Source organism: Macaca thibetana, chromosome X (genome assembly GCF_024542745.1).
Source record: "Macaca thibetana thibetana isolate TM-01 chromosome X, ASM2454274v1, whole genome shotgun sequence".
Taxonomy (NCBI): domain Eukaryota; kingdom Metazoa; phylum Chordata; class Mammalia; order Primates; family Cercopithecidae; genus Macaca; species Macaca thibetana.
Window position 1 is genome coordinate 89,439,615 of NC_065598.1, and position 72,089 is coordinate 89,511,703.

The window sequence follows — 72,089 nt, forward strand, 5'->3', positions numbered from 1 at the left end:
GATTTGTAAGATTTTGGTTCACCCATCACCCAAGCAGTATACACTACACCATATTTGTAGTCTTCTATCCCTCCCCCCCGACTTCTTCCCCCCAAATCCCCAAATTCCATTTCATTATTCTTTATCTTTAATTTTATTTTTATTTTATTTTATTTATTTTTTTTTTTGAGACAGAGTTTTGCTCTTGTTGCCCAGGCTGGAGTTCAATGGTGTGAATCTTGGTTCACTGGTTCAAATGATTCTCCTGCCTCAGCCTCCCAAGTAGCTGGAATTACAGGTGCCCACCACAATGCCCAGCTAATTTTTTTTGTATTTTTAGTAGACACGGGGTATCACCATGTTGCCCAGGCTGGCCTTGAACTCCTGACCTCAGGTGATCCACCTGCCTTGGCCTCCCAAATTGCTGGGATTACAGGCATAAGCCACTGCACCCGGCCTATTGCATTATTTTTGTGCCTTTGTGTCCTCATAGCTTAGCTCCCACATATTATTGAAAATATACAATTTTTTTTTTTCATTTCTGAGTTACTTCGCTTAGAATAATAATTTCCAAACTCATCCAGGTCACTGCAAATACTGTTCATTCATTCATTTTTATGGCTGTGTCATATTCCATCACATATATATATCTATATGATAGTATATCATTATATATATATTCTATATATGATATATAAATATTTATAAATATGCATATCATATTGATATATATTTATATATAAATATATATTTATAAATATTTATATATTTATATATCAAATTATATCAATTGATATATTTATATATATTTTATTTATATATTTATATAAAAATATATTTTATTTATATGTTATATTATATATATTTATATATAATATATATTTATAAATATATATAAATTTATATAAAATATATCAATATATAAATTTATATATTTATAAATTTATGTATAAATATACATCAATATATAAATTTATATATAAATATACATCAACATATAAACTAAAAGTTCTACTTTTAGTTCTTTAAGGAAACTCCCATGATTTTGCAACTGTGAATTGTGCTGCTACAAACATGTGTGTTCAAGTATCTTTCAAGTAATGATACCCAGTAGTAGGATAGCTGGGTCAAATGGTAGTTCTGCTTTTAGTTTTCGAAGGAAATTCCACACTGTATTTCATAATGGCTGTACTAGTTTACATTTCCACCAACATTGTAGAAGTGTTCCCTGTTCACCACATCCACATCAGCATCTACTGTTTTTTAATTTTTTACCTTGGCCATTCTTGCAGGAGTGAGTGAGGTGGTATCACATTGTGGTTTTCATTTGCATTTTCCTAATCATTAGTGATGATGAGCATTTTTTCATATATTTGTTGGCCATTTGTATATCTTCTTTTGAGGATTGTCTATCCATGTCCTTAGAGCACTTTTTGATGGGAAAGATTGTTTATTCTTACTGATTTGTTTGAGCTTGTCGTAGATGCTGGATATCGTCCTTTTTCAGATGTATAGATTGTGAAGATTTTTCTCCCACCCTGTGGGTTGTCTGTTTACTCTGCTGACTGTTCCTTTTACCATGCAAAGGCTGTTTAGTTTAATTATGTCCCGGTTATTTTTTTTTTTTTTTTTTTTTTTTTTTTTTTTTTTTTGAGACGGAGTCTCGCTCTGTCGCCCAGGCTGGAGTGCAGTGGCGCGATCTCGGCTCACTGCAAGCTCCGCCTCCCGGGTTCACGCCATTCTCCTGCCTCAGCCTCCCGAGTAGCTGGGACTACAGGCGGCCACAATCGCGCCCGGCTAATTTTTTGTATTTTTTTAGTAGAGACGGAGTTTCACCGTGGTCTCGATCTCCTGACCTTGTGATCCGCCCGCCTTGGCCTCTCAAAGCGCTGGGATTACAGGCGTGAGCCACCGCACCCGGCCATATTTATGTTTGTTTTTATTGCATATGCTTTTGGGTTCTTGATCATAAAATCCTTGCCTAGGCCAACATCTGGAACAGCTTTTCTAATGTTACCTTTTAGAATTGTTACAGTTTCAGGTCTTAGGTTTAAGTCCTTAATTTATCTTGAGTTGATTTTTATATAAGGTGAGAGATGAAAATCCAGTTTCATTCTCCTACATGTGGCTAGCCAAATATCCCAGCACCATTTTTTGGAAAGGGTGTCCTTACCCCACTTTATGGTTTTGTTTGCATTGTCAAAGATCACTTAGCTGTAAGTATTTGGGTTTATTTCTGGGTTCTCTATTCTATTCCATTAGTCTATGTGCCTATTTTTGTACCAGTGCCATGCTCTTTTGTACCAGTGCCATGTACCAGTGCCACTCTTTTGTACCAGTGCCATGTACCAGTGCCATGCTCTATGGCCTTATACTATAGTTTGAAATCAGGTAGTGTGATGCCTCCAGATTTTTTATTTTTGCTTGGTATTGCTTTGTCTGTGCAGGCTGTTTTTTGGTTCCATATAAATTTTAGAATTGTTTTCTCTAATTTTGTGAAGAATGATGGTGGTATCACCAATAACATATTTATACAAATACAACCCCAAAAAACCCAAACACCATTTCATATTTGACAATGCTTCCTGTGTAATTTATATGCCACATAAGCCAAATTACATCGGTTTTTTGACTTCAGGAAACCTAATATCTTAAAGGATTAATTAGGTCAGAAAAAGACATAATGAATAATCTGATTTTGGAAAGTTTGTCAAATATCAAAGTTTTAAAACATTTGATATCACAGGTCATTGTAAAATAAGTCATTCATTTGACCAAGGTGATAACTCAAGGATTTCAAAACAAGGCAAAATCCTTTATTATTTGAGAGAGGAGAAACAATATTCATAACAGTAAGCTCAAATAAAAACAGGATAAAAGCCAGCTAGATTTGTTTTTCTAAATTTTATATACAATCTATAAAATTTTAATCTTGACCATAAGATATAACTTCCAAAAGGTGGTTATAACTTTTATAACCTTTATTAAGGAGTTGGCTAATCCTTCAAGAAAACCTTGTTAATCTGACACAAGATGCCCATATGCTGGTGTTACATCAGTATGCCTTTGACCTTAATGATTAATTTATGGAGAAACTGAACTTATTTTATCTCTCAAATTCAGCCCTTACAATCTCACATGCCTAACTGTTCCATAGTAGTCCCTGGGCCTTGAGGAGAAGAATAGCTTTAATTTCTGGTCGTGTGTCTCAGGAATGCAGTTTCATTGGCATCTTCTACTGAGCCTGAAGATGAGGCTTTAATTGCTGTCAGCGTTTAAGATTTAGGAGTACTTGGCGTCCTTTTTAGAACCAGGAATCATAGACCTGTAACTTAATGCCACAGGGACTTTAAAAGCACATACAGAAAAAATAAATGGATGTAGTAACCTTAACTTAAAAAAAGTCACTGTTTTATTCCTAAGCGTATCAAAATTTAATAGTAATGGCATAGAAATTATTTTGATAAAGTGTAAAATCTGTTAGTCCAATTAAAAGGAAACGACCTTCTACACTACACAGAATATTATGTTGTAAGAAAATATTTCTTTTATACCTTTAATAAAATATTGTTAACATCAGGCCACAGCAAACAGAACTCGAGGAAAAGACTTATATGCACTAAAAATGAGTTTAAAGAGAGCATTACTATTTTGCATTCTTTAAAAGAGGAGAAAAAGCAAAAATGGCAACATGCAATAAAAGTTGAACTTTTGGTTAAAAAATTGAAATCTCATAATTTATTAAGAATAAATCAATTTCTTAAGAAAATTTCATTGCTTTAACCAATTATTTAATGTATAATTGCTTTTCTTTTATACATCAAGCCCAATCTCTTGAAAGACCACTATAATTTTCCTTTATAGACAACTTGATCATATAAAAGATTTTTTGTTCTTTTTTCTTTTTTGTAAATGCTCTTACTGCTATTTATACAAATCATTCATGACATGCTTGAACTTTCTGGTTTGCCCTGAACATCCCTCTTTCTTAAACAACCAGTCACTTTATTCTAGGACTAAATTTACCATACAAAATTGCTTTTTCATTATTTCTCTTTAAACTTTCTTATCAACAAAACCCTTCTTTATTTTTATAACTTTCTTAAATCTCTCTTATTTCCTGTTTCCTTTTACCTTGTTTTATATGTGACCTTTAAGCAAGATTTATGTTAGAGAAAAATTGTTCATCTTTAAAAAGAACACACTTTTTTCTTAGAAAGAATGTTTTCCTACAATATTTTTATTGAAAAATACCCAAATAATCAAATATCCATTATTTAATTTGATATAACTTTAGATTCCAAATTATAACAAGTTTGTATACAAGTATTTATTCCATTATATTTGCCTATTTATTTTAATTATTTACCTAGATTATTTATTAAAACTGTGATAGTCATCATTTACAATTATAGAACCACCATTGCCAAAATTATAGCTGAGATAGTAGAAAAGATCTGACCTAACTGACTCCATGTTGCTTCTAACCTCAAAGCTGTCCTTGTTCATTCCCAGGTGTAGGCCGAACTAACTTGGGAGGAATTTAGTTTATAGTTTAGGTTTGAAATAAAGATGATAACAGTCCTTTCCTAAAACAAAGCTCCTTACTACATGTGGACTAAACTGCCTAAAGCCACAGGATTAAAAGTTATGGTAATCTTACTAAATTGAAAATACAGCTATTGTCATTAAACCAATATCAGTGTCTTCTTTTTAAACATTACTAAAGCACATGTTATGCTGTTTTGCGCTGGGTTTATAGTTCTGTAACCTCTATGCCAAATTTTGACACCTTATAATATTTGGCAGGGATCAGTATAAAATTGCTTGATTAATAAATGCAAACAAAAATATATGCTGGTAATTCTTAAGACATTTCTATTATTACTTTACAAATATTTTAAACCTAGCTTATTTATTAAACATTTTACTTAAGTTATGTAAACTTGAAAAAGCATTTAACTATTACTTTCTTTTTTCTAATAAAATATTTGATTCAAGCCATTTTCTTTTCTTAAGCCAATTAATTAGAATTCATGTATATATTTTCAGTAGTGGAACATTGTGTACACAACACATAAATACATAGATCTATTAGGCATGCCAATAGAAGTACATCTCATAGATTCATAAAGATCTTTTTCTGTCTATCTTGGACTTTGAAATTCGTTTATTTATTTATTTATTTATTTATTTACTTATTGTTTTGAGATGGAGTATCGCTCTGTCCCCCAAGCTGGAGTGCAGTGGCGCGATCTCCACTCACTGCAACTCCTCCTCCATTCGTGCCATTCTCCTGCCTCAGCCTCTCGAGTAGCTGGGACTACAGGCGCCCGCCACCCCGCCAGGCTAAGTTTTTGTATTTTTAGTAGAGATGGGGTTTCACCGTGTTAGCCAGGATGGTCTTGATCTCCTCACCTCGTGATCCACCTGACTCAGCCTCCCAAAGTGCTGGGATTACAGGTGTGAGCCATGGTGCCTGGCCCTGGAATTTCAAATTCTTAATAACCTGTTTCACTACCCTAAGCAGTTGTCAGCTAAATAGCTTTAAATTTGCATATAAAGAAAAAAACTCAGGTAAAAATGCAATTGCAAAATTTGCAACATAAAGTATGGAGAGAAAAAGCCTGGGGTGCTAGAGGAATATTAAAACTGATGTAGTTGCCTATTAAACATAAAATTATAGAAATTGTAAAGGCATTTTAAATACACACACACACACACACACACACACACACACACACACAAAGATCCTATAGTTTTTACTTCAGAACTTTAGCGGTGAGATAAATACAAATTCCCCAGCTTGAAAAAAAACCCTGTTGGTTCCAAATAGTGGTTTTTATCTTAGCAGAAAAATAACAGCACATGTAAATCAGGCAGAAAAGAACAAAGAGAAAAAGAGAACTTAGGAACTGTATAGTTTGCAGGTCAAACTTAGGGCTCTTTTTCCTTAATGTCAATGTGCATAAAGATCATGTTATTTCAATTTTACATAAACTCTGGCAAGTAGAGGTGCAATAAAATGTACAGAGTGCTTGAAAGGGGGTATCATCCTTATCTTCTCTTCATTCTCAGATTATTTGTTTCCCACCTTTTTTCTTAAAAGGAAGAACTGAGTTGTGGCTAGGGTTTTTGTGTGGTGGATTGATGTGTCCTGCTTGTGGACAGGACTCCACAGTGTGTCACCACTGAGTCATTTCCACCCTCTTACATGTCTCAGTTTCCCTCCAGAAGTCTATGTCCTCTGAGATGGCTCAAAACACTGGGCAATCAGCCCTTACATGTGTTTCTTGGAGGAGCCTTTTTAAAATCAAATTTGTGGGGATGTCCCTGTAGGACTGCTGCATGTCACAGGGGTTCAAGTCCCCAGATGCTCCCACAAGGCTCCTGGTCACCCAGCAGCACCTTTCAGCTGGGAGAAGCAATATATCCTTTCTCTTCAGAGCTGAGAAAACCGAGTCTCTCATTTACCTATGAAAACAACAGTTCAGTTCCTCATGCAAGTGTGCACAGACAAGCCCAATCAAGATTAATTTTGGGAGAAAAAGCAATAGAGGAGACCCATTAGAATGCATCTCCACACTAGAATTAGGATCCTTAAACAACAACTTCCGAGGAGGAAAAAATAAAAATAAAAACAGCCGAGACCACTTCCTGTAAAATGCTCACAGCCACCCCTAACCTTGTAGCTCTTGTATGCCATTACACAGGCCAGGGTCAAATCCTCTTATAATACAAGGTCACCTCTGGTACCCCCCAAATCATAGAGGTCAGGTCATGCAATAAAATAAAACTAGCTTTAGACCTAAGAAGAACCTGCCCATGGCTCTTGAAACTCCACAAAGAAAACACAACAGGCCAAAAGGGGTGAGAGGCACGTTTGCTTTAAATTCTTTAAAGGGCTTCAAGTCATTGAAAGTCTTCTCTAGATTTTTTTGGTACTGCAGATGGCAAAGGGAGAAGGAGGTATAGGTTGGAAGAAAAGTAAACAAAATAACTTTTTTTTTTTTTTGAGACGGAGTGTCGCTCTTTCGCCTAGGCTGGAGTGCAGTGGGGGAATCTCGGCTCACTGCAAGCTCCCTTTCCGCGTTCACACCATTCTCCTGCCTCAGCCTCCTGAGTAGCTGGGACTACAGGCGCCCGCCACTACGCCCGGCTAATTTTTGTGTTTTTAGTAGAGGGATTTCACCTTGTTAGCCAGGATGGTCTCAATCTCCTGACCTCGTGATCTGCCCGCCTCTTGGCCTCCCAAAGTGCTGGGATTACAGGCATGAGCCACCGCGCCCGGCCAAGAACTTTTTTTTTAAGAGAGGAAAAAAACACAGAAATCAAAGTACATGTGTTTTATTTTGTTTTGTTTTGTTCCCTCTTTTGCAGCTGCGAGGAATTTTGCCAAATTAGAGAGGATTTGTTACCCATAATTTGGAATTCTCATTCAGATTTGATCAAGTCAGGTAGAGTTGGTCAAATCTAATGTGAGAAAGACCGGAACAAATAACAACAGGAAACCCCAACAGTATGATCACTGGGCGCTCTATTTGTAAGGAGAAATTAAGACCAGCTGGTTGTTAACTTTAGCCAGGACAAAATCCCAATTCAGCTACTTACTTGAAAATGGGTCTCAGGATGAAGTCTTTCTCTACCATCCTAGAAACAAACAAACAAACAAACAAAAAATGTCAAACTTGGCTTCTCTGTTGGGAGTGAGCTCAAACTCCATGAAGGAATTTTCTGCCTTTCATCATCATGGAAGGAGAAAATCTTGTCTGCCTTCTGGGAAGTAAGTAAAACTCCAAAAAGGGAGTTGTACAGCAAAATAAACTTTATATCTCAACCCAATTTTGGGAAATATGGCGGGGGGTGCTCCCAGACCTCAGCAAATTGTCCTGTTGGTTTTAGCCATAAAGTGAGTTCATGCTGGTACCAAGAACCAATAGGAGATTTGTCAAAGGTCAGGGACACCTTTACTCAGAAGCCCTTCATGGTTACCAAAATCTGATAACCCTGAATATCTGAGACAGGTCTCAGTTAATTTAGAAGTTTATTTCACCAAAGTTGAGGATGCGTGCCTGTGACACAGCCTCTGGAGGTCCTGATGACGTGGACCCAAGGTGGTTAGAGCACCGTTTGGTTTTACACATTTTAGGGAGACATGAGACATCAATCAACATATATAAGATGAACATTGGTTTGGTCTGGAAAGGTTGGATAACTCCAAGCAAAGTCGGGATGACTCAAAGTCAAACGGTTGTACTCTTCTGAGTTCCCGATTAACCGCTCCAAAAAGAGGCAAATAGATATGCATTTATCTCAGTGAGCAGAGGGGAGACTTTTCATATAATGAGAGGCAGGTTTGCCCTAAGCAGATCCTAGCTTGACGTTTCCCTTTAGCTTACTGATTTGGGGGCCCTGATATTTATTTTTCTTCCACAATAGCAATGTAAGATGTTAACAGTAGAGAAAACTGAGTAGAAAACATATGGAGTCCCTTTGTTTTACCATTGCAATTTTTCCGTGAATCTAAAATTAAAAACATGTATTCGTTTAAAAAGGAGGCAGTGCAGATTCAACGCTCCCCATGTCATGAGTTATACATTTGTCAGTGGTAATTGCAGCCAGGAGACAAACACTTCTTCATATTTAATCCTGATCATTTTTCAATATTAGCTAGTGAATTCAGTATGATTTAGAAGAAAATGCTAACTTTGTTCAGGGTTTTAAGGAATACTGAAAAAATACAATTTTACTGGTTTGTCTCTGATTTTCTAGTTTCTATGTTTGTGTTTATCCATAATAAAAATATGCACGTGATGATGAGTATGTTCTATTTTAAAAATAATCTGGAAGGAGAGTTCTGTGCTATCATAAGAGCATTTAATATATATCTGGCCCATGTGGCCAGAAAGCTTACATAAATTGTTGCATTATTTTAAAGTTCTCCATGGACCTCCATGGAGGTGGGTGTTACCATCATTACTGTGGAGATAAAAAGAATGAAGCCTCAGAAAGGTTTCGGTGCTGTGGTAGTCTGATAAATAGTCCCACACTTCCCCCACCACCCCCACCACATATATCTGGTCTTAATCCCTGGAATTGGTCAATGTTACTTTACTGAGTACTTGTAGATAGGATTAGGATTTTTAAAATCTTGCTCTTTTCCAGCTGGAACCATGGAGGGTGTTGAAATACGGAGGGTGTTGAAAAGAGGAAGAAAAGGTTCCTTCTGTGCCAGAAACCCTTAACAATAAGTAAAAGGAATTTTTTGTAGTTGAAGATCAAGCTCCAGAGAAAAATGTTGGCCCAAAAGATGCTTTGAAAGGCAAGGAGAACAAAAGCAAGAATGCTTTGTCTGTGAAAAAGTGAATTACTATCACAATGACTATAGGCAGATGTACAGAACTGAAATATGAATGGCTAGGATGTCAAGAAAAGCTGGAAACTTCCATGTACCTGCTGAATCCAAACTGGCATTTGTCGTCAGGATTAGAATTATTAATGGTGTGAGCCCAAAGGTCCAAAAGGTGTTGCAGCTTCTCTGCTTATGTCACATATTCAATGGAACTTTTGTTTAGCTCAACAACTCTTCAGTTAACATGCTGAGGATTGTAGAACCATAGGGTTACCTAAACCTGAAATCAGTAAGTAAACTAATCTACAAGCATAGCTATGGCAAAATCAATAAGAAGCAAACTGTTGTGACAGATAACACTTTGATTGCTCAATGTCTCAGTAAATAGGGCGCCATCTGCAGGAAGGATTTGACTCATGGCATCTATAATTTTGGAAAATGCTTCAAAGCAGCAAATAACTTCCTGTGGCCCTTCAAATTATCCTCTCCAGAGGTGAAAAAAAAGACACATTTTGTAGATGGTGGAGATGCTGGCAACAGGGCACACCAGAACAGCAGGTTTATTAGAAAGATAAACTAAAGTGTTTACCATGATTATTTTTGTAACCTGGTCAGTTAATAAACAGTAATTGCTTTCAAACTGAAAAAGAAAAATATTTTGAAGATCTTGAGAAGGAGAGATAATCTTGTATTATCCAGGTGGGCTCTAAATTCAATCACAAATAGAAGAGAAGACAAGGTGACCACAGAGGCACAGATTTAAGTGGTTCAGCCGCAAGCTGAGGAATACTGGTAGTCACCAGAAGCTGGAAGTCAACAAAGCAGGTTCTCCCCTAAAGAAAAACAGCTCTGCCAAAATATGAATTATAGCCCAGTGATATTAATTTCAAACCTCCAAACTCCAGAATTGTGAGATAATAAATTTCTTTTTTTTTTTTTTTTTTTTTTTTGCTTTAAGCCATGAAATTCATTACAGCAGCCATAGGAAATTAACACAAGGGCCTCTTCCCAAATTCACACAGTGAGCAAATGATGAAGCTGGTTTCTCAACCAGGCTTTCTGTCTCCAGAGCCTATGTGCCTAATTACTATGCTATACTCCTTCTTATGGTAGCTAAAGGCATAATATATTAAGTGGTAAACAACTTGGCTACATAGAAAAGCTAGGGTCCATGTGATATTTTACTTACTCTCAGGACCCCTGTGATACTCATATTGTTTAACAAGTAGGTACTGCTTTAAAGTGCAAAGAAAATACATTGCCAAGAGGAAAAACTTTTTAAGAAATTGCCAGAAAGAGATTTCAATTTTTACCTACTCCCAGTGCTTTCCGATTTTCATATTGTATTACTATATATCTACTAATTAGTAACAAGAGAGCAGTTTTTTTTTTTTTTTCTTTTGCCTATAGGTATGTGAAGCACATTAAGTCAAAATGTCAACTTTTTTCCTACTAGAAACCTGTACTTGGAATTTTATATGTATAAACATCACATTTGCTCCCAGAAAATAATGCAGGTAAAGATTAAGTTTTTTCATTTAAAAATAGTTCAATAGGTCATCTTTTAATTAAATAAAAAATATTTCATTGAATATAAATATTGTTGGCTGACTCTCATGAGTTTATATAAAAAATTAGCAAATTCCTCCAAAATTTATTTGAATCTGTTGTGTTTAAAATACTTAAATCTGGCTGGGAGCAGTGGCTTACACCTGTAATCCTGGTGCTTGGGAAACTGAGTTAAGAGGGTTGTTTGAGACCAGTTCAAGACAAACCTGGGCAACATTGTGAGACCCTGTCTCTACAAAAAATACAAACTAGCCAGATATGGTGACAGGCACCTGTAATCCCACCTACTCAACAGTCTGAGGCAGGAGGATTGCTGGAACCCAGGAGTTCGAGTTTGCAGTGAGCCGTGATTTCACAACTCAACTCACTCCAGAGTGAGATCCTGTCTCTTATAAAATATATATTACTTTAAATTATATTCTGCATTATAAATATTTTAATTATATATTATAAATACTATATTGTTAATATATTTATATATACTTAAAAATACTTAAATCTTGTTACTTTAATCATTACCACTTCATAATTACATAGTATTTTCTAAATTTTACAGACATTTTACATGTTCTTATGGCTTGAATATTTGTCCTGTCCAAAATTTATGCTGAAATGTAATTGCCGTTATAACGGTATTAAGAGTTGGGATCTTTAAGAGATTATTAGACCATGAGGTCAAATCCCATCCTCGTATGTGTAGGATTAATGCTTTTAGAAAAGTGTGATCTTGGCCCCCCTTTTTTTTCTCTATGCTTGTCTACCTTACTCTATGTGAGTACACAGAGATCCTCTCCCCTGAAGGACACAGCAAGAAGGCCCTCAGAAGATGCTGGCACCCTGATCTTGGACTTCCTTGCTTCCAGAACTGTGAGAAAATAAAATTGTGTTCTTTATAAATTATCCACTCTCAGCTCTTCTATCATAGTAGCAAAAATCGACTGAGACACATATCTTATTTGATCCTCACAACAAACTTTTAGGTAAGCAGTGAAGACAAAATACATTTATTTTAGTCTATTTTTCACATATACCTATCTACTTTTTATGGGTAATGTAAGACTAATAAAATTTAAGTTATGTGTCCAGGTCATATGGTTATTACGATACAAAATTGGGACTATAACTCAGGTCTTCTGAATCCTAAAACAGTTCTGTTTTTATCACTATGAAAACGACTGCCTTAAGATAATAAAACACTGATTAGCCAGACCCGAGGAATTGTAATTCTTAGTAATCGCATTTTAATTCTGTTCTCCAGTTCCTATAGGAGGAAGAGGAATACTGATAACTAGAAAATAAAGATATAAACCACAATAAAATATTCTCTAGTAGATGCTGAGATCTAAAAGTTACATCTTCAGACCAAGTCTCTTAAAACAGTTTTATTTACAAGTAAAATAAAGTCATTTTTATAAATGATTTATTTTAAGAATAATGCCTGAAGGTCCTGAAAGATTCTCAATCACCAAAGAATGAATTACCTTCACCAGACTACCATTACCGAGGCAGCAAAGTGGACTAACACAACTAAAACATGTTTAAAATGTTTTCAGCAGAGGAATGAAACATAACTGTTTCATTTTAAATACTCACGTAGGCAAAAGCTATGTAAACCAGAATGCTCATTTTCCAGCATTTTGTTACATTGAAATTTTACTATAATACTTTTCACATAGTATCCCAAATTTATCAAAATCTTAATGGCAGACAGTTGGGAATGACTACTAATTTCTTTAAAGATGCTATGTCCAAATACAGTCACATTCAAAAGTGCTGGGGACAAGGATTTCAACATATGATTTTGCAGAGAGGCACAACCCATAACAGCTTCCAAACTTTTAGACAAAATTAAGTAATAAGTTTCAAATGAATTTGAATATGCTTGGTTCATTATGAACTGAGGTCTGAGGTATTTGCCTTACAGTTGTAAATTAGCAGTGCTAATTATAATTTTTTTAATTTCTATATCAAATAATACTGCACCTCCATTTATGTTATCCCTATTTAACCTCTTAATATGAAGTAAATTCAGATTTATAAAAATTTTCCAATAGTCTACCACATTCCCAGGTACCCTTCATTTAGCTTCCTCCATTGTTCACATCTCACATAATAATAGTACAATAATAGAAAGCAAAAAATTAACATCTACTTAACACAACTAAATTACAGATATACCTCATTTTATTGTGATTCACAGATATTGTGTCTATTACAATTTGAAGGTGTTTGGCAACCCTGCATCTAGCAAGTCTATCTGGACCATTTTGCCAGCAACGTGTGTTCACTTCATGTCTCTGTGTCACATTTTGATAATTCTCACATGTATCAAACTTCTTCATTATTATTCTATCTATTATCACGATCTATGATCAGTTTTTTTGATGTTACTATTGTAATTGTCTTGAGCTACTACAAACCGTGCTCATATAAGATAGTGAATTTAATTGGTAAATGCTGTGTGGATTCTGAGTGCTCCACTCACGGGCTGTTCCCCCATCTCTTTCCCTGTCTTTAGGTCTCCTATTTCCTGAGACACAACAGTACTAAAATTAGGCCAGTTAATAACCATACAATGGTCTGAAAATGTTCAAGTGAAAGGAAGAGTTGCACATCGCTCACTTTAAATAAAAAACCAGAAATGACTAAGGCATGATTTCGGCTTATGTAGGTTTTGACATGCCTTCCTCACTTGACATGTGGGCATGTCAAAGGCCACATATGCCGAAAGTAAGGTCTCTGGCACCAAACAGCCAAGTTGTGAATGCAAAGGAAAAGTTCTTGAAGGAAATTAAAAGTGCTACTCTAATGAACACACAAATGATAAGAAAGCAAAACATTCTTATTGCTGTATGGAGAAAGTCTTAGTAGTCTGAATAGATCAAACCAGCCGCAACATTATCTTAAACCAAAGCCTAATCCAGAGAAAGGGCCTAACACTCTTCAATTATATAAAGGCTGAGAATGGTTAGAATGACTCAGAAGAAAAATTTGAAGCTAGCAGAGGTTGATTCATGAGGTTTAATGTAAGTAGCCCTCCTCATAACATAAAAATGCAAGGTGAAAGCACAAGTGCTAAATGAGAAGCTACAGGTTATCCAGGAAATCTAGCTAAGATAGTTGATGAAGGTGACTACACTAAACAACACATTTTTAATGTAGATAAAGCAGCCTTATATTGTAAGATGTCATCTAGGACTTTTTTAGCTGAAGAGAAGTCAATGCCTGGTTTCAAAGCGTTAAAAAGCAGTCTGACTCTATTGTTAGGGGCTAATGCAGCTTGTAACTTTAAGTGGAAGTCAATGCTCAATTATCATTATGAAAATTGTAGGGTCCTTAACAGTAATATTAAATATACTCTTCCTGTGTTCTCTAAGTGGGACAACATAGACTGAATGACAGCACATCTATTTACAGCATGATTTACTGAACATTTTAAGCCCACTTTTGAGACCTACTGTTCAGAAAAAAAGAGTCCTTTCAAGGTATTACTGCTCATTGACAATGAATCCATTTATCTAACAGCTCTGATGAAGATATACAAGGAGATTAAAGAAAATTTATTTGTTTACATGCCTGATAACACAATATTCATTCTGCAGCCCATGGATCAAGGAGTAATTTCAAGGCAAAAAAATGTATTTAAGAAATACATTTCATAAGACTATAGCTGCCATAGATTGTAAATTTTCAAATGGAAAAGTAAATTGCAAACCTGGTAAGGATTCATTATTCTGGATGTCATTAAAAACATTTGTGATTTATGGGAGCAAGTCAAAATATCAACATTATGAGGAGTTTGGAAGAAGGTGTTTCCAACCCTTCTAGGTGACTTTGAGGGGTTGAAGACTTAAGCGGAGGAAGTCATTGCAGATGTGGCAAAAATAACAAGAGGACTAGAATGGAGCCTGAAGATGTGACTGCATTGCTGCAATCTCATGATAAAACTTGAATAGATGAGGAGTTGCTTCTTATGGATGACCAAAGAAAGTGAGATGAGATCTACTCCTGGTGAAGATGCTGTAAATATTGTTAAAGTGATGACAAAATATTTAAAATATTACATAAACTTAGCTGCTACAGCAACCACAGGGTTTGAGATGATTGGCTCCAATTTTGACAGACATTCCGCTGTGGGTAAAATGCTGTCAAATAGCATCTCATGATACAGATGAATTTTTCGTTAGAAGAAGAGTCCATTGATGTTGAAAATGTTATTGTTGTCTTATTTTAAGAAATTGCCTCAGCCACCCCAACCTAGAGCAGCTACCACTCTGATCAGCCAGCAGCCATCAACACTGAGGTAAGACCATCTACTAGCAAAAATATTACAACTCATTAAAGTCTCAGTTGATTATTAGCATTTTTAGCAATCAAGTATTTTTAAGTTATGTTATGTACATTGTTGTTTTACACAGTGCTATTACACATTTAATAGACTCTAGTTAATATGGTTTGACTGTGTCCCCACCCAAATCTCATCTTGAATTCTGACTTTCATAATTCCCACATGTTGTGGAAGGCACCTGGTGGAAAATAATGGAATCATGAGGGTGAATTCTCCCATACTGTTCTCATGGTAGTGAATAAGTCTCACAAGGTATGATGGTTTTATAAGGGGTTTCCCCTTTTGCTTGGCATGCATAGTTTCTTGCCTGATGCCATGTAAGATGTACCTTTTGCCTTCCGCCATGATTGTGAGGCCTTCCCAGCCACATGGAACTGTTAGCCCATTAAACCTTTTTTTTTTTAAATAAATTACCCAGTCTCAGGTATGCATTTATCAGCAGAGTGAGAACAGACTAATACCGCAAATTAGTACCAGTAGGGTGGGGTGCTACTGTAAAAACATGAAAAAATTTGAAAGTGAGTTTGGAACTGGGTAACATGCAGAGGTTGGAACAGTTTGGAGGGCTTAGAAGAAGACAGAAAAATGTAGGAAAGATTGGAACTTCCTAGAGACTTGTTGAATGAGTGTGACCAAATGCTGATAATGATATAAACAGTGAAATCCAGGCTGAGGTTGTCTCAAATGTAGATGGAGAACTTGTTGGGAACTGGAGTAAAAGTTACTCTTGCTATGTTGTTCTTGCTTTGTTTTTCTGGTGGCATTTTGTCCCTGCCCTAGAAATTTGTGGAACATTCAACTTGAGGGAGATGATTTAGGCTATCTGGCAGAAGAAATTTCTAAGCAGCAAAGCATTCAAGAAATGACTTTGATGTTGTGAAAAGAATTCAGCTTTAAAAGGGAAACAGAACATAAAAATGTGGAAAATTTGCAGCCTGATGATGTGATAGCAAAAGGAAAATCCATTTTCAGTAGAGAAATTTAAGCTGGATGCAAAAATTTGCATAGGTAATGAGGAGCCAAATGTTAATCGCCAAGATAATGGGGAAAATGTCTCCAGGTCATGTCAGAGACTTTTGTGGCAGTGCCTCCCATTACATGCCCAGAGGTCTAGGAGAAAAAAATGGTTTCATAGGTGAGGCCCAGTGCCCCCCTGTGGTGTGCAGCCTAGGGACTTGGTGCCCTGTGTCGCAGCTGCTCGAGCCATGGCTAAAAGGGGCCAAGGTACAACTTGAGCCATAGTTTTAGAGGGTGCAACCCCCAAGCCTTGGCAGCTTTCACGTGGTGTTGAGCCAGCAGGTACACAGAAGTTAAGAATTGAGGTTTGGGAATGAACCTCTGCCTAAGTTTCAGAGGATGTATGGAAATGCCTAGATGTCCCAGCAGAATTTTGATGCAGGGGCAGGGCCCTCATGGAGAACCTCTGTTAGGGCAGTGCAGAAGGAAAATTTGGGGTTGAAGCTCCCACACAGAGTCCCTACTGGGACGCTGCCTAGTGGAGCTGTGAGAAGAGGGCCACCATCTTTCAGACACCAGAATAGTAGATCCATCAACAGCTTGCACTGTGAACCTGGAAAAGCTGCAGACGCTTAATACCAGTCTGTGAAAGCAGCTTGGAGAGAGGCTGTACTCTACAAAGCTGCAGAGGAAGAGCTGCCCACGGCCATGGGAACCCACCTCTTGCATCAGCATGACCTGGATATGAGACATGGAGTCAAAGGAGATCATTTTGGAGCTTTAAGATTTGACTGCCTCACTTGATTTTGGACTAGCATGGGGCCTTTAACCCCTTCATTTTGGCCAATTTCTTTTATTTGGAATTGGTGTATCTATCTGATGCCTGTACCTCTATTGTATCTATGAAGTAACTAACTTGTTTTTGATTTACAGTCTCATAGGCTGAAGGGACTTGCCTTGTCTTATATAAGACTTTGGACTATGGACTTTTGAGTCAATGCTGAAATGAGTTAAGACTTTGGGGAACTTTTGGGAAGGCATAATTGGTTTTGAAATGTAAGGACATGAGATTTGGGAGGGGCCAGGCCTGGAATGATATGATTTGTCCATGTACTCATCTAAATCTCATCTTGAATTGGAGCACCCATAATTCCCACATGTTGTGGGAGGGATCTGGTGGGACATAATTGAATCTTGGGTACAGTTCCCCCATAGTGTTCTTGTGGTAGGGAATAAGTCTCACAAGATCTGATGGTTTAAAAAGGGGTTTCCTCTTTCACTTGGCTCTCATTCTCTCTTGCCTGCTTCCATGTAAATCATGCCTTTTGCCTTCTGCCATTGTTGTGAGGCCTCCCCAGTCTTGTGAAACTGTGTGTCAATGAAACCTCTTCTTCTTTATAAATTACCCAGTCTTGGGTATTCCTTTATCAGCAGCATGAGAACAAACTAATACAATATTATAGTGTAAGAATAACTATTATATGCACTTGGAAACAAAAAAAAATTGTGTAACAAACTTTACTGTAATATCCACTTTATTGCAGTGGGGGGTCTGGAACTGAACCTGCAATATATTTGAGGTATGTTTGTACAGACTTTATTCAGATTTCACCAATTCTTCCATTAAAGTTATTTTCCTGTTCCAGAATATAATCCAGGATCCCACATTGCAATTAGTTATTAAGTCTCCTTGGTCTCCTCTAGTCTGGCACAGCTCCTCAGTCTTTCTTTCTCTTTATGAGCTGGAATCTTTTGAAAGGTACTAACCAGTTATTTTAAAGAATGCTTCTCATTTTATATTTTCCTGATTTTTCCATATGATTCAATTCCAATTATATATTTTGTACAAGAATGCAAAAGTAAAGAGTCTGTGCCCCTTTTCATGAACCTTACCAGTAAGTGGGTACATGGTGTCCCTATGTCTCATCACTGGTGCTGTTAACTTTTATCTCTTGATCAAGGACTTACTATTTGCCAGGCATTGAAACAAACACATTGCATAGATCATTTTGCTTAGTCTTCACAATCCTATACATTAAACACTATTACTACACACAGTTCATATTTAATGAAACTGAGCCTTTTAGGGGTTGAGGAACTTGCCCAATTACACAGTTTGTAAATAGTGACAGCTAATAAACTTTGATTCTGAGCAGTCTAGCTTTTGAACCTCCCCTCTTAATTTCTATGTATACTGCCTCCCTACACTTAAAAAGTGGGTTTGCCCTTTGTTTAAAACTCATACCATTAAGTTACTACTATTATTTCCCCTACAGCTCATCACTACATACATTACTACTAGTCAGTCATGAGTTATCGTATCTGCAAGTGCTTCTCTCTCAACTCAAAGAGGCATAACAGGTTGAAATTGGGTTTTGAGAATGTTTCACAAGACCCTTAAGTGAACTCAAATGTTTGTCTATGTGCATCTGTGCACTTTAATGCAATCCATATATAAATATATAAATGCACATATTTCTGTTATCAGTGGTACATATCTGGGTTACTGGCAGCAAATCCTTATGGGTCTGCAACAACCTCAATTCTTGCCTCCTCAGAAGAAAGAATTCAGTTGAAGGGCATAAGGGAAAAAATCAGACCAAGGCAAGCTTCAGAGCAGGAACAGAATTTTATTAAAAACTTCTTTCCTTGCTTTAGAGCAGGAAAGAAAAGAAAGTACACTTGGAAGAGACCTGAGCAGGTGACTAGAAGGACAAGTGCTGGGTTTGACCTTTTGAATCGGAGTTTTATATGTTAGCATATCTCTGGGGTCTTGCATCCCTTTTCCCATTTTTATTCCCTTAGGGTGGGCCACCCACTGTGTGGTGGCCTAACACTTGGAAGGTGAACATGCGCAGTGTGTTTAAAAAATTATACACGTGCCCACCAAAGACATTCTTCTCTTTCTGGTGGAATGCCCCCAGTCATACTCTGCCATTTTGTCTCCTAGTATTCATGCTCGAGCTCACTTGTCCAACTCCTGAAAGCTGCCAATTACTAGTTACAGTTGTTTCTAGTCTATATAGGGAGACTTCCTTTCCCTGGTGCTGACTGTAACCAGTTATTATTTTAGAGAGACAGTTAACAACAGCCTGACCATCACCTGACTTTCACCTGACTTTCCTGGTGGGGGAGTAGGGGGCCCATCTGCTGCCCCACTCATGGCTAACTACCGACTGTAATATTTTTTCTCCAAGAGTCCAAGACCCCAAATTTTTGGTGTGAATGAATGAAGGCCAGTGTTCTGTAACTACTCCCTGCTGACAGAGAAGCAATGGTGGTGGTTCTGTGGGTCTTGGCCTCTTGCTAGCTGTCAAGGCAGGAGGATGGCTCTTTGGGTTGGTGAAAATGGTATCCAGCCAGGTCCAAGGAAGAAAGGGGTAGGATTTCACCTCTGTCCTATCTCACCAATAGGCAGTCCAAGGATTCCCTATAGAAGGATGTCTCTTGAATATTGAGAGGACAGTATTCCTCACTGAGTATCATCTGGAGCTTGATGCCCTGAAGATGAGAGGAGATAAATCAGGTTATTAGATTTAGAAGAATGTTAAAATGCAAAAGGGGGATGAGGGCAGTTCTAAAAATCCCAAGGCTGCCAACACATCAAGGTAGCTGATGGCTACAGTCATGCCTAATAAGACACTGGGTGCATGGGGTTGCTAGCCACTTCCTGTGTGCCCAGAATTAGAATATTGATCCAGATTTTTACATTACACATCCCTTTTGTTCATTCTGAGTTGCAGCCAGAGATCACTGGCTGGTTCACAGGAATAATCAGGGTTAGTCTAAAATGCAGACAAAAACTTAAAACCTGCTGAGACTAGAGTCTAATAACAGGTGTGCCATAATTTTTGAAATATAATTTGTCTCTCTCTAGTCCTCATTTATTATTGAAAACAAATTATAGGACGGATTTGTTTGTAAAATAAACTTTAGTCTCATTATACTTGGCCTGATTATTTATATAAAATGCAGCAAGAATAATTATTTTTCATGTAGGCTTTTAAAATTTGCTTTGATGGAAACTTGTTCCATGAGAAGTCTCAAATAAGATTTCTTTAAAGTCAAGCCCAGCCATGAATGTGTACCCTCAAGTATGTATGAGTTGGGTAAATTCTTCTCTTCTTGAGGTTTCAAGGTAAGTTGGGGCTTCTGGGCCTGTTAGAACGTGACATTCTTTACTTACCATAGGTCAGGTTACCCTGTACAGAGACTGTGGAGACAATATGAGGCCGGTTTTCCCAAGGGGCTTTTATTGGCTTTGTAAGTCAAGTTTAATTCCTTAAAGGAAAGCATGCCATTCCAGTCAAAGCCTTTGAAAGATAACCAGTTTCTCCAATTGTGTCCTGTTTCAAAAGAAAACATTCTTATTGCACTTAGGAAAACAACTAGATTCCCATAAGTTAAGACTACTCACAAATATTTTCCACATTCTGGAGAAATCAGGTAGAGAAGAACGTATGTGCTCCAAAGTTTGTCCACAGGAGTATACTATACTCAATTGTTAAAAGCTATAAATAACTCAAAGGAAAAGTTTTCTTGGCTCTGGAAAAAAAAAAAAAAAAAAAAAAAGAATCAACATCATTTTAAGCAAAAAGCCAAAAAAAGATTACTTTAGTCTCCTGTTAGTTTAGTCCATTCAGTTAACCCCAGTTCTTCTTGATATTCACTAACATTTTAGCTCTCCATGTAAAATAAGTGAATCCTGAAAGTTTCATTTATTTTAATGTCATAATATCCAAAGTTATCAGCAACTTGCATCCAAAAGCACCTGTCAAACTCCTATAGCTGATTATAAACCATCTTTTGAAGAGGATTAAAACAAGGCAACAATTGTCAGTGAATGATAAAAAATCTTAGGGCAGCCACAATTAAAGACACAATTGACATGAAAATTTGTTACCTCTGTGGCACACAACAATTTTATATAACAATTATAATTATGAATAACATAAAATTAAGTGATATCAGAATTTCATACTTTTGGAACACATACCAATAACATTTATACAAATACAGCCCAAAGAAAGCCAAACACCATTTCATATTTGACAATGCTTCCTATATGATTTTTATACAAAATAAACCAAATATGTAATTTTTGGACTTTAGAGGACACAATATCTAAAAGATTAATTAAGTTAGAAAAAATATATAATTTATAATTCTGTTTTGGAAAATTTATCAAATATCAAAGGTTTAAAAACCTTAATATTATAAAATCAAATCCCAGGTTACCATAAGTCATTTACTTAGCCAAAACAATAACTTAGAAATTTTTTTAAGGCAAAATCCTATACTCATCAAGAGGGAAGCCAGCTTTCCAAACAACCTGTCTCTTTTTTCCTCTTCTTTTTCCTATAGTTTACTCAAAAGGCAAACAAAAATCTTCCATTATTTCTTAATATTACACGAAAATCTTGTTCAAGAGAGAAAATCAAATTTTACATTTGCATTAGTATACTCTTGATGTTAAATCCAATTTTTAATAAAACCTTGTAAGCAAATCTATTCAGTTTAAAGCAGTTTGATTATAAGGTAAGATTCTTATAAACCTTTTATACCCCTTTACAATATTTTGTTAAAGAGTAGGACAGAGTTTTAAGAAAACTGTGTTGTGTGTTTATTCTGATATTTACTATACGAATAAACTGAATAATGCCCCTTTAACTTTAGCCAATATGTTCACAAACAGAATTTCTTTTACATGACTAATTTGTTTCTTATAAACCTTCCATAACATGTCCAACCCTTCAGGTTTATCCTATCGAACTTGAAACAATCCTTAACCCTTTTAATCTAGGCAAAACAATCCACAGTCCCATGACTTCTCATAATCTTTATCAAAAACTTTACTTTTCTCACATACCTTGTGTGTAAAACTGTTTCTTCAGTAGTCTCAATTACATGTTAGAATATCAACTCAGCAACTTTTATTTTCAGTGAAAAACATGGTAAGTAAACGATTTTAGTTATGTACCACCCACGGAGCCTAGGACACCAGACAGAAGTGTCAATAAGGTCTGACTCTTTCCCGCATAGCCAGAGGCTATGGCTAACTCCACATGTCCTAGGCTTTACCTAGAATCTAATGGCTCTAAAGCAGGTAAGTTGAACAATTGTCAAGTTAAAGAAGCAGTTTATAACATTACAGCATTTGGCAAACCTAATATTTGACCTGATTTAGACCAAATGTCTAAATGTTGAAGACATTTCTTTTTACCAATAATTTTTAAAACTGTCTTTATTCGCTAAACCGCAACTGTGAAAAGCTATGAATTTTACATGAGCTAAAGTTATGTGAACTAAAGGCATTACAGTTCTTATTTTTCTAATGATATTTGATTTAAGTGCTTATTATTTTGTAAACCAATTAATTAGAACTCCTTTATATAAACAACGGACACAACACATATAAATACATAGACGGACAGAAGATTCAATAGTTGTAAGATTTTTCATTTGCCAGTTTTTAAGTTTCCTAATTGTATTACTGGCTTTAGGCTGGAGCCCTTTGAGAAACAGGGCTGGGAAAACATGCAGTTTCCAGAACCTGATAAGCACAGCTGGAAGACAAAACAGATCTCCAAACATTGAGGGTCCTTTTTATACCAGATCCTAGATCCCCAAAAGGAGAATCAGCACATTTTGTACGGGAGTCTTATCTCTCAATGGGAGGTGGGGTGTCTCTACATCCTCCAGGTGGCCAAGAGCATGCTTTTCTAATCTAAATGCCAAAGAACCGAGTATCCCCCATAACTGCCATTAGTCATCCATAAAAGCATATTTCCTACTTAGTTATTACCACAATTCTGTCATAATGCTAAGTAATTTCTGATACTCCTGAAAGCCAAAAACATCAGTCAGCACAATGCAAAATATAACAGAGCCATAGGTTTTGAGAAGAATCTATCCACTTTTAATTTCTGGAGTTCCATGAGGAAAACAGAGGTTTTTCCCTGAACTGGGTCTGTGGTACCTCCTCTGTCTTTCCCAAGGAGTCCCAAGCTGTTAGAAATTATTTTGGGTCCTCTCGTGTGTGCATCAAGAGTGGCAATAAGATGAAATGGAAAAAAAAATTAAGTCAACTGAGAAGAAAAAAAACTCCTTTATTCAGAAAAGTAAGATTCAAGAAGAGAAAAAACAAAGGCCTTTTAAGTATATGTATAGCTGGTATATCTGCTTTTAATGAAGCTGACTTTTTTTTTTTTTTTTTTTCTTTTTGAGATGGAGTCTCGCTCTGTCGCCCAGGCTGGAGTGCGGTGGCACAATCTCGGCTCAGGGCAAGCTCCGCCTCCAGGGTACACGCCATTCTCCTGCCTCAGCCTCCCGAGTAGCTGGGACTACAGGGGCTCCCCACCACGCCCGGCTAATTTTTTGTATTCTTAGTAGAGACGGGGTTTCACCACATTAGCCAGGATGGTTTCTATCTCCTGACCTCGTGATCCGCCCACCTCCGCCTCGCAAAGTGCTGGGATTACAGGCGCCAGCCCCCGCACCCGGCCAATCAAGCTGACTTTTAACCATAGAGCTCTTAAAAAAAGAAGTCGTTTTAAATCTCTTGTTACCCAACTTTAGCCAGGCCAAAAATGGCCAATATTTCTGACCTTTGAACTTTACCAAAAGTTGCCTCACATATGAAACCAATAAGCCTTGACTAAGGTTATGACTTAACCATGAATGTACAGGGTAGAGGTGGTAAACAGTTTTTATAAGATTTTGAGTCTACAAAGGTGGCTAAGAGAAAAATTCAAGAAGGGCAGTCAGAAGTTGTCATGGAGGGGCAGAGGATACAGTGGTTTATAACATTCTTACAACTGCTTTGTACAGAGAGAGAAGCCAGAAGTATGGTATGAAATTTTTATCCTTTTGCCAGCATGCCAGGCTTCTGGGTTCCCTTTCCCTGAGCAGTTCTAGTGATCCCGCTTGCCACTCCATAGCCTTCGTGGCCAAGCCGCAACACAATGGAAAAATCATTTTCCATTTCACAGAAGGCTGTGTAATTCCTGTAAAAGGGGAGCAGATAAAGTGCTTTATCTGAATACTTTAGAAGTTATCCCTCCTCAAGAGATTGCTCAGTTAGATTTTTGCTAGGGCTTTTCCAATGAAGTGTGGGCTATTTCTAGACCCCTGGGGGAGGACTGCCTAGGTTAAAGTTACTGGTTAACAATTTTGGTAGCTTTCCCAGGGGGAATTAGGGCTATTAGAGAGAAAGATGAATTCTGAGGTTGGGTAAATAATAAGTGAGCACCGATCTTGGAAATTACATTTTTACCCCAAGTAGGTGTGGGGAAATAATGACCAGGGACCAGTGGGAGAATGGTAATTGGGCCCTCAAGTAACATAAAGGGGTATGAATCTTTTCTTTTGAAGGGAGGGGATGCCATTTGCCCCACCGAACAGAATTTGGAGGAGAGTTGCTCAGAGAAGGGGGTTAGCACAGAGTAGGCTGCTCTTGAACCTAAAAGGGAAATTTATCATTTTACTTTCGTCCTCCAGAGTTACCTTCAGCTTTGTACTGTAGGAGTGTCTTTAGGGCAACCTGGAAGGGGCTAGCCAGCTTTTAAAGCAGCCAATAGTTGAGCCTGCCTCTTGTCCTTGCATTTCTCCTTTTTCTTAGCCCTGTCCTCCTTATTCTACCTTCCGTTATAAAAGACTGAAGAGGCTACTCTGAGGACCTCCTGCATAGCAGCACAGGGTCCCAAGACTGACATTTGTCATCTTCTCCCAGTTCATTTTAAGTCAGACAATATTACAGGAGAGAAAGCTCGTTTTTTTAAGGTTCAGGGAAATCAAACTTTTCCCCGTTTGGGGGAATCCACCCAAGGGGCATGTCCTGTGGTATGGAGATGCAATGACCTATCTGCAAAGAGAAAACAGAAGAGAAAAAAAGGCAAAAGAAAATAGAAGGTGTCCCCCTTTTTTTCCTATTATCCTGAATGGGGAGTCCCACATTGTCCTGGGTTCCAGAATGAACCAGTCTTACTGTGTACCCTTGGTCCCATATAATCACCATTACCCACGTGAGAACAGAGAAGATATTGAAGTGAACACTGGGCCCCTGTCCATCCTTGAGGTTTCAAAATTACCCGTCTTACTGATGGCAGTGGGGGACCATCTAGAGTGGCCACTGACATCATGCTGGGTGCAGTGGGGAGGCTTGAGCAGTGGTGGCAGGAGTGGCTGCGGGAGCAGCAAAGGCGGTGGTGAAACTCCTGTGCCACATGTCTCCTGTGCCCTGAGGAACCCAACTGCATGACCCGCATTCTTGTGTTGCTGGGTGGGACCCACTCCCAGGCCCAGAGCCTCCACCGCTCCAGACCCTGATCCCCTGTTGCTACTCTCACCCGCTGCTGCTGCGGAGAGGGCATGGAGAGGAGGCAGACAGTCTCTGGAGCCCACCCCTAGGAACCTTCCGGAGACCCCACTTCCGGGGGCCACCACATGGAGCATGGGGGCCAGGCCTGGGGTTTGGAGCTGGGGCCATGCTTCAGGGGCCCAGGATGGGAACTGGGAGCAGTGTCCACTTCGGGGACCTGGTCAGTGGCACAGCCACAACATTCACCCCACTGAGGGCGCTGGGTTCCTGTGCCTCGGAAGGAGGCTCTGCATGGGGCTGCCAGGGGCTGCATCCCCAGGGTCTGCCCTGTATCAGGGTGACTACCAATCCTGGCACTCCTGACCGCCGGGACCAGGGCCCACGATTCGCTTCTAGAGGCACTCCCTGGGGAGAACCATGAGCCAGATGAGGGGAAGCCCCAAGCCACTCCTGAATGTTGGAGATTGGTAGGAGCTCACGGTGACATTGCCCCTGCCCTGGATGCCAACCTGGGTCCACTGAGGACCTGGAGCCCCTGTCCCAGGCTGTGAAGGGGCATGACCAGGGCTGCATGCACCAAAGAACCAGCAGGAGCTAGGGACAAGTGAGAGCCCCACCATTCCAAGTTGGTGAATCAGGAGCTCCCCAGTGTGGCTCCCCTGCCATGGCTGTGGCCCCAAGTATCTCTGCACTCTCAGAAACCTGGGAAGGCCCCTCTGCCCCCTATGTGATTGAGGATGCCTGCTTCCACTGCCTGGCTTCTCCCTGCTGTCAGCATCTGCTCCATTCTTGGAACAAGGTTAGGCCTGAGCCAGAGTACTGTTGCAGCCTGGCTGGGTCTGCACATGCTCAGTTTAACACTGACATGACAAGCCCCTGCCACCTTGGTCCCCTCCAGACACTGAATGTCGACAAGCACAGGAGGGAGGCCGGGAAGGTGCTGAGGACTGCCCCGGGCTGGCCTGCAGGTGCCCCTTGGCATGAACAGCCTGGGCACATTGAATAACGGCATGAGGCAGACAAGCTTTTAGGCAGAAAGGGGTGGGTCCCTGCTGAAGCCCCACCTTCAAGCCAAAGAGGACCTAAAGCCTGGGTGCCGGGCCACCAGTCCCATGGACCATAGGGGGAACTTGTAGTGCTTTTCCCTGGGCCCTCCCATGGCTGCCCAGTGGGAGGCGTCAGACTCAGCCACACTTGAAGACAGGATGGAGAGGCAATGGGGAGATAATGGGATGACCTCACTGCAGACAGGAGCCACCCACTTTAGGGCCTCCTCTCTGCTAAGAGCTGCAGAGATGATGGGATGACCTGCTTGTAGAGAGGAGCTTTCCACTCCAGGGAGTTGAACACTCAATGAGATGACCTCTCTGCAGAGGGGAGCTTCCTACTCTAGGGTCTCCTCTCTGCTAGGAGCTGAACACACGCCGGGACGCCCTGACTGTAGAAAGGAGTTATCTACTGCAGGTCTCCTCTGAGGTGTTCTATCGCTCAATAATGCCCCTTTTCGTCTTGCTCACCTTCCACTTGTCTGCATACCTCATTCTTCCTGGTCACAGGACAAGAACTCAGGACCACTGAATGATGAGGCTAAAAGAGCAGTAACACAAACAGGGCTGACACATGCCCTTGCTCACCACATTGCGAGAGAAGATAAAAGTTGGGGCCCTTTGGGGACCCCAGATCTGGGAGCTCCCCAAGCCAGGGCTGTGACTCCCTCTTTGGGTCCCCACAGTTCCTGGTGTCTCCACGCTTCTGGACACCACTGCATTCCATGGCGCCAGCCTAGGAAGCTGCGTGTGGTGCACCTGGTCCAGCCACAGTCTCTCAGACAGCCAACACTCGTGTCAGCACCTGGAGCTGCCTATCCCACAGCAGTAGCCGGAGTGTCTCACTGGGCAGTGGCTGGACCCCATACTTGCTCACACACCCCTCGCTGCTCCACACCTCACTTGCAGTCTCCCTTGAAAGTGTGGGATCCAGGCTGGTAGCATGAGATGAGGGCAGATCAAGTGGGCGGAATGGGCCCAGTGGGCCCGAGCAAAACTTGGGCAAAGGCGCCACCAGTCACAGAGATTTCTGGCCAGAAAAGTAACACCCCAAAACCCCATAACTTTACCTTGTACCCCATAACCTTTCATCTCTGTTTCAATGGTAATCTGTTAGCCTGGGACAACCCTTAATCTCTGTCCTATGGATCTCTTGTGTCTTCTGCCTTGGTCCAGCCTATATCCTTGTTTCCATGACCTTATAGTGACTCTCACTCAAAGCATTTTAGTAATAAAATGATTATCTTTTTTCTTATAAGTCTGCTTTTCAGCTAATTACTGCAAGGGGGTGGACTTCCCTCCCCCTCCCTTAGAATATTACTTTGAAGCTCTTGATGTATCTTGAGAAGGGTGCGGAGGTAATTAGAGAAATGGAGGCTATAGGAGGAATGGAAGGAAACAAGAGGAATACTCGTGGAAAGCCTTCATATGCTCATGAAAATAGCGGCCCTTGGATGCAAAAGGGCAAAGTTTATTCACCCTCTGGGCAGAAAATAGTAACCTCTGGAAGGCACGGGGCTGGCATAAGAACTTGCAAATAAAGGACAAATTCCCCCTCCTCTCAAAGTGGTGCTTACTCAAAAGAAAAAAACAAAAAGAAAGTAGGTGGGATCCTTAAAGATTCAGAGTGAAGCCCTATGCAGGTGAACAAACTGCTTTTAAAAGTCACCAAAAACTTGACCCCAGGGCATAACAGAAATAAAAAGCATATGGCGAGTTATAAGATGCTGGTAGAGCTAGAATTCCACTTAGGGTCTGTCTAGGCCATACACCGGCAGACAGAAGAGTTGGAGGTCATCTGAGCTGGTAAAAACAAGTTAAAATCTCAGGGGATATCTTTAAGGGAGTCCATGTCTTTCCTGCCACAGAAATGCAGAGAGTAATGGCGAGTGTGTGTTTAAGAAGTCATGTGGCATGCAAAGTGAAAGCAAAGAGGTGGACTTGCGCCTGAGGCAGATGGTCTGTCAGGTGCACAAGGCCATTTCAGAACACACATAGAGAAAACGGGAGAATGGGTCATTGGGCCATGCAGGGTTTTGGAAAAGAGCTAATTTTAGTCAAAAAACAGAGGAAACCCCAAGACATTGCATGCTTTTAGATCTTAGCCTCACCACTCTTTTGAGCCTCCTTTCCACAAGGGTCATCAGTGCCTCAGATCTACTTGGTGTGGACCCTAAGGTCCTTCGTACCTCCAGGAGCAACCCATCATGGTGAGCTGAGAAATTAGCTGTGGGAAACAGAGTTACTTACGGCCAAGAGGAATTGTTCTGGGGGATGGTTAGTGAGCAGGAGAGAGAGAAAGGGGAGAAGAAAACAACACACGGGGGTCAAATGCCTCCAGCTGATGAAGGTGAGGCATAGAGATCTCTTACCACTAGGGAACAATCCAAGCCAAACAGCATCAAATATGTTAAGGGTGCAAGGTATCCAAGTCACATGGTACCAATACGTTAGTGGTGGAGAATATCTGCATTACCAGTGGCACATTTTTATGTATCTGCAGCAATCTCAATTCTTGCCTCCTCAGAAGAAAGAATTCAACTGAGGGGGCATAAGGCAGAAAAAGAGATGGAGGAAAGTTTCAGAACAATAGCAGAAGCTTATTAAAAAGTTTAGCGCAAGCAAGAAAGGAAAGTACATTTGGAGGAGACCCAAGTGGTTGACTTGGAGGACAATCGTGGTGTTTGACCTTTCGACTTGGGATTTTATATGTTGGCATACTTACAGGGTCTTGTGTCTCTTTTTCCATGATTCTTTCCTCAGGGTGGGCAACCTGCATGTGTGGTAGCCTGGACAGAAGACCCTGAAAGTATGCCAACATATAAAACCTCAAGTCAAAAAGTCAAACACTACACTTACCCTTCAAGTTGCTCACGTGGGGTGTGTGTTTAAGAAGTTTTATGCATGCCCACCTGAGACTTTCTTTTCTTTTCTGGTAGAAAGACCCCAGAAGGTCATACTCCGCCATTTTGTCTTTTAGCGTGCATGCTTGAGCTTATTCGCCCGACTCCTGAAAGGTGCCAATTACCAGTTACAGATGTTTCCTATCTATAGGGAGACTGCCTTCCCCTGGTGCTGGTTGCAACCAATTATTATTTTAGAGAATCAGTTAGCAACCACCTGGCCATCACCAGATGGTCACCTGACTTTCCTGGTAGGGGTGTAGGGAGGGCCTTCTCCTGCCCTGCTCATGCCTGACTAACTACCTACTGTAACATTCCCACTTAATTCCAAAGGTATATTTGAGAAAACATCAGATACTCTGACTACAGAACCCATGCTCTTAACTACTGCTTAATAATTAGAAGTTAGAATTGATAGTCTCTTAATGTTAAGGCCCCTAACCAAAATCTATGTTTGAGTGAATGATTTAACCTACCTCCGCAACTGGGTTGAGAAAAAGGTACTTGTGAACTGGAGTAGAGTTTTGAGTTTTTTGTTTGTTTTACTTTTACTTTTGTTGTTCAAGGTATAAATATTACCAAGATAAAAGGGCAATTAAGACCCAAGAGGTTTATACCATAGTGAGAATGCAATACTTTTGACTTGTACATTTTATCAAAACAGGTATTTTTAGTCATTTAAGAGAGTTATAGAAAGCGATCTAAGTCATCACGCATTGAACACAATTTCAAGCAGTAATCACTCCTCAATGCTAGTTTCCTATGACTGCAGTAAAAAATGAACATAAACTTAGTACCTCAAAATAGCACAAATTTCTTATCACACAGTTCCAGACATCAGACATCAGGCCTGGGTTAAAGTCAAGGCGTTAACAGGACTGCATCACTTTCTGCAATCTCAAAGAAATAATCTGCTTTCTTGTCTTTTCCTGCTTCTAGGGTCCACCTGTAGTCCTTGGCTCATGCTCTCTTCCACCATCTCCAAAGCTAGCAATTGCATTCTGATTTATATTTCCATCATAGTATCTCCTTCTTTGACTCTTCTGCCTCCCTCTTTTATCTTTCAAGACCCCTTGTAATTGGATATAAGGCCCACCTATATAATACAGAATAATCTCCCCACATCAAGATCCTTAACCTAATTACACATGCAAAATCGCTTTTGACAAGTAACAAGTCACAAATTCTTAGGATTAGGATGTTGATATCATTGGAGGACTACTATTCCGTCTTCTACATAATCTGACAATTAACAACTACACAAAAAAATATGAATCAAGAGGAGAATTATTGGATTCAATTAATCTTAAGAGACTAATGATTTTAAGAAGCAAAGCAAGATATTTACCCACTCTAGATTTTGTTCTCTGAAAAAAACGCAAGTTAAATTCCAGTAAATTTCCTGAGCAGACTCTAACTTAGTCTGATTTTCAATAAAAACAAGACTCAATTATCAGTTATATGGCATTCGCAGTACATTAACCAACCTTCCCAGTGAGAACAAGATAAAGTGATAGATAATTTCTTTAAAAAATATATTTTATTTATTAAAGGAGCATGAAGGAATTAAGAAATATTTAAGTCAAATTCTAAAATCCTTAATTATAATTATCAAATAGTTCTTACATTTAAAGCACCAATAATATGAAGACCATATGAAAAAATTGCAAAATTACATAGAATAAAATAATTTATGAGTAAAACCCAGTAGAATAAATAAGACAACCAAATAACATGGCACTGAGTACCGTTGGAAGGTAATTTTCTCTCCCATTGGCAACATCAGTGAGGGCCAAGTGAAAGTCTTTACTAATACTCCCCAACAAGCCATGTCGAATGACCTAAAATTCCACTTCCATGTTGGTACATTATAACAAAAGACCAAGTAGTGAGTCTAGACTTGCACCCACTTCCAAGTTCTATCAAAAGGGGCCCATCTCCCTCCCAAATAGAGAGTAAAGGAAGGATATCAAAGATAAGTGAATTGGAGACAGGGATCCTTTATATCTGCATAGGAAGTACTGAAAAGACCCTGGAATGACTCACACCTTAATGTGACTAGTATCAACACACAGAAAGGTTTGAGAACTAAACTACAGTGTAGAAAATCACTCTTTCAGAATGCCTCACAAGTGCTACACAAAGTAAACCAAAATAGCACTGCAAGGGCTGTGGATAGTAAATTGTTATTGGAAACACAGCTCAAAAGAGGAGACCAGACTTGCACACTAAAATAAGATGAATCGCTAGTAAAACAGAGGATTTAAATAGAATCTGAAGTCTCATATGCCTAGGACACAATAGAAAATTACTCATCATATCCCATAAAATGGAAAATTACAACCTGAAAAAACAACAGAGGTCAAAATGCAAATGACTTAGATATTGCAATGATCTGGCAAATATTATGAAGCAGAATTTATAAAAATGCTCCAGTGATCTATTATAAATATTGTTGGAACTAATGGAAAAAATATATAATCTTGGCAAAGGAGTGAAAGAAATAAAATAGAGCCAAGTATAATTTACAGAACTAAAAAGTACATTACCTGAGACAAAAATTCACTACATTAGCTCAACAGTAGATTAAAAAGAAAAGAGAAAAGAATCAAGAAACTTGAAAAAAGAATAACAGAATTTATCCATTATGAACAAGAGATAAAAAAATAGACTGGAAAAAAATGAAACTAGCCTTAGAGTCCTGCAATAGCAAAAGACCTAACATCAAAGTTCCAGAAGAGATAGAGACAATACCAGTAGATCATACTAAGTTATAGAGGTATATTGTCATACTTAGAACAACTACTAAGATAAACAAAGTAATGTATAGAAGGGTACTGTAAGTAAATCAAGATAGAATTTTAAAAGTATTCAATTAAGAAAAGAGAAATATCAGAAGGAGGAACAGAAGAAATTATTTGTGACTTGTTACCTTAGTTGGCAAGAGTCTTTGCATATGTGATTAGGTTAAGGGTCTTGATGTGGAGATATTATTCTAGATTATCTAGGTAGGCCTTAAATCAAATTACAAGAAATATTATAAAACACAATAAAATGGTAAGGGGTAGAATCTCAGGCCCGGTAGAATGAGAAACTTGGTTAACTTGCTCTCCCTGTAAAACACTGTAAACACGGTCATGCATCACTCAGTGACAGGGATACATCATAGAGTGTACTTACACAAACGTAGGTGGTATAGCCTACTACACACCTAGGGTATATTGTATAGCCAATTGCTCCCAGGCTACAAAACTTGTATGCATGTTACTGTCCTGAATACTGCGGGCAATTGTAAAACAAGAGTAAGTATTTGTGTATCTAAATATATCTATACCCAGAAAAGGTGCAGTAAAAATGTGGCATGAAAAATTAAAAAATGTAACACCTGTGTGGTGCATGTACCATTAATGGAGCTTGCAGGACTGAAAGTTGCTTGGGGTGTGTATTAGTCAGGGCTCTCTTAGAGGGACAGAAATAATAGGATAGATAAATAGATAGATATGATATACATATCATATATATCTATATATCATTTATATCATATATATCTGATATATCATATACCATATATAGATATATTTATGTAATATATATCTATATGATATATAGATATATGTGATATATACTATATATAGATATATCTATATGATATATGATATGATATATCAATATATCTATATACAGTATATATCATATATCATATAGATATATCTATATATAGCATATATCATATCTATATATCTATATCATATCATATATAGATATATAAGATATAGAGATATCATATATAGATATTTACCTATCTTATATATACATAAATCTATATATATCATATATATCATATATGTATATCTATATATCAGACAGATCTATATATCTATATATAGAGATACATAGATCTCTATATCATATATCTATATATTTATATCATACCATATAAGATGATATATAAATATGCAGATTATATAGATATATACAATATAGATATATGATATATGATATATAGATATATGATATATATGATATGATACATAGATATATGATTATATGATATATATAGATATGATATGTATATCTAGATATAGATAGATGGTAGTGTAAACCTTCTGTGCAGCCAGTCTATATCTATATATAGATATATGATATATATGATATATAGATATTTATGATATATATGATATGATATATAGATAAATATGATATATATGATATGATATATCAATATATCATGTCTATCTATAGTTATATCATTTATATCTATATATAATATGATACAGATATATAGACATATATGATATATGTGATATTATATATAGATATATATGATATATATGATATGATATATAGCTATATCATATATGTTATATAGATATATAGAAATATCAATATATCTATACCTGATATAGATATATAGATATGATACATATACAATATGATATGATAGATATATCTGTAATATATGATATTTCATATACATGGGAATTTATTAAGTATTAACTTACAGGGTCACAAGATCCTGTAATAGGCTGTCTGCAAGCTGAAGAGCAAGGAGAGCCAGTCCGAGTCCCAAAACTGAAGAACTTGTAGTACAATGTTTGAGGGCAGAAAGCATCCAGCATGGGAGAAAGATGTAGGCTGGGAGGCTAGGCCAGTCTCCCCTTTTCACATTTTTCTGCCTGCTTTATATTTGTTGGCAGCTGATTAGTTTCTGCCCACCAGATTAAGGGTAGATCTGCCTTCCCCAGTCCACTGACTCAAATGTTAATCTCTTTTGGCAACACCCTCACAGACACACCCAGGATTAATACTCTGTATCCCTCAATCCAATCAAGTTGGCACTCATTATTAACCATCACAGGGTGAGTCAGTGAATTGCTCATCAATTAATGTGAAGGCCCAGGATATTACTGTATACTACTGTGGACTTTAAAAGCACTGTACACTTAGGCAACATTAAATTTATTTTTAAAATATTTTTCTTTCTTCAATGATAATTAAATTTAATTTTCTGTGACATTTTTACTTTATAAACTTTTTAAATTTTTTAACCCTTGTTTTTAAATAGCACTTAAAACATAAACACATTGCATGGCTGCACAAAAATATTTTCTTTTTTATATCCTTATTCTGTAAACTTTTATCTATTTTTATTTATTTGTTTATTCATTTTAAGAGACAGGGTTTCACTGTATTGCCTAGGCTGGCCTCAAACTCCTGGGCTCAAGATACCTTCCAGCCTCAGCTTCCCAAGTAGCTGGGACTACAGGTGCATGCCACCATACTTAGCTTTCTATTTTAAATTTATTTATTTACTTACTTTTAAGACTTATTGTGTAAAAACTAAGACACAAACACACACATGAGGCTAGGCCTACACAAGGTCAGAATCATTGGTGTCATTGTCTTCCACCTCTACATCTTATCCCACTGGAAGGTCTTCAGGCGGTAATAACATGCATAGAGCTGTCATCTCCTATGATAACAATGCCTTCTTCTGAAATACCTTGTGAAGGACATGCCTGAGTGTTCTTCTTCAGGATGTATCACTCTTGTCAGAAATATGTCCATGGTTAGTTGTTTGGTTTATTTCATTGTTCCATCACAGATTTGCTTAATGCACCATAAACATTCCTCTCTATTAATGGGACCTTTTGTTGTTGGGGGTCCCTATAACATTTTTTAAAATCTTGTTGAGGTCTTCAAAGGCTTCTGCTAAGCCCTTCACTGCCAGTTTTCTTGGGGGGTCTTCATCATTTTTGTAGTATTGCTTTCAATGAAGCAGATCCTTCAACAGCTTCCATCACTTTCTTCTTGTTCTTCAAGATCATACATCATGGTGGAATGGGGTATGTGTGACTGGAGAGCAATAACTATTACTGAGTTTTCATCTTTGGAGCTCTTAATCACCTTTTTATTTATTTATTTATTTATTTTGAGATGGAATTTCGCTCTTGTTGCCCAGGCTGGAGTTCAATGGAATGATCTTGTCTCACTGCAAACTCCGCCTCCTGAGTTCAAGCAATTCTCCTGCCTCAGCCTCCTGAGTAGCTAGGATTACGGGTGTGTGCCACTATGCCTGGCTAATTTTGTATTTTTAGTAGAGATGGGGTTTCACCATGTTGACCAGGCTGGTCTCGAACTCTTGACCTTAGTTGATCAGCCCACCTCGGCCTGGATTACAGGCATGAGCCACTGCGCCCGGCCCTTGATCACTTTTAATTTTGATTCCAGGTCAAGCTCTCAACCGTGGCTCTTACTGGCAACATTAGCAGTGGATTTTCGACTCTGAAGGGCCATGATGAACAAAATATCAAGAGATTTAAATCAAGCGCAATAGAAAATGACGAAATTAAGAGATTCAGTAAACATAAGATGTAAGAGGTTGCTGCCTGCATAACACAGCATACTGCTTTACAGTACACTTTTTTAATAAGTAAAAGAAGTACACTCTAAAATAACAGTAAAAGTATATTAAATACGTAAACCAGTAACTAATTGTTTTTATTATCAAGTATTAGGTACTGCACATAATAGTATGTGTTATCATTTTATATGACTGGCTGCCCAGTAGGTTTGTTTACACTAGCATCACCACAAACACCTGAGTAAAGCATTGCACTATGATATTAGGATGGCTGCAATGTCACTGAGCAATAGGGATTTTTGAGCTTCATTATAATGTTATGTGACCACTGTTGTATATGTGATCTGTTGTTGACCAAAACATCATTATGCAGTACAAGACTGTACAACTAAAACAACCTGATAAACAACTATTTTTATTGCAAAACCAATGAAAATAAACCATTTCAGTACTCTAACAATTAAACAAACCCACAGAACAACCTAAAAAATTGTCTATAAAAGAGAAACTATTGAACCTCAATAAGACAAGAGCGGCTGTAACATTTTTGCCTGAGGTTATTTCCACCCTCCCTCTCCAGTTCAGTGGTGCAGGAGTCATAACTGAATGGCATTTCCAACAATGGAGAGCTCTAACTACTTTTGGAGTTCTGTTAGTGCACAATCCCCAGAGAACAGTCAATAATTTATCGGAACTCACAGCTCCCTTAGAAATCTCCGTTCTCAGAGTAGGGTGGGTGCTTGACACACAGCTCAGCTTAGTGAGAAAAAAATGCTATGCCTAACCTAGTACATCACAAAAAAAAAAAAAAATCATAAACTGCTGGCAACATCTCAGCTATCTAAGGCTGTGATATCGATTGAGGCAAGTAAGTACCTGAATGAGAATTGAAAAGCAAATCCTGGAGAATTAAATGACCATAGGAAAAGCTCCAAAAGATTCCAAGGGATTTAAAATGATGCATATATGTATGACAATATGTACATGCCCAGAAGAGGGCAAAACACAAGTCACTCAACTCTGACTGACCTTGCCACCCTGTAAAAGGGGGAAGTGAAAGCTAAAGCCTTTTTGAAAGCTCCCTAAAGTGTGAAGACACACTTTCTCACACAGATTCTCTTGACAAAGGGTAGAAGTCATTTGGGAAGGGCATTTAAGGAAATCTGGCCAATCACTGGCTGACCACTAAATTTACAATGACCCAGGTGTGATCACTAGGAATCCAGGCTTAAAATAAAAATTAGTACTTATAAAAAAATCTGGCAGTAATCCCAGAGGCCATACACTAGAGAGAATATATAATTTAGAGAAATAGTCCAGGAGAGTGCTAAACAAATAAGCATGAACAAAAAACAATAGCACAACCATAAGAGCAAAGCCAACAATCACTAATCTTGGGGACATAGGAATAAGATACCAGAGTTGACATAATATATACTTAAAATTTTCATTTCTGAATAAAAAAATTACAAGACAGGGAAAGAAAAAAATATACACCACAGACTAATGGGTATAAAAAGCCACTAGAAAATGGCACTAAGGGATAGCTAGATTTTGGACTCAGTAGACAAAGGCTTTCGATCAGCTAATATAACTATCTTCAAAGACTTCAGGAAATCATGTTTAAAGAATTAAAGGAAAGTATGACAAAATGTCTCCTCAGAGAATATCAATAGAGATAAATTATTTTAATAGAATCAAATAAAGTTTCCGGAGTTGGAAAATACAATAATTGAAGTTAAAAATGGACTAGAGGGGCTCAAAAACATATTTGAGTGACAAAAGAAAGAATCAGCAAACCTACCTGATGGACAAAAAGAGTAAAGAAAAAAACAGCACATCAGAAACCAGTGGGACACCATCAAGAATGCCAACATATGCATAATGGACACACAGAAGGAGAAAATAAAGAAAAGGGGCAGATTAAGTATTTGAAGAAATCATGGCTGAAATTTTGCTAAGTTTGATGAAAAACACTAATCTACTGGTCCAAATAACCCAACAAATTCAAAATAGTATAAACTGAAAGAGAACCACATCAAGACATACTACAGTCAAACTGAAAATGTCAGACAGGGAGAAAAATCTTGAATGCAGCAAAGGACAATAATTTAACAGAAATGAGTTTTTTCAATAAGATTGGAAGCTGACTTCTCATTATAAATCTTGAACAACATATGACTATTGTGGGGTGATATCATCAAAGAATTGAAAGAAAATGACTATCAGTCAAGAATTATAGAAAATTTCCTTCTAGAAAATCTCCTTTATAAAATCTCATTCAAAAATGAAGATGAAATTAAGATGTTGTTAGCATATCAGACTTACAGGAAATACTAGAGATAATCCTTCAGACTGATGTGCAAGGATTATCCACATCAGCCTGATTTCCTTGGCTTCTGGTGAGTACCTCAGGTTGCTTCTACTCCTGGCAGGGAGGTACATATCTGACTTCTAACATACAGAGATCGCGTGGTGATAGAAGAAGCAAAAGAAGGGAAAGGTGCAAGGCTCTTTTTCTCAAGTCGCTCTGGGTGGGGGGAATGGGTGCAGAGTAGGGGAGGGTGCGAGTATGATCTCATGGGAGTTAATAGAATGAGAACTTGCTTATTATCACAAGTACAAGGACGATAGCATCAAGCCATTCATGAGGGATCCACCCCCATGACCTAAACACTTCTCACTAAGCTCTCTCTCCAACACTGGGGATCAAATTTTAACATAAGGCTTGGAGAGCCAAATATGCAAACTATAGTAATTCCTTACACATAAAAATCTGTGAAAGGGAAATGAATAGAGACAGGAAAGATTAGTAATTGCTTAGGGCTGGTGAAGGAAAAGTAAGATGGAGGGTGTTAGAAAAAGGGTATGTGGTTTCTTTGTGAGGTGATAAAAATGTTCTAAAATTCACTTTGGTAATAGCTGTACATATCTGTGGATATTCCAAACCCAATTTGAAATGTACACTTTAAGTAAGTAAATGGCATGGTATGTAAATTGTATCTCAATAAATTTGCTACAAATTAAATTTAAATTAAAAGAAAAAAAAACTAAATCCTGATTGGAAGACATCTGTATTAGTTTCCTTTTGCTACTGCCACAAAATTATACCAAAAATTTAGTGCCATAATACATCACAAATTTATTATCCTGCATTTCTGGATGTTAGAAGTCAGATATGTGTATCCCTGGGCTAAAATCAAGTTAACGACAAGGTTCTGTTCCTTTTGGATTCTTCAGGAGAAAATCAATATCCTTGCCGTTTCCAGCTTCCAGAAACTATCTGTATTCCTTGGCTCATGGTGCCTTCCTCCATCTTTAAAGCCAGCAATCTCATCACCTTGACCTCTACTTCTATAATCACATATCCTTCTGTGACTCTTGCCTCTCTCTTACATTTTTAAAGGCATCTTGTGAATTAATTAATACATTAGCCACCCCCCCACCTTCAGATAATCCTGGATCATCTCCCATCTCAACATCATTAACCTAATTCCATATCCAAAGTTCCTTTTACCACGTAGGATCACAAATTCACAGATTTCTGGGATTCACAGAATAGCGCCCTCTACCCACCCCACCAAAAAAGGTGGAAACTATTCTGCCTACCATATCTTCTAAATATACCCTTAATAATTAAATTTTTCACCTTATATATAAGCCATTTAATTATTAGAGGCCATCTTCAAAAGGAAAGAACATGCTTTTATTTGTTTGTTTTGGAGAACTGTTTATTTAGCCATTCGATTTTGACAACAATTAAACAAAAGGCCCAGTCGTCTATCAAGACCTATCAAGAATAATATAAGTGATTTTTATTTCCTAGGTTTTTAAATACTTTTCTTCCTTAATTAAGCAAGTATTCTTTATGTGATTTGTAACATTAATATAAAGGAAGAGAGTGAGAGAAAGGAACAGTTTCAGTCAACCTTAATTCTCAAAGCAGGATTAAAGTGCAAGTTTTATATCAGCATCAAGCAATTACGGGTCTGTATTGATGTCATATAGTTCAGCCTATCACTAGTTCTTTTCTCCAGTCAAACAAAAGCTACAGTCTTATGTGGTTACTAATAGATTACTTGGAAATGGTAAATAAAAGAACTCTAATTGGATATTAAGACCTATTGATTCTACCTCCTGGAAATCTCTCTACGGCATCCACTTCTGTCCTTCAGTAATGCCAACACTATAATCCAGGTCACCCTCCTCTCTTACCAGAGTTATTGTAAAAACTTCTTAATTGGTCTCTTTTGAAATAGGCTGAATAAGGAGAGCTATCATTTATGGAGCAATTACTATGAGTCAGAAACTCTGCTAAGTGCTTTGTATTTATCAGCTCCTATAATCTCCATCACAACCCTATGAGGATGATGCTATACCCATCTGCATTTGACCAGTGAGGAATCTGAAGATTTCAAAGAGATTTAGCCACTCTGTGTAAATTGTGGAGAGCAATTGTCTAAAGCCAAAGCACATGCTCCTTAACCTTATATTACAGCCCCATAATCCCAACTACCCCTCCGCCTTGCCTTGCAAGTCACACTGTAGCTGGAGCGATGTTTCTAAACTACCAGCCTTCTTAACTTTTTGCTTAGATTTTTCCAGAAGTGCATCATTAACCTCAATGTAAAATCCAGATGTTTCCAGAAGTGCATCATTAACCTCAATGTAAAGTCCAAAACCCTTAATATAGCACCCAAGGCCTGATATTACCCATTCCCTGCCTACATTTCAAGCCTCCTCTGATTTCTCTCCCTATATCACACACACAGAGCTCTTCTTGTTGAACACATTGGGTTCCTTAATGTGACTATGCCTTCTTGACTCCACACCTTTGTTCATGCTGTCCTTGCTGTTGCATGTAATTCGCTCTCCTATTCTGTCCCCTCCACACATACCACTCTTACTTAGGTCAAGTTACAATTCCTTTCCCAGATATCCAGGCAAAGTTATGCACTTCATTATCCACAATATTTAGTCCATCTCCTATGCTAGGATGTGCTTTTTGTAGTAGGTTTCATTTACCTTTTAGTCGCCTCCACTAGACTAGAAGGACCTGCAGGCAGAGATTTGTTTTACTCACATTTACGTCAACAGTATATTGTATGATGTGTGACACATGGTCATCATATAAGCATGCATTCTCAAAAAGCATGTCATCTAAGAGTAACTGGTTTAGGTTACATGGACATCTATAGATATAACCAAGTTTATAATGTATACACAACTTCAAATAACAAACATTCTAAGAATGATATTTTAACCTTCTCATCCCTTCATTTGTGTGTACACAAATGTGGTAAAAAGTCTCTATGATGAACCCCAATATTCTCCACTTCCTAGTATTCTGGCCTTGTGTCATTATGTCCCCTTGACTGTGGGGTGGGCCTACACAGACATACTTCTAAGGAAAAGAAATAATGGGATTTCACTTCCAAGAGTAGATTATATAAAAATAAAATAAAAATTCTAACTTGGATTCTTCCAATCTCTCTTCTCTCTTCCTTTTCTTTTCTCTCTCTCTCTCTCTCTGAATTAAAGAGCCATTTGTGAGCATCCCAATGGAGCTGATATCTTCAGCCAACAGCCACATGAGTGAGCTTGAAAGTGGATCATCTCCCAGTCAAGCCTTTAGGTAACTGCAGCCCCAGTTCACACCTTGATTGAAGCCTTGCAAAGGACTCTGTGCCGGAACCACTCAGCTAAGCTTCTCCCAAATTCTTGACTTACCAAAATTGTTAAATAAAAATGTTTATTATTGTTTTCAGCCACTAAATTTTGAGGCAACTTGTTATGCAATGTTATAACTAATGGAGCAGATATGAAACCCGAGGACCATCTGTCACAATCTGGGGGAAATGGTGAATAGAGGAACTTCAGTTGGATAATAAGACCTATTGATTTTATCTGTGGGAAGGAGACTGAGGAAATAAGAACAAACGGAGTGGAGTAGTCCGGGAAAAAAAGGTAGGTAGGGCAATTTAGAAGTGCCAGGTAGAAGACTTTGCCTTTGAAATCTTCTTAAAGAATAATTTATTTTGAGACAGTTTTAAAATTCTAACAAGTAGATATTAATGCATTTGTTCTCTTTTAAAATATAAAGTTCCTCTGGGGGAGCTATCAGCTATTTAACCTCTTGGAAGGAGTGATCTGATTAAATAGTAAAATGGGCTCTAAAATGTGACTCAGTATGAAGATAGAGTGGAGAGAGGAAGAGAGAATTTGGAAGCATGAAGAGATTTGGCCTGGATGAATGATATCATTGAAAAGTTTGGGCAACGAAAGGGGAATCAGGTAGACGGGGGATGAAGGGAGAGAGCACCAAGTGATGGGAGAGACACTTTGTTCACTGTATGTATGCACTGGAGAAGGTCGTTTTGATATACCCCATTTTCTAATGTCTCCAGAATAAGTTTTCCTTTGATTTTGAGCAACATAAAGAAGTGAGCTATTTTATGCATTCAAGACATTGGTTTGTGTAAGAGTCAGTTTTTGAAACTAGTTTGAGTTAAGAGCTCTTGATCTACATACAAAGAATTCCTAGAAGGGGCTAAGATTCCCTCTATGACAGTTAATTTTCCCTTATGTTCATAAAGATTCTAAACTCCATATGGCTTGCAATTTGATTCATAGGATGAAAAAAATCAGATAGGACCAATTTCGTCTCCATTTTTAATCATATATTCAACTCTATTCTAAGCCAAAGAACAAACTCACATTGGTAAGAAAATGAGCATCTTAATTTATTACTTTTTTACTGGGGTGGTGGCACTATCTTATGCCACATCTCTATAAGTAGAACTGCTGTATTAAAATTTACATTTGGATTTCCAACAAACTACAAAACTATAATCATCTGTTAAATTATTTAAAATAAGTAACGAAATAACATTCATTAGGAGAAATGCACTCACCTAGAGAGGGGCTAAATACTTTGAAGCTGATCATCCAATGTATCGACAGGAGACAAACAGTTCTGTGATGGATATATTCTTGTTGACCTTGTAAAGTGACTGCCACTAAGCCTCCAAATGTAAATATGCTCTTCTTTACTCTTTTTCTAAACAGACAGAAACTAATCTGTCAGCATGTCAGCTTTAACTAGCCTAGATGAAGCCAAACTAATTTAATAGAAACTGTTCAATAGCTTTGACCGACCTCACGGTGTCAGTTAAAGTGGCTCTATGCCCCACTGTCTTTCATTATTCCCAATTCTTTCATTAGAATGCTTGAATACCAAGCAAAAGAATATGCTGAGTAGTCAATAGGCCCTACGTTTTTCTCAAGGACATTCTTTTGGTTTCAAAAACTGTCAAGTGGAAAAACATGTACTGTGAAGGTGAGAGGACACTAATTAAATATACATAGCTCTAGCCGGAGAAGCATGAGGCACAGCTTGCGGAATGAAAACACTGCCTGCTTGACTGAGGTCACAGCTGTTTACTGGCCTCAGTTCCTAAGCTGCAGTTTTCTCTTGGATATCATTTAACATTCCTGGATTTAGATTAGGCACAGGCCGTCTTCAAGGAATGCTTCACAGTTCCAAGTGCAAATATTCTTGTTCAATTAAACATATTTTATCCTTAGGTCACTGAACTTCTCCACCTCTTTAGATTCAAGTACTGTTTTTAAAGTATTAGAAGTTATTCTGACCTGTGCTAGACATGTAATGAGAGCAAGAAATAAACTTTGGTTGGGTAAGCCAGAAAATAAAATAAAGGTTGTTCTTTGGCGGTACTTATAGGGAGGGATAACCCCCCTTATCCATGGGTTCAGTATCTTTGTATTCAACAAACCATGGATCGAAAGTACTGTTAAAAAAAAAAAAAAAAATCACAGAGTTCCAAAAAGCAAAACTTGATTTGCTACACACTAAGTACTGTGTTGAATTCATGCAAATGAAGTGACGTGTAGGAATTATACTAGGTATTATACGTAATCTAGAGATGATTTAAAGTATATGGGAGGATGCACATAGGTTATATACAAATACTCCACCATTGTATATAAGGGACTTGAGCATGTGCGGATTTTGGTAACCAAGGGGTGTCCTAGAAGTAATCCCCTACAGATACTAAGACAGGATTTTATAATGTAATGATGCTCTAGAGTCGAGCAAACTTCTTTTGAAACCCTTAATAATATTTAATCATGGGCATGTTATGCCTCAGTTTCCCCATTTTTAAACAGGCTAATGGTAATAAGTTTCCTTACCTCTCAGAGTTACTGTGAAAACTAAAAGAGAAAACACATGTAAAACTTTTAGCACAATGCCTGGCACTTAGTATGTTCTCTAAAAGCTGTAACTACTAGTATAGGTTGGAATTTAAAAACAGCACCTTGAAACAGGACATTCTAGATGGCCCTTCCTCTTTTTAAATTAAATCTACCTTTCACCTCTGCCTTAAACACTCCACCTTTGGTGTAACTGACCTAAAAACAGTTGGTTTGATCATCTTTAAGCATCACAGGCCAGTGGCTTTTTTTCAACTTAAAATAGCTCCTAAAATTTGACCATTTTAGAGGCATAGCAATCTGACTTCATAAAGTATATTACAGAAGAGTGACTTATAGGTGAAAATAAGATATGGCTATGCTAGACATTTTGATTATATTTATACTCTGATTCTCAAGGAACAAAATATCTTTAAAATAAGCTCTGTATTGAAGAAACAATACAAATTATCAAACACAAAATACATTTCTGTGCTCCGGAAGCCAAGTATAGCCAAAATACGATTGTATAGATTATGTCTGTCCATTTTCAATTCAGGGTAACCAACACCAACTATAAGCAAAATACAGCCAACACTTCCCAGTCCTCCTCCCTAAACTCCCAAATGCACACTGGATATTTTACAAACCATTTGCCTGTTATTTAATGTATCCAAATATAAACCCCTTTATCTGTTAGGTCAGCATACATTGCCATGTTATTTATAAAGTTGATCCCTGGTAAAGACATTCTGGATGAAGAAGTATATCATAAGAATGTGATGTTTTGACTAACAAAAGTGGCAGATATAATTTCTCATAAAGGATTACTGTAGTTTACTTTAGACAAGTGGTGAACATTTACTCTCTTCTCTGATTCTTGAATTAGGCTTTCTTTTTTCCCCAAAGTATCAACGGTTTTCTTATTTAAGAAGAATGCAGAGTTTTATCTGTATACTCTGAATTTTAAAATATTGCATAAATTTTAAGAAATAAGAGTAAATAACTTAGAATATGCCACTCAGAGCACTCAAAGTTAAATGCTGTTAACATCTTAGTCATTTACCTTCCATATTTTTTAAAGATACATTTACATGTAAAAATACATTTGCAGAGTTTAAACGAATGTGCTTATTCCATAAATATACATATTTTAACTTTTTTTTTCAAATTAACAATAGACTTGAGACATCTTTTCATGACTGCACTCACAAAACTACATGAGCACTTTAGCCCTTTACTTTTTTTTTTTTTTTTTTTTTTGAGATGGAGTCTTGCTCTGTTGCCCAGGCTGGAGTGCAGTGACCAGATCTCAGCTCACTGCAAGCTCCGCCTCCTGGGTTTACACCATTCTGCCTCAGCCTCCCGAGTAGCTTGGGACTACAGCGCCCGCCACCTCGCCCAGCTAGTTTTTTTTTTTTTTTTTTTTGTATTTTTTTTAGTAGAGACGGAGTTTCACCGTATTAGCCAGGATGTTCTCGATCTCCTGACCTCTTGATCCGCCTGTCTCGGCCTCCCAAAGTGCTGGTATTTTTTTTTTTTTTTTTTTTTAGACACAGTTTCACTCTTGTTGCCCAGGCTGGAGTGCAATGGCGCGATCACGGCTCACCGCAACCTCCGCCTCCCGGGTTCAAGTGATTCTCCTGCCTCAGCCTCCCGAGTAGCTGGGATTACAAGCATAGGCCTCCACGCCCAGCTATAAGCCTTTGCTTAAAAAGATATGTGGAATACTAAAAAGCTGAACTCATACAAGTAGGGAATAGAATGTGGTTGTTACCAGAGACTGAGGGATGTAGAGGTGGTTGGGGCAAGGAAAGACACTGATCATACGGAACAAAGTTTCCATTTTAAACAAGGGGAATAAGTTCTGGTGATCTATTGCACAACATGGTGACTACAGTTAAAAATAATGTATCGGCAAGGAGCAGTGGCTTGCCCTTGTAATCCTAATACTTTGGGAGGCCAAGACGGGCGGATCACCTGAGGTCAGGAGATCGAGACAAGCCTGGCCGACATGGTGAAACCCCATCTCTAGTAAAAATACAAAAATTAGCCAGGATTATGCCTGTAATCACAGGTACTCGGGAGGCTGAGGCAGGAGAATTGCTGGAATCCAGGAGGCAGAGGTTGCAGTGAACCGAGATTGTGCCACTGCACTCCATCCTGGGCAACAAATCAACACTCTGTCTCAAAACAAACAAACAAAAAAAATTATGTATCCTGTATTTCAAAATTTAATGAATTTTAAATATTCTCACCACAAAGAAATAATGAGTATGTGATGTGATGAATATGTTAATTAGCCTGATTTGATCTTTCCACAATGTATTCATGTACCATAAATATATAAAAGTATTATTTGTCAATTAAAAATTAATTTTAAATAAATAAATTAGAGAACATACGGCTTCTTATTTTCAAGACTATGTTTCAAAATATTCTCCTCCTAAATTTCTGATGTAATTTCTACTTTCTGTATTTTATATAGTTCACATCTCCTTTACTTTTATACTCTAACACTTTGGCTATGGCTAAGGTTTTATAAATCAATACCCAAATATAGACAGAACCCTAAACTAATTTTAATATCAGTAAAAAAAATTAAAAACGTATCTGTCATGTATTAAAACAGCTAATTAGATTTTACTATGTAGCAAGTACCATGCCAAAGTTTTTCATGGATTAATTCATTTAATCTTTTCAACAGTCATGTAAGGTAAGTAGTATCCTCATTTAACAGATGAGGAATCAGAGTTTAAACAACTTGCCAACAGCCAGATGGCTAGGAAGTTGTGGAGCCAGAATTTAAACCAAAATAGCTTGAATTCAGAGCCCACATGCATAACAACTCTGCCTTAGTGCAAAAGATAGCTGCACAACAGTATGCAAATGAATGATGTATGATCTGCAATATAAAACAATAAGTGGTAACTGAACATGGTGGTGCGTACCTGTAGTCCCAGCTACTCAGGAGCCTGTGGTAGGAGGATCCCTTGAGCCCAAGGGTCCCAGGCTAGCCTGGGCAAAATAGCAAGACCCTGTTTCTAAGGAAACAATTTTTAAGAGTCAGTAAGTGGTATTGTGAAGTCCACTACAGTGGAATTTCAAAGAAGATTCCGTAATGTGTCATAAAGAATAATAACATATTAGATGCAAGTTTTCTGAAGAACAAACAGTACCTATCTCATTCCTGCTTTGCCCTCATAGTAATGCACTGTTTCTGCTCATGTGTGAGTTTCCAAGTTACAGGTTGGTTTTTGGTTTGTTTTGCAAGAACAGCTAATAGCTGCCAACTTCTCGACTTGTCAAAATTGTATATTTTAGGTATCTTGGTTGGCATATAGCAAGCTTAAGAAATAGGAAGAAAAGGGATTTATATATTTTGTGTTAATATCATAAGTGAAAATGCTGCTGTATACACTGCACATTGAAATCTAAGTGCCTCAACAAGATTAGAGTACCCAGTTTTAATCATCTACTTTTAATTTTACTAATAGTTCTCTTTATTTTACTGTAGCTGAAGTGAAATGCGCTATTATTTTTCACACTTGATAGCTAAAAGACAAAGAGACAAGGGAGGAGAAATTTCAATAAGATTTCAAGAAAATGCCTAAAATTATGACCTCCAATACTTATATTAAATGTTCTAACCCCAGTACAAATGAACACATTTTTTTTCTGGATGAAATCTGATAGCCTCTAGCTATTACTAAAGCTTAGCGGATATTGGATGTATCAAGCATGTCACTGAGATCTGTGAATAATAAAAACAGGATGCAGATACAGAAACATTAATGAAAAAGCCTATAGCAAGATTTTTCTTAAAAAGATAGGCGGTATAATTATAAATAAAAAATGAAATATGGGCACAGTTAAAGAAGATATTAGAAAGGTTTTTTAAAAACCTTATGTCAGTAAACTTGAAAAGTTAGATGAAATGAAAAACTTCCTGGAAATATATAAATTACCAAAACTGACTCAAGAAGAAATAAAAGTGTGTGAAGATTTAAGTTAGTATGACAGAAATTAAAGCAGTTACTTAAAAACTTCACGCAAATTAAGCACCAGGCCCATATAAAATTTACAAGCAAAACTTTCAAGGAACTTTCCAATATTATGCAAACTCTTCCAAAAAATAGAATAAGAAAAAATATTACACAACTTATCATGTAGGCTGGTATAATCATGATAATAAATTCAAAGAAGGATAGGAAGATAAAACACAATTATACGTGATTTCAATTATGACTACAGATGCTATAATCCTAAACAAAAAGATAGCTAAATCTTAAAATGTATGAAAAAGAAAACACACCATGATCAAACAAGATAATACATAATATTTTATGTAATAATTAGAGGATAAACAGTAGTTTCCAATAGCACAAAAATATGCGTTAGGTAAAAGTCTAACAAAATACATGCAATAGCTACATGTTAAAAAACACAAAACATTGATGAAACAACCAAAAATACCTTAAAGTTGTTCATATGTTGGAACACTCAATATTTTCAAGATGTAAGTTCCCTAAAAGTGATCTGTAATTGCAATGTGATTCTGATAAAATTATTTGAAAAAATATTTATAGAAATCAACAAGCTTATTCTAAAATTGATATCAAATAGCAAAGGAATTAGAATAGCCAAAAAATTTTTGAAGTTCATAAAGTTGGAAAACTTTAACTGTCTTATTTCAAGACTACTATAAACCAAAGTAATCAAGACAGCATGGTGTTGATGAAAGGAAAAATACGTAGATTGATGGAGCATAATAAAGATTCCAGAAATAGATTCACCGGTAAATATCCAATTAATTTTTGACCAAGGTGCAGCAAACAGTGTTTGAATTATTGGAAAACCATATCCCAAACAATGACCCTTGATTCATACATCCCACTACATATAAAATGTAAGTCTAAATATATAACAAACCTAAATGTAAAACCTAAATTATAAAACATCTAGCTGAAAATATAAGGGAAACTCTTCATGATCTCGAGTTAGGTAAAGATTTCTTAGATATGACACCAAAAGCAAAATCTATAAAATAATGGATACACTGGATTTCATCAATATTTGAACTTTTTTCCTGTATTGGGGTAAAAATAAATAAATAAATAAACAAACAAACAGAAAAACAAATAAGTAAAAGATTTGAAAACTTCCACTCTTTGAAACAGAATGAAAAGATAATACAGACTAGAAGAGCAAATTTGAAGAACACATAACTGATAAATGACTGGTACCTAAAATATATAAAGGATTTTTAAAATTAAAAAAATTATAAAACATAAAGAGGAATGAAAAGTGGGCCAAATATTTGGACAGATACTTCAGCAAAGAAGATAAATAAACATCAGATAAGCACATGGCTCTACTTTGGTTGGTTTTACCTCTCCAAATCTCATGCTATAATTTGATCTCTGATGTTGGAGGTGGAGACTAATGGAAGCTGTTTTGGTCATGGGGCAAATCTCCCATTAATGGCTTTGTTCAGTCCTTTAGGTAATAAGTGAGTTTTCACTCTACTAGTTCCCTCAAGAGCTAGTTGATAAGAAAGAGCCTGATATCTCCCTTCCTCTCTCTTGCTTTCTCTTGGATGTGATCTCTGCACACGTGGGCTCCTCTTCCTCTTCTGCCATGAGTGGAAGCAGCCTGAGGCTCTCGGCAGATGTATATGCTGGTACCACGATTTTATACAGTCTAAAGAACTATGAGCCAAATAAAATGTTTTTCTTTTTAAATTACCCAACCTTAGATATTCCTTTATAATAACACAAATAGGACTAAGACAGACATGAAAAAAAAAAAAAGTTCAATATTGTTAGTCATTAGGAAAAAGCAAATTAAAACTTCAATGAGAAACCAGTACATGCATATTAAAATAAAATTTAGAAATAAAATAGCAAGTGCTAGTAAGTATTCAGAGCATGTGAAATTCTGTCAAAGATGAAGTTAAAACATTGAAACTAGGTTTTTATTCAGCAACTACTAGAGACTGGGAGAAAGAGTCGACCTGTCTTTAAATTTTTCCAGAGGTGACTGGCCTTTTAAAGGAACAACAAGGCAGTAGGGATGGGAGAGAGATCAGGGTTGAAGTGAAAAACAACCAGGGGTTGTTCTGTGTAAATGTGATTTGGCCAGCTGTGTCTGCTAACTGGCAATTATGGAAGTCAGGATTCTATCCTCCCATAGAAACTGAGAGACAGAAGCTCCATCTTTCCTAATGATTACATTTCAAATGATTAGCTTTCAGATCCTTGATAAAGACATTCTAGAGATACATATACATCTCAAAGGGAGAGAGAAAGGATTCACAATTTTAAGTCCTTTTTAGTAAATGCTCTAAGAAGGGAGGTCAAGGGCATATCATCAACTGTTGGCTAAAAAATCAGAAAATTCTGAGCTTTCTCAGGCAGGAATTTTAATGTGGGGCTGGGGTTATCTTAAGGACATAACTTTGCACTGCTAGAAGACATGCTAGAAAGCTGGTCATCACTTAGTGCAGAGGTTTGGATGAAGTCATGTGCCCTGAGTTAATGCAAAACTACAGTCTCCTTGGAAAGCAGTTTGACAATTTCTTTATAAAGTTGAAACATGCACTATTCATTGGGCATGGTGGTGCATGCTTGTAATCCCAGCTACTCAAGAGGCCCAGATGGAAGGATAGCTTGAGCCTCAGAGATCTAGGCTGCAGTGAGCTGTGATTGTGCTGCTGCACTCCAACCTGGGCAACAGCATAAGACCCTGTCTTTAAAAAAGTGAAATATACACTTACCATACAACCCTGCAATCCTACTCCTAAGTATTTACCAAAGAGATATAAAATATATTTTTGTTAAAAAACCTGCATGTGAATACTTTAATGGCTTTATTGTAGCACAACACTAGAAACAATTGGTAAATGAATGAGTATGATGCGTGGTACATCCAAACAATGGAATACTACTCAGCAAGAAAAATGAAGGCACTACTGTTGCACACAGCAATGCAAACAGACCTCAGATGCATGTTGCTAAGTGAAAGAAACCTGACTTAAAAGGCTACTATATGATTTCATTTAAATCATGTTTCAAAAAATGCAAAATGATAAGCCTTCTGGTTTCCAGAAGCAAGAGTTGATTGTAAAGGGGCATATAAGGGAATTTTGGAGGGTGATTGAACTCTCTTATATCTTAATTTTGGTAGTGTTTTTGAAAACTCGTAAAATCGTATAAGGGTGGATTTTAATCAATGTCATTTATGCCTCCATAACCCTGACTGAAAAAAGGGTGAATTTATAAATGTCAATTCTACATTTGCATACATGCACAAACAACTAGAAAGTACAATTTTCTTAAAAGACAATACTTACAATAGCAACATAAACTATAAAGTACTTGTCAGTAAATATCACAAAATATGTGCATGGCCTAAATTTTAAAAAGTATTAAAAGGCATTGAAATATATTACATAAGACAAACAAACAGAGAAATATCACATGTTCATTAATTAGAAGACATCTTTGTAGGTATGTCTGTTCTCTCCAAATTTATCTATAATTGAATTTTAATGCAACTCCATTCAAAACCCCAGCAGGGTTTTCCTGTAGAACTTAATAAGGTTACTAAAATTTAAATACACATAGAAAGAGTAAGAATAGAGATAATACCATACCAGATGTTAGGTATAATTATGATGCTATAATAATCAGGACACTGGTGTTACTGGAACAGAAAATTTTCCAAAGGAATATAATAGAGATCCAAAAACAGACCCATGCATACATGGAATGGTGATTTATGACACAGTTAGTGTTTAAAGATAAATTTAGGTGACCAGGTACAGTGGCTCACGCCTGTAATCCCAGCACTTTGGGAGGCCGAGGTAGGCGGATCACAAAGTCAAGAGATCAAGACCATCCTGGCCAACATGGTGAAACCCCATCTCTACTAAAAATACAAAAATTAGCTGGGCATGGTGGTGTGCGCCTGTAGTCCCAGCGACTCGGGATGCTGAGGCAGGAGAATCACTTGAACCCAGGAGGCAGAGGTTGCAGTGAGTCAAGATCACACCACTGTTCTCCAGCCTGGTGACAGAGAGAGACTCCATCTCAAAACAAAACAAACAAACAAACAAACAAATGAGAAGATAAATTTGGGCACATTTAAATGCTAAAGAGTTTATTTGAGCAGACTGAGATTCATGAATTGGGCAGCACCAGACCACAAGCAGTTGGGGCTCTGCCAAAGAGGTACAAGGGGAAAACTTTCATAAGGTAGTCTGCAAAATAAGATTTTAAAATATATATATGTATATATATTTCATTATTTAAAGTGAGACAGTAGCCTTAAAATCCCAAGTGAGAGGTTAGTTTATGATTGGTTCAGCTTAAGTTTTCTTGTCTTAGGCTATGACCACCTACACTGAGATGAGCACTGATTTCTTTACATATAAACCAAGAGTACTGGAGCCACCTCAGCCTCATCACCTCCCAATTAATTTTTTTAAACAGTTGCATAGAAGTCCAGTGGGGAAGAAGAAACCATTCAATAAATGGACCTGAAAAAGACTTATCCATGTGGAAAAAATGAAATTTCATCCTGTACTCATTCTATAAATAAAAATAAATTTCAAATGTGTTTCATATGTCATCATCAAAAGCAAAATTTTAAAACTTTTAGCAGAAAATATGAGTAAAGGACTTCGTCTTTTAACTTCAAGCATTTCTTATATATTGCTCAAGAGAGTATAAATAAGTATACATGTAGAAAAAGATCAATATTACCTTGTAAGTTTAAAATTCACATACCAAGCAATGTAGCAATTCCATATATACACATTTATACGTTCACACATATTATACAACAGCAACATTTCATAACTAGTGGTATTTGAGGAGGTTCATTTAATTATTGTTAATTTTAAAAATAACATTTCATTAAAATATTTCCCTAACAGCTGAAGACCCCATGTCAATATGGAATAAACATATGTGGCAGTTAGAGGAGAACAGATAAGCATATTCATCACGTCCACAAACCAGATTATCGAAAAGTTTATCATACATCTGAACAATTCTTGCTTTGGCAATGGTTTTGGATGTTGCTTTATTTTAAATGTTTTTTTATTCTTAGTCACATTGCTTTCAAAAATTTGAACTTATATTGGCCAATACTTACATACATGTAGCATAAGAATCAGTAGTGTTCAAAGGCAAAGGGAATAGGGAGCATAATACTGACAACAGGTATATAAATTTGCTTTGGGATCATCTCCATAAACCCATACATTGAATCTATCTAATTAAAATTCTTATTCAGCAGGTTAAGATACTTGAAAAACATTTTTAGACACACCCTGAGCAGAAAGGGAACCCACTGCCTTGAAGGGAAGAACCCATTCCTGGCAGGAAAGGTTACCTGCTGAGTAAAGAGCCCTTGAGTCCTGAACAACCAGCAGCCACAGGGAGTATGCAATGGGCCTTGGGCTCTGAGACATGTTGGCTTCGGGGGGTACCTGGCACATTCCAGGCTGTGGCGGCTATGGTGCAAGCTCCTTTTGTTTGAGAAAAGCAAAGAGAAAAGTAAAGGAGACTCTGTCTTGCACCTTAGGTACCACCTTGGGCACAGTGGGGTAGAACAACAAGTAGGCTCTTAAAGTCCCTGAGTCCAGGCCTTGGCTTTTGGACAGCATTTCTGGACCTGCCTTGGACCAGAGGGGAGTTCACTGCCCTAGAGGGTGAGTCCCAGTCCTGCAAGCATTCAACATAAGCTGATGGAAGAACTCTTGGTCTATAATCAAGTGTCAGTGGTGGCCTGGTGGAACACCCTGTGGACAGGTGGTGGTGGTGGCCATAGGGAGAGGCCTGCAGGAACTACAGGGAAGAATGGGCAAAACTTTGCATTGTGGTCTGAGTGCCAGTTTAGCCACAGTAAAATTGAGTTTTACTCAATTTTGGTAAATTCCTAAGGTTTTAGACTCCAATCCCTGGTTCTCAGAAATAGTTTTGGACAGATCCAGCACCTGGGGGAGCTCACCAATCTGAAGAGAAAGGTCTTGGCTAAGGCACAGTGCTGTGTTGGCTTCAGGTCTGACCCAACACAGTCCCAGTTGTGGTGGCCACAGAAATGCTTGCATCACCATACCATTAAGTCTAGTGGCTCAGCAGAAAGACAGGCTCTATTTTTTGGGTGGAGAAAGGAAGGGAAAAGAATAAGACCTGGTAAGTCAGAGAATTCTTTGAGATCTTATCCAAGGCCATCAAGATGGAGGTACCTCTATGAGTCTGCAAAAATTAGGCTTGGGGCCCAAGTCCCTGTGAATACCGGAAAAGTCGTCCCTAGAAAGACAGGCACAAACAAGCCCAGCCTATAAAGACTACAATAAATACCTAACCCTTTAATGCGCAGACACCAAGGAACATCTACAGGCATCAACACCATACAGGGTGAACTAACTCCAACAAATGAACTAAACAAGGAAGAAGTGGCCAATCTTGAAGAAACAGAGATATGTGACCTTTCAGACAGAAAATTCAAAATAGCTGTATTGAGGAAACTCAACTCTAAGATAACACAGGGAAGGAATTCAAAATATTACCAGATATATTTAACAAAGAGATGAAAATAATTAAGAAGAATCAAGCAGAAATTCTGGAGCTGAACAATTGAACTGACATACTGAAGAATGCATCAGAGTCTCTTAATAGCAGAAATGATCAAGCATAAGAAAGAATTAATGAGTTTGAAGACAAGCTATTTGAAAATACAGTCAGAGGAGACATAAGAAAAAAGAATAAAGAACAATGAAGCAAGCCTGCAAGATCTAGAAAATAGCTTCAAAAGAGCAAATCTAAGTTATTGGTCTTAAAAAGGAAGTAGAGAAACAGGTATAGGCAGAATGTTTATTCAATGGGAATATCTCAGAGAACATTCCAAACCTAGAGAAAGATACCAACATTCAAGTGCAAGAAGGTTGTACAACACCAAGCAGATTTAACTCAAAGAAGATTACCTCAGGGCAGTTAATAATCAAACTTCCAAAAGCAAAGCTGATGATAATGAAAAGACCCTAAAAGCAGCAAGGGAAAAGAAATAAATAGCATACAATGGAGCTCCAATACGTATGGCAGCAGACTTTTCAGTGGCAACCCTACAGGCCAGGAGAGAGTGGCATGACATATTTAAAGTACTGAAAAAAATTTTATTCTAGAATTGTATATCCAGACAAAAATATCCTTTAAGCATGAAGGAACAATTAAGACATTCACAGACAAACAAGTCACAGAGATTTTGTCAGCACCAGAACTGTCTTACAGGAAATGTTAAAGAGAGTTTTGTAATCTAAAAGAAAAATACATTAATGAGAAAGAAGAAATCATCTGAAAATAAAAAACTCACTGGTGATAGTAAGCACAGAGAAAAACATGAAATATAATAACACTGAAATTGTGGTGTGTAAACCACTCTTATCTTAAGTACAAACACTAAATGAAGAACCAATAAAAATAATAACTACATCAACTTTTCAAGACATAGTACAATAAGACACAAATAACAAAAAAGATGAAAAGCAATGGACAAAGTAAAAGTGTAGTTTTTATTAGTTTTCTTTTTGTATGTTTGCTTGCTTATTTGTGCAATCAGTGTTAAGTTGTTGTCAGTTTAAAATAATGGGTTATGAAATATTTGCAGGCCTCAGTGTAACCCCATATCAGAAAACATAAACTGGATACACAAAAAATAAAAAGAAAGAAATTAAAACATAAAAAATCACTTCACTAAAACAATAAGAAAGAAGAGAAGACTGAAAATAATAAAACACAGAAAACAAATTAATAAAATCACAAGAGTAAATCCCTAATTATTGATAATAACATTGAATGTAAATGGATTAAACTCCACAATCAAAGGACATAGAGTGACTGAATGGATGAAAAAACAAGACCCAATGATCTGTTGCCTACAAGAAATGTACTTCACCTGTACATCAAGAGTGATATAGAAAAATGTGTATAGCTTTGCTCAGATAATAAATACTTGAGACAATCTAAATATCCTTCAACAGTGAAACACATAAATTGTGGTATATTCAAAAAGCTGAATATGATAGTGAAAATAAATTACCTCTATATGTATTAATATGGATGAATTGAAATAACATATTAGTTGCCAGGCGCGGTGGCTCACGCCTGTAATCCCAGCACTTTGGGAGGCCGAGGCGGGCGGATCACGAGGTCAGGAGATCGAGACCATCCTGGCTAACACGGTGAAACCCCGTCTCTACTAAAAATGCAAAAAATTAGCCGGGCGAGGCGGCAGGCGCCTGTAGTCCCAGCTACTCGGGAGGCTGAGGCAGGAGAATGGCGTGAACCCGGGAGGCGGAGCTTGCAGTGAGCCGAGATCGCGCCATTGCACTCCAGCCTGGGCGACTAAGCGAGACTCTGTCTCAAAAAAAAAAAAAAAAAAAAAAAAAAGAAATAACATATTAGTCAAAAAAAGTAAGCCACAGAGGAATAAATAGATGTGATATTTAATATTATATGTCAAATTAGCTGGGCCACAGGGTGATCAAATATTTGGTCAAACATTATTCAGGTGTTTCTATGAGGGTACTTTTGGACATGATCAACATTTGAATTGGTAGATTTTGAGTAAAGCAGATTGCTTTCCGTAATGTGAATGGGCCTCATCCAATCAGTTGAATGTATAAATAGAACAAAAAGGTTGCCCTCCTCCAAGTAAGAGAAAATGCTCCAGCAGAGCAGGCTGTCTTCAGACTTCATCTGCAGCATCATCAGTTCTTTCTGGTTCTATGGCAGATGGCATTCAGACTCAAACTGGAACATCAGCTCTCCTGAGTCTCCAGTCTGCTGCTATTTAGACTGAAACTGAAGCATTGGCTCTCCGGGATTTCCAGTTGCTGGCCCACCCTGCAGAATTTGGGATTACCAGCCTCCATAATTGTGTGAGTCAAATCCTTATAATAAATTACTTTCTATATAAATTCATATCCTATTAGTCCTGTTTCTCTGCAAAACCCAGACAAATAAAATATAGTAGGATTCCATTTATACGAAGTCCCAAAATAAGAAAAATAAACAGTATGTTATTTTGGGATATATACACAAATGGCAATACTATAAACAAAAACAAGGCAATAATTAAAACCAAATTCACAGCAGTGGTTACCTCTTGGGGGAAAGCAGGAGGATATAATCAGACATAGGCCCACAAGGGCCTTCCAGAGTACTGGTAATACTCCATTTCTGAACCTGGGTGTCAAGTACATAGTCATTTTTCAATATATTCTTTAGCTTATAGAGTTGTATTTCATACAGCGATACCCCAATGCACACACGCTCACACAAGCATGCACACACACACACACACTTTTAAAAAGCATATATAAGGAAGCATTACAAGAAAATATAGGATAAAATTTTTTGTAATCCTGGGATAATCCTGGGATAGGGAAGATTTTATTAAACTAGACAATAGATCCCAGAAACTGTAAAGGAAAGGGATAAAGGACTTGAATATATAAAACTGGTAGATTATTTATGATATTATACACTGTTGGTGGGAGTGTAACTTAGTTCAACCATTCTGGAAAGCAGTGTGGTGATTTCTCCAAAACCTAAAAACAGAACTACCATTATACCCAGCAATCCCATTACTGGATATATACCCAAAGGCATATAAATCATTCTACCATAAAGATACATGTACACATATGTTCACTGCAGCACTATTCCCTATAGCAAAGACATGGAAACAATATAAATTTCCATCAATGGTAGACTGGATAAAGAAAATATGTACATGTGCACCATGGAATATTACCTGACCATAAAAAAGAACAAGATCATGTTCTTTGTAGCAACATGGATGGAGCTGGAGGCCATTAACCTCAGCAAACTAATGCAGGAACAGAAAATCAAATACCACATGTTCTCACTTATATATGGGAGTTAAATGATGAGAACACATAGACACAGAAAGGGGGACAACAGACACTGGGGCCTACTTGAGGGTGGAGAGTGGGGGAAGGAAGACAATCAGAAAAAATAACTATTGAGTACTAAGTTTAGCACCTGAGTAATGAAATAATCTCTACAACAAATCTCAATGATACAAGTTTACCTATATAACAATCATGTGCATGTACCTGTGAACCTAAAATAATAATTTAAAATATCTCTGTGATTTAAGATATCTATTTAATTTTCTTTTTTTGACAAGACTAATCCATAAAATGTGCAACATGGAAGTATTTGAAATATAGCTCACAATGGAAAAAGAATGGTTTCTTTTATTTGCTAATATACTAAAATGAATAATAGTTTTAAAAAGAAACAAAAATAGCATGCGTTTAACCTAAAAAAGAAAAAAAAAAAAAAAGAAGAAGAAACCAGAGGAAAGAGAAGAGGAAGATACCTTTACTACAGAGGACCAAAGATAAAAATTACAATAGGCTTCTAATATAAAACCCTGCAAGCAAAAAGAGAGTGAAATGAAATATTGAAAATGTTGAAAGAAAAGAAAAATAATAAAACTATTTTCAACATATATATTACAGCTAAGCATCAAAGCTTAATATCCTCAAAAATAAGTAAGTACCTACAAATTGATGAGAAAAAACAAGCCATCAGGAAAAACAAATGAACAAAAAACATAAATAAGCATTCTAAAGAAAAATACACTTGGCCATTAAAGATAGGAAAATATGTTCAATCTTACTAGCAATCAAAAGAAATGCAAACTACAATCAGATAGCATATGTTTGTTTTTTTCCTTCTAATTGTAAAAACTGTAACAATATTTCAGTTGGCTAGGTTGTACAGAAATGGGAATTTCGACACAGTACTTGTTGGGGTATGATTTTGAAGGGCAATTTGTCAGTATCCTTTAAAGTTAAAAGTGGGCATACCCTTAAGCCCAGCAATTCTGCTCTTGAGATTCTATTTTATGAAGAAATGCTTGCACTGTGTCCAAAGATACATTTACAAGGTTGTTCACTGCAGCATTCATTGTTTTTATTTAACTTTTATTTAAGATCTGGGGCATATGTGCAGGCTTGTTATACAGGTAAATTTGTTTCACGTGGGTTTGTTGTACAGATTATTTCATTACCCAGGTTTTAAGCTTAGTAACCATTAGTTACTTTTCCTGATCCTGTCCCTCATCCCACCTTCCACCGTCAAGCAGGTTGCAGTGTGTGTTGTTCCCCTTTATGTGTCCATGTGTTCTCATCATTTAACTCCCACTCATAAGTGAGAACATGTGGTATTTGGTTTTCTGTTCCTGAATTAGTTTGCTAAGGGTAGTGATTTCCAGCTCCATCCATGTTCCTGCAAAAACCATAATTGTGTTCCTTTTTATGGCTGCATACTATTCCATGGTGTATATGCACCACATTTATTTATTCAGTTTACCATTGATGGACATTTAGGTTGATTCCATGTCTTTGCTATAGTGAGTAGTGCTGCAATGGACATATAGGTACATGTCTCTTAATAATACAACAATTTATATTCCTTTGGTATATGCCCAATAATGGGATTGCTGGGTCAAATGGTAGATCTGTCTTTAGGTTTTTTGGGAATTGCCACACTGTCTTTCACAGTGGCTGAACTAATTTACACTCTGAACAACAGTATGTAAGTATTACTTTGTCTCCACAACCTTGCCAGCATCTATTATTTTTTGACTTTTTTTTTAATAATTAGCCATTCTAAATGGTGTGAAATGGTATCTCATTGTGGTTTTGATTTGCAGTTCTCTAATGATCAGTGATGTTGAGGTTTTTCTTTTCATATGCATGTTGGCCACATGTATATCTTCTTTTGGAAAGTGTCTGGTCATGTCCTTTGCCAGTTTTTTTATGGGGTTATCTGTTATATTTTTTTCTTGTGAATTTGTTGAAGTTTCTTATGAATGCTGGATATTAGACATTTGTCATATGCATAGTTTGTAAACTTTTTCTCCCATTCTGTAGGTTGCTCATTCACCCTGTTGATAGTTTCTTTTGGTGCACAGATGCTCCTTCATTTAACAAGATCCTATTTGTCAATGTTTGCTATTGTTGCAATTATTTTTGGTATCTTCATCAATAAATCTTTGCTCATTCCTATGTCCAGAATGGTATTGCCTAGGTTGTCTTCCAGGGTTTTTATAGTTCTAGGTTTTACGTCTTTAATCCATCTTGAGTTTTTTGTTTGTTTGTTTTTGTATATAGCGTAAGGAAGAGGTCCAGTGTTAATCTTCTGCATATGGCTAGCCAGTTATCCTAGCATCATTTATTGAATAAGGAAACACTGCTACATTTTCCCAAATAACTTGCTTTGTGAGGGATGGCTGAGAATGAACCTTTTGGGGATTTTAGAAGGGAAGGAATAAATAACTTACAGTCCTGTCTTTGACACCTGAGTTCAGGGACAAGTGAGAGAAAGAGATCACAATCATGTCTATTCATGATAAATGCGGAGGACAGGACTTGACTTACATAAGCGGTCATAATGGACTTTCTAATATTTTATTCCTGAGGAAGATAAATCAACTGATCCAGCCACAGTCGCAGCTAGATAACTAAAGGCCTCCACGCATGCACACACCAGAGAATACCGCTATGGAAAATCAGGTCCCAGAAAGCATTAAGTCATATTTGTTTCTTCTTGTCAATTCACCAATCAGGGAAATCACTCCACCTCCTCTAGGGAGGAGCAAATGAAAAGGTAAAGAGTGTACTTTCTGTGTTTCCATTTAGAAAAAGAAGAGTGGAAAGTTATTCCCTTCTATGATACTATGAGGCCTGGGGAATAAGGGTTTCACTTGCAGATCTCTCCAGTGAGTCTTGATTTGGTTGTGTACTCTTCTGTTGGTTAAGCATGCTTCTCTGGTGGTAGATGCAGATGCAAGTCTACCCTGGTTTGGAGGAACTTCTACTTAAATGATCAGTTATCCTCAAAACCATTCTGAAAGGTATGTAAGATATTCATATTATTTCCATTTCACAAATAAGGTATTAGGGGTTCAGAGACATAGAATAATTTACTGTGTGACAGGATTGGAACTAGACCAACAGACTCCTGTGTAAAGCTTTTATGCAAATGCATGAGTTATTTCATTCATTTAACTTCCCACTGTCTTACTTATTCACTCTGATTTACTCACTTATTCATTTATTTATCACTTTTTAATGTGTCAGACATGGAAGCACATATTAGATTTATTTTGTATGTATTTCAATGCAGAAATTTGTTGTGTTAAATGTTTGTGACTTGACTATGTAGGTTATCAGTTTCTATTATGTAATGAGTTAATGTGTGCTTTAAATTTCACAGACTTTGATTTTACACCAGTAAGCTGAGATTTCACACATTATAGAGATTTCTTATGTTAACATTTGTGAGAAATAGTAACCGTAGTTATTTCTCTGGCTTACAGGAGTATAAGCATTTTCTCCTTTCTCCTTTTGTGTGCTTTCCAACTTTTTCTCCAATGTACAAATATTTTTATAACATCCATGAAAATATATTCTTTTTGAAGAAGGATCTAGACATAGGAGTCATTAGCATTTAAGCTGCATATTAAGTTGGGTATGTGGATGAGATAGTATATGAGAGTGAATTAGATGAAAAGTGAACTAATAACAATCTTGAGGAATATTCATGTTTAGGAACCCAGATGAAGAGAAAGCCCACCACACACACACACACACACACACACACAAATTCTGATAATAAGCTGTCAGAGTGGTAAAAGAAATAGGAGTGATTCCTTTCATCTAAACTAAGGGAAAATAAGACTTTCAAGAAGGGAAGGATTGAGGGTATCAATCTCTACAGAGCAGCAGTCAACTATAATAAATACAGGAAATTGCCTATGAGATTTGGTGCTTCTGGGGTCACCAGTGACATTTTCAAGAGCAGCTTTAATAGACTGACTGTAGAAGAGGCCAGGCTGTTGTGAATTGAAGAGTTAATGGGAAGTAAGATGAGGATAGTAGAGAGTTTTTTTGTTTTTGTTTTTGTTTTTTTAATGTGGCTGTGCCTTCTCTAGAAAGAACTTGTTACTTAGCAGCTATTTAACCTACCTTCATAGAAAACAAATAAAAGTTTCCTTCTTTCTCCTTGGAAATTTACAATTAATTTTTAGAATGGAACTAGTTTGCTCATCACGGAGATTTGCTCAGCAAGAATTACAAGGATGAATTAAATAAAATATGAAAATGCCTAACACGGGGCCTGATACACAGGAGAAACCCAACCAATGTTAGTTTTCATAAAGAAATGTATCAAAACAATAGCAGTGGTTATGTCAAAGAAAGGATAAATGCTTTTCTCTTCTGTTTTGTCCAGTTACTTTTTTATTTTGATGTTTTACTTTTTTGCCTTTCAGAGAACCCATTCAAACCAACTGCCAAATTGCCAACACTCAGAGGAATAACAGGAAGTCTGGCTTAACTACATCAGAGAGTTATTTTTTTAAACCTTCTTATCTTCTCGTTCATTCTTGTGCTCATTAAGTCCTGGTCACCAAGGTCCCACATCAGTTTTATATTAACTTCGTTTTTCCTTATAATCATCTCTTGAAATAATAGGGTCTCCAAGACCTATTGGATCAGGTCTGTTCAGGCAGCTCTTCTTTTTTAAATTTTGAGAAGTAAATCTTATTAAGACATACAGCTGGGCCAGGTACGGTGGCTCACGTCTGTAATCCCAGCATTTTGGGAGGCCAGGATGGATCACCCGAGGTCGGGAGTTTGAAACCAGCCTGGTCAACATGGCAAAACGCCATCTCTACTAAAAACACAAAAATTAACCAGGTGTAGTGGCACGCACCTGTAATCTCAACTACTTGGGAGGCTGAGGCAGGAGAATCACTGGAATCTGGGAGGCAGAGGTTGTAGTGAGCCGAGATCACACCACTGCTCTCCAGCCTGGATGACAGAGTGGGACTCTGTCTCAAAAATAAATAAATAAATAAATAAATAAATAAATAACAGCTGAACTCTCATTTATGTTACCATCTATGTCTATTATTGGTAGAGATATATTTATTGCAGGTTTACCCAGTTCCCTGTATACTCCCTTTAATATTTATACATTTACCAATAGAAATGATTAGTACATATTTTCACTTCATATAGTCAAATATATGCTTTAAAGAGTAAGATTATACCAGGCACCCTGTTAAGTGATTTATTTACACTGTTTAAGAGAATTGGATCCTTGATCTCATTATCATTGTACTATAAGTAAAGAAACCTAAGTTCGGGGAAATCAAGTAACTTTCTCAAGGTTATACAGCTTGAAAAATGACTGAAGCATGAATTGAATTCACGTAGGTCTGGCTGACTTTCAAGCTCCTATTTTTAACCACTGCTTAGGGTTTCAGGTTGTAAAATTACTTTGGGGAGTTTTCTTTTGTTCTTAAGTTTTATCTTGAATGCGTTTTCTGAAAAGTTGAATTTTACAGTGAACACCGATATAGCCACCACCTAGGTTCTGCAATTAACATTTTATAATACTTATTTTACCCCATATCTGTCCACTTACCCATCCTATTTGTCTGCCACTTCTCATTTTTATGCATTTCAAAGTAAGTTGCAGATATTAGTACATATTCCCCAAACACTTCAGAGTGTATATCATTAACTAGAGCTTAATATTTGTTTATAGATTTTTTTCTATTCAGTTAAAATTTACATACAATGAAATGCATAAAACTTAAATGTACTATTCCACAACTTCCTCCCTAAGTCAAAGCACACACCTGTGCAACCCAAACTCCTGTAAAGACACAAAACATTACCATCACCCTAGAAGGTTTCCTCATGTCTGTTCCCAATAAATCCCCACCTCCAACCCACAGAGGAAACCATTGTCCTGGTTTGTTTTCACAACAGATTACTTTTGCCTTTTCTATGACTTCATACAGTAAGTACTTTCCTGTAAAATTTTTTTAAATGCAAAATAATATTTCTATGATTTGTCCATGTTGTGTCTATCAGTAGTTCATGCCGTTTTACTGTTGAGTAGTATTTCATTGTGTGACTATATCACGTGATAGTCTATTTATCCATAGTGTTATTGTTGAACCTGGGCTGTTTTCATATGTTGGCTATCAAGAATAAAGCTGCCATAAAATTGTGCAAGTATTTTAGTGGTATTCAAAACATCTTACTAAGTAAGGCTCATGGTCTAGAAAGAGAAAATGCAAGCAGACTTAGAAAACATGTGTGAGAGAGAAATATAGACTTGGGGGTTAGGAAAACCGGGACATTGGTTTTCAAACACAAGATGAGCTGTCACAGGAACAAAGTGAATCAGGGTGATGTGCTTATTCAGTGCTCAGTCTCTGTAGCCCTGTTATCCAACTGTAGGAGCTTATCTTCTCCAAGTCTTAGTTTTCTCATCTGTCAAGTTGGGTTGAAAGTACATCTCTCCCAGAGATTTTATGAGCATCAAATTAGATAATGCATATGAAGTGCTTCACCATTGTTTTTGTTTTTATTAAATTATTCATTTTTATTTTTAAAATTCCTGGAAAGCTACTTCTGTGCTGCCATGTTTATGAACTAGCTTGATCTGGGATTATTTATAAACTCCAAAATCAGGACAATTAATATACAATAACTGAGGGATGACGTTGTGATTAATCCATAAACTTTCCTAATTAGTTTATCCAAAGTTCTGTTTCATTTATGACCACCTACTATACCCTAGACCCTATTCTAGGACCTGGGTATGTCACAGTGAATAAGGAAGACACATCTCAGCCTTCCTGGATTCTTAATTGGAAAGATACCTACAAATGCTTATAAATGAGAGGTGGTTAATTAAAAAGCATAGAGGAGGCTTTGGAAAGCACATTATCGGTATGACCCAATGTTCAAGTCTCATAATTCTAAAAGAGTCAGTTGCCTTTCCTAGTACTGAACAAAAAAACTAGGCCAGGGATTATTTTCTTGTCTGAGAATGACACATAAAATTATGTTTCACCCTTCATTGAATGCACATGTTTCTTAATGCATATTCAAAGAAGCCATATGCCTGGAGACATGTCAATAAGGTTATAAGCCCACCTGTGCATTCTAAACCTAAAACAATTACATCTCGCTAATACACTATTTACATACGAATAGAACACCAGCGTAGAATACCATACCCAAAGGAGAACAAAACATACAAATATGTAAATATAAATACATAAAATATGTTTACTCATTTTAAAATATATGGTCATAAATATAGCCATATTTATTTCTTACTTCCCATTCTAATAGAGTCTTGAGTTTTGGCTGCTGAAAGTGAGGGAAGGAGGAGAAAATAGGGCAAACTGTTGTTAATTAAGGGATCTTTGGAGCATGAGGAGTCTTATCGTTTCTTTGTCGTTCATGTGTTTTCAGAGGCTTTCATTAACCCTTCGGAATCCCAACATTTCTCTAATAGATGATTTGGAAGAGGAGAATGGCAAAGAGAAGAGGGTTGGAGTGAAAATAGGAAAAAATGAGTAAATATATTGCACATATTTATATTAAAATATTTGTATATTTTGTTCTCCTTTGGGTATGGTATTCTAATTCTATTCTAATTCTAGTAGAATAGAACACGCTGGTGTTCTATTCATATGTAAATATTGTATTAGTGAGATTTAATTTTTTAGATTTAGAACATACAGGTGGGCTAATAGCCTTATTGACACATCTCCAGGCATATAGCTTCTTTGAATATGCATTAAGAAACACGTGTGTTCAAAGAGGGATGAAACACAATTTTATGTGTAACTCCCAGAAAAGAAAATAGTCCGTGGTCTGGTTTTTGTTCAGTAGTAAGAAAAGCAACTTCTTGTCCTGCCCCTGCTCCATCTGCTGTCCTTAGCCCTTGCACACAATCACATAAGTGCATCTTTCTATAAGGCACAGAGTCTGTTTCTCCCCTTTTAAAAAATATAACAGAAACAGGTTTTTCACATTCATTCCACTTTTGTTTACATTTTCTTTTGTTCTATTTTTTTGTTACAGGTCTCCATAGTCTATTCAAAATAATCCCATTAATAAGCACGTCTTGCGTGTCAAGCATGTTTATGGGGAAAAAATTGCAGGAACCTGATTTATCTATTGGAACCCTTCTAAAAGACCAGAGGGGTTTCAATCTCATTAAAGATTTTTTTCATCAGCCAGGCAGATCTAGACCAATCAGAAGGCAGAATATATCACCTAGGGAAGAGCATCAACTCATTTGTACCATTTTAATAAGACTAATTTTAAAGTAATGCAAAAGGGACTCAGGCTTTCAACTTACTTTCAATAGTGCTTCCACTTGTTAGAGCCCTTCAAAGTCATTAGTAAAATCATATCTAGTGTATTTTTTGAGGCTTCCAATCTTTTGAGGTGAGTTACTTCATATTTCCTAAAACAGCTACCATTTATTTAACAGTAACTTTAATAGGCTTTTTTGTATATGTGCACTATTTCATTTTATCCTCACAATATTACTATGATAGGCATCTTTAACATTTACAATTTAAAGATGGGGATACAGACTCAGATACGTGAGATAATGTTCCTAAAGTCATATGGTCAGTAAATGGTGGAATTGGGAAGTTGAACTGAGAGCTCTCTGATAATAGGGCCTGAGCACCTGGCCACTATATTGTACTAAATAAATGAGATTCCTGGGTTCCTCTGAAGTATGACCATACACATTCAAATGCAGAAACAAGAACATACAAACAAAAACTTCCAAGGTGTGGTGGAAGAGAGAGGAAAATACCTGATATTCTCTGAGCTCTACTTCCTGTAAGCATCGTCAAAGAGGTAACAAGTCCTGGAGGGGAATAGCTGTAGAGTGTGAATTAGACACTTGACACAAGAAGTTAAGCCTCAGCAAAGATTCCTGTATCTAGGTTTGGCACAAAATCAACTGTGTATCCCTACACCTGACGGACTCATTCAGGCTGAGATAATGGTCATCTCTGTGGTAACTGCATGGTCAGATATCTGAAGACCAAAATCTCTCCCCTAAAATATTAGTGTAGTGTGAGATCCTAAAAGTGTAGCATAAATTCTATAGGGTAGAGAACACCGAAAATGAGAGTTTAAATTTCGATCATTCCTCTAAAATGGAGACTAAGAAGCAGAAATTACATTATTATAGAAAATGAAGTGATATTTCCAGCACACCTGAGTCCATCCATGCCTTCTACACTTCTACCTGCACTTGATGTCACAGTCTATCCTCAGTTAACAACACAGTATGTGAAGCACTTAGCAGCACTTAGCACAGAGCTTGGCACATAAGAAGTGCTCCATAAATGTTAGGTGAGTGCGTATTAGATGTATAGAAAATACCTTTCGTCTTGAACTAAATGTATGGTTCATACGAGCTGTTTAGTATATCCATTATATAATTCAAATTATATTATTTAAATTAAATAATCAAATTATTTTCAGTGTAATATTACAATTCTATATATTTTAAAGGCAGTTTTAAAGCAATGGACAACTTTTCATTATAATTGCAAAATTGGTTTTTCTTTCCCAAATTCACAAATTTGATGTCACATCTAGTATGAATACATAAGTTCTTATTATAAATATTTTTATTAATAGGAAACTCTTAGCAATGAAATTTGGATCCATTTGCAAGTCTCGTTTTTTCTTTTTTTTTTTTTTTTGAGACAGAGTCTCACTCTGTCGCCCAGGCTGGAGTGCAGTGGCGCGATCTCGGCTCACTGCAAGCTCTGCCTCCCGGGTTCACGGCATTCTCCCGCCTCAGCCTCCCGAGTAGCTGGGACTACAGGTGCCCGCCACCACGCACGGCTAATTTTTGTTTTGAACTTTTTAGTAGAGATGGGGTTTCATAGTGTTAGCCAGGATGGCCTCGATCTCCTGACCTCGTGATCTGCCTGCCTCGGCCTCCCAAAGTGCTGGGATTACAGGCGTGAGTCACCGCGCCTGGCCTACACGTCTATTTTTTAAACATGTTAAATTCGACTCGGTCAACCTAAAATGCATATGTATGTATGTATATATATGTATGCATATGTATGTATGTATATATGCATGTATGAATATATATATGCATTTTAAGTTGACCAACTCGAATTTAGCATGTTTAAAAAATAGATATGTAAACGAATCCAAATTTCATTGCTAAGAGTTTCCTATTGATAGGAAATGTAAAAGAAAGCTAACAGATTAATGTCATATAGTGTGCAGCAGACTTACATTCTGGCAACATAAAAAGATATGGAGCGGCCGGGCGCGGTGGCTCAAGCCTGTAATCCCAGCACTTTGGGAGGCCGAGACGGGCGGATCACGAGGTCAGGAGATCGAGACCATCCTGGCTAACACGGTGAAACCCCGTCTCTACTAAAAAATACAAAAAACTAGCAGGGCGAGGTGGCTGGCACCTGTAGTCCCAGCTACTCGGGAGGCTGAGGCAGGAGAATGGCGTAAACCCGGGAGGCGGAGCTTGCAGTGAGCTGAGATCCAGCCACTGCACTCCAGCCTGGGCAACAGAGCAAGACTCCGTCTCAAAAAAAAAAAAAAAAAAAAAAAAAAAAGATATGGAGCAATTACGTATGTTTGTCCACATTATTTTAGACTAGTGTGTTGTATGAGCTGTAGAGGTGTTCCTCTCTTGGAAACTGTGATGACAGATGTTATTGCATGCATATTCTTCTTTTCTATATATTTGCGTTTCAGAATTTTAAGATAAACTGAACATAATAGTTGGGTTACAGTATTTTTTTCTTTCTTGCCAGAAAGAGTTATAAACTTTCCGGTCCATTATTAGGTCCTTTTTAAGTCAAAAAGAAGCTGGTTAGAGAGTTTTAAAACAATGAATATTAGCAATATGCATCAACGGGGGAAATGCCCAATATATTGTGAAATAAAAGAAAATACATATATTTTTAAATAAAATGTTTGAAAGGATTAATCTGATTAAATGGAAAAATGCTATAATGGACTTCGTATAAAACTTGCTCTTCTCTATCTGTTTATATGTGGCATTCTCCCATCCTTAAGAGTAGGTACCATGGATCTACTATATTACAACAAAGTTTTTGCTTCCAGGGTTGGAATTTACCTCTAGAACTTTTAGTATCTTTCATAGGTAGTAACACTCATGAAGGTTTAACAGACTATAAATGTGGGCACAAAATGTACAGAATAACAAATCTTGTTCCTGTAATTTATGTGTACAGAGAAAATTGCCAGATTTATGTTATGCTCTATTTGCAATTTATTGTACACATAAATCAGTTTGGATACATTCTTATTTATTTTATTTACCAAACTAAACCTTTACAGGCTGGTTTTACTCAAGTAGAAATGAGGGCTGAAAACCACCACCAACAACAGCCTTACTGTAGCTGATGATTAAACGGAATCCATTTCTTTCTAGTTTTAACTTTCATCCTCTGTGATAGTTTTTTTTTAACCATATAACCACTAGAACGTTCATATTCAGTATTGAAACATGTAATTGAATTATCTTGTATATCTGCTACTGTTTCAAATTTTAATATTCTGGCAATTATGTGCAATGTATACTTTCAGAGGGAAATTATGCTTAGGTTATGAAATTCTCAGAATATTATTTATTCACAGGTATTTATTCCATAATATTCAGTTATTCTTTATTTTTAGAATAAGTAGGCTAACCCAAGCTAGGTTATGAATATAATAATAAAGCTAAGATAAAACAGACTTTTTTCAGTATCTGTGTCTAGATATTTAGAGAAAATATTGGAAAAATTCTTGAAATTCATCTAACTTAAATTTTGTTTCAACAGACTGCAGTAGAATTTTGTGGTACTGAATATTGATTAAAATAAATGAGTCCTTGGCTAAGACTTAAGTTTTTAAAATCATATAGACATTTTTTGTTGTTGTTGAAAAAGATGTCCTGGAATAAGAGTTAACCTTTAACAGTGACATCTGTCAACAGAATTATCTAGGACATGCAACAAGCCTGACTTCTCGCTGTAAAATTTGTAATATCAATCTATGTATTTCATTTTCCCCACAGGCAAATGAGCTGACAGTGGGGACTTTGGGGAGATTCAGCTGCGAGACTTAGATGAAAGGTGCTCTGGTCGTCAGAGGAGCTGGTCAATGAGAGAGAAGCAACCGGATCCACACAAAACATTCTGGGCACACTAGAAATTGAAGCATTATTTTTTAAGACAAATAATACCGTAGACTACCTAAGGCAGGATGAAATACATCACGTTTGCTTATGCAGGCTTTCCAAGTTACATCACCGCATCCTGCCCTGCTTTTCTTACACGGACTCCTGGAGACACCCCTTTTATCAGTACAGAGCCAGCACAGAACCCTAAGTGATTTAATAAACAGGACTCTCGAATTCTCTCTCTGCTCATGTGTGTTTTCTTGCACAGCATGTACACACCCTAATTATAGCCTGTCAGATTTTATTATTTGTTTGTTTATCTTCTTATTCCACTAAAGGATTTTCTAAAGACAGAATCTTTTTCTGCTTTTTATCTGCAAAACTCAGACACATTCATGGCATTGAGGAAGGGCTCCAGAAATGTTTTCTGTGTACATACCGAGTAAAAGAAGCTAATTCCCTCTTTGGAAACACACTTATATTCTGTAATAAAAAACAGAATTTAAACCACAAAGAATATTTTATGTTTCATGTTTTAATATTGAATTAGATGTTTACCTCAGTTTTTATTAAAATAATTACAACAAATAGTACAGAAATGTAATATTACCAAAGAAAAGTGTAAAATGAAAAGCGACTACTAACAGTAAACCCTGCCTTCTCACTCAATAAATTACTGTTAACATTTTCTTCTGGATCTTTTCAGACATTTTTGTATTTCTATTTAACTTTTTATACATATATCATTTGTTTTCTACCTCCCTAATTAAATGCTGAACTCATTAAGTTCAGGGACTGCAGCATCTATTTCTTTCATATTCCATATACTGTTTAACTCTGTGCTGGACACTTAGTAAGTACACAATAAAAATAACTGTACTTGTGATTATTCTGTTGACTCTGTTAATTAAGAAAAGACAAATTGCATGCCATTGCAATCCATGCAGAATATTATACCAAACGAGGGCGACATTTAAGACTGAATAAGAATGTGAAATCTTTAATGACATCGGTTGAGTAATCTCAGGGTCACAGCACTAAAGTTATACGTTTATTAAATTTGGGGTACACAGTCACCATTTATTAAATATATTTGTGTAGAGTAAGTACGTAACTATTCTGTGGGTATACAGATGCACAACCACTTTTGAAGCAAGCATTATTATTATCTCCATTTCATAGATGAATAAATCAAGATTTAGAGAGGTTTAGTGTTTGCCCAAGGTTATACAATTAGAAGATAGCACAGCTAGACTTCAAGTTTGGACAGTCAGACTCTAAATAATATTATTCTATTTTCCCTATGTGATGCTACTATTCACACAAATATACTGGGACTTTTTATATCAATAGTACTAGATGACTGTAATATTCTTGGCTAAAGTTCATCTCCCCAACAGACTCACAAGAAGCAGATTAATAAATGATGATTTCTTGCACTTGGAGGTTAAAATCATTCCAAGCTCAGTCACAGTAAGATCAAGTGTCTGTCCTGTGGATACCAGGTATTCAAGTTCATCTTAGCTGCTGAAATAGATCAAAACAGTAGAAAACTATAGCAGTAGGGAGAATAATCTTTTTGTACAAATATACTTTCTTGATAAGGGTAGACGTTCTTTATTTCTTTTTGACTTTTAGGGTGCCTTTATGTTTTCTTATTAAAGATTATCTAGTGATTCTTCCAAAAATTACGTATATAAATTCAAGGTCCAATAAGATTGAAGAAGTGTTACTATAGAGAAATTACAAGAATATTGTGACTTTCATAGAGACTGACATATGCAACACCATACCAGAATGCCTATGTTTAGTCTTATAAAAGTATTTAGTTACCTCCATCCAATGAAAGGAGCCAGAACTGTCTCACTCAATTGGATAATAATTACTTCCTAGAACATTCTTC

General features: G+C 37.0%; 1 long non-coding RNA gene and 1 pseudogene across 1 annotated transcript; one reads left to right on the top strand and one right to left on the bottom strand.

Moving 5' to 3' along the window:
- Positions 1-8,043: 8,043 nt before the first annotated feature.
- Positions 8,044-9,911, top strand: LOC126945840 (60S ribosomal protein L7-like; annotated as a pseudogene).
- An 8,826-nt stretch (positions 9,912-18,737) lies between these two features.
- LOC126945529 (uncharacterized) lies at positions 18,738-43,206 on the bottom strand. The gene is made up of 3 exons (XR_007722473.1): positions 42,752-43,206; positions 20,623-20,750; positions 18,738-19,706 (listed from the first exon to the last, which is right to left on the bottom strand). It is a non-coding gene; the product is annotated as an uncharacterized LOC126945529 (long non-coding RNA).
- Positions 43,207-72,089: the final 28,883 nt, after the last annotated feature.